The sequence below is a fragment of the Sminthopsis crassicaudata genome, chromosome 3 (assembly GCF_048593235.1).
Source record: "Sminthopsis crassicaudata isolate SCR6 chromosome 3, ASM4859323v1, whole genome shotgun sequence".
Lineage (NCBI taxonomy): Eukaryota > Metazoa > Chordata > Mammalia > Dasyuromorphia > Dasyuridae > Sminthopsis > Sminthopsis crassicaudata.
The window spans coordinates 632,405,559-632,477,647 of record NC_133619.1 but is presented as its reverse complement, the minus strand read 5'-3'; the positions used below and the strand labels follow the sequence as shown (position 1 = coordinate 632,477,647).

The window sequence follows — 72,089 nt, the reverse complement described above, 5'->3', positions numbered from 1 at the left end:
ATTATTCAGTTTCCAATTACTTTTTGGTCTATTTACCCCTAACTTTTTACTGAATGTAGCTTTTATTGCATTGTGATCTGAGAAGAAGGCATTTATTATTTCTGCCTTCCTACATTTAATTTTGAGATCTTTATGTCCTAATATATGGTCTATTTTTGTATAGGATCCATGAACTGCTGAGAAGAAAGTATATTCCTTTCTATTGCCATTCAGTTTTCTCCAAAGGTCTATCATACCTAGTTTTTCTAATGTTCTATTTACTTTTTAAATTTCTTTCTTATTTGTTTTGTGGTTTGATTTGTCTAAATCTGAGAGTGCAAGGTTGAGATCTCCCACTATTATAGTTTTACTGTCTATTTCTTCTTGCAATTCTCTTAACTTTTCCTTTAGAAAGTTAGATGCTATACCACTTGGTGTATATATGTTTACTATTGATATGGCTTCATTATTTATGCTACCTTTCAGCAGGATATAATTTCCTTCCTTATCTTTTTTAACTAGATCTACTTCTGCTTTTGCTTGATCTGAGATAAGGATAGCTACCCCTGCTTTTTTGGCTTTACCTGAAGCATAATAGGCTCTGTTCCAACCTTTTACCTTTACTCTATATGTATCTCCCTGCTTTAAGTGTGTTTCCTGCAGACAACATATTGTAGGGTTCTCATTTTTGATCCAATCTGCTATCCATCTCCGTTTGATGGGATCGTTAATCCCATTCACATTTACAGTTAAAATTACTAATTCTGTATTTCCTGCCATCATATTATCCCCAGATTATGCTTTTTCCCTTGACCCCCCTGATCCCCCTCCCCAATATTTAATTTACAGACCCCCCTTGTGATGTGCAACCCTCCCTTTTTTTTAATATCCCTCCACCCTCCCTCCAAGTCCCTTCACTTATTTTCCTTTTCCTTTTCCCTTTTCCTCTCCCCCCTTTTAATGAGGTGAGAGAAAATTCTCTGAAAAACAAATATGTTAATTATTTACTCTTTGAGCCTCTCCTGATGAGAGTAAGATTCACACAATGATTCTCCCCCTCTCTAAATTCCCTCAGATATGGTGTATTTTCTATGCCTGTTCCTGGGATGTAGTTTCCCTCTTTTTTTTTTTTTTTAATTTTTTATTTTATTTTATAATTATAACATTTTTTGAAAGTACATATGCATGGGTAATTTTTTACAACATTATCCCTTGCACTTACTTCTATTCAGATTTTTTCCCTTCCTCTCCCAACCCCCTCCCCCAAATGGCAAGCAGTCTTATATATGTTAAATATATTACAGTATAATTTAGATACAATATATGTGTGTAGAACCAAATTTTTTGTTGCACAGGAAGAATTGGATTCAGAAGGTAAAAATAACAGTTTACATTCATTTCCCAGTGTTCCTTTTCTGGATGTAGCTGGTTCTGTCCATCATTAATCAATTGGAATTGGATTAGTTCTTCTCTATGTTGAAGAAATCCACTTCCATCAGCATACATCCTCGTACAGTATCATTGTTGAAGTGTATAATGATCTTCTGGTTCTGCTCGTTTCACTCAGCATCAGTTGATGTAAGTCTCTCCAAGCCTCTCTGTATTTCTCCTGTTGGTCATTTCTTATAGAACAATAATATTCCATAACATTCATATACCATAGTTTACCCAACCATTCTCCAATTGATGGACATCCATTCATCTTCCAGCTTCTAGCCACTATGAAAAGGGCTGCCACAAACATTTTGGCACATACAGGACCCTTTCCCTTCTCTAGTAGTTCCTTGGGGTATAAGCCCAGTAGTAGTATGGCTGGGTCAAAGGCTATGCACAGTTTGATAACTTTTTGGGCATAATTCCAGATTGCTCTCCAGAATGGTTGGATTCTTTCACAACTCCACCAACAATGCATCATTGTCCCAGTTTTCCCACAGCCCCTCCAACATTCATCGTTATTTGTTCCTGTCATCTTAGCCAATCTGACAGGTGTGTAATGATACCTCAGAGTTGTCTTAATTTGCATTTCTCTGATCAATAGTGATTTGGAACACTCTTTCATATGAGTGGAAATAGTTTTAATTTCATCATCTGAAAATTGTCTGTTCATATCCTTTGACCATTTATCAATTGGAGAATGGCTTGATTTCTTATAAATTAAAGTCAATTCTCTGTATATTTTGGAGATGAGGCCTTTATCAGAACCTTTAACTGTAAAAATTTTTTCCCAATTTGTTACTTCCCTTCTAATCTTGTTTGCATTAGTTTTGTTTGTGCAGAAACTTTTTAATTTGGTGTAATCAAAATGTTCTATTTTGTGATCAATAATGATCTCTAGTTCTCCCTTGGACACAAACTCCTTCCTCCTCCACAAGTCTGAGAGGTAAACCATCCCATGTTCCTCCAATTTATTTATGATTTCGTTCTTTATGCTTAAATCTTGGACCCATTTTGATCTAATCTTAGTATGTGGTGTTAAATGTGGGTCCATGCCTAGTTTCTGCCATACCAATTTCCAGTTTTCCCAGCAGTTTTTGTCAAATAATGAATTTTTATCCCAAAATTTGGGATCTTTGGGTTTGTCAAAGATTAGATTGCTATTTTTATTCACTATCTTGCCCTGTGAACCTAACCTATGCCACTGATCAACTAGTCTATTTCTTAGCCAATACCAAATGGTTTTGGTGACTGTTGCTTTATAATATAGCTTTAAATCAGGTACACTTAGACCACCTTCCTCTGACTTTTTTTTCATTAGTTCCCTTGCAATTCTCGACCTTTTATTCTTCCATATGAATTTTGTTGTTATTTTTTCTAGGTCATTAAAATAGTTTCTTGGGAGTCTGATTGGTATAGCACTAAATAAATAGATTAGTTTGGGGAGTATTGTCATCTTTATTATATTCGCTCGGCCTATCCAAGAACACTGAATGTCTTTCCAATTATTTAAATCTGACTTTATTTTTGTGGCAAGTGTTTTGTAATTTTGCTCATATAATTCCTGACTCTCCTTTGGTAGATATATTCCCAAATATTTGATACTATCGACTGTTATTTTGAATGGAATTTCTCTTTGTATCTCTTGCTGTTGGATTGTGTTGGTAATGTATAAAAATCCTGAGGATTTATGTGGATTTATTTTGTATCCTGCGACTTTGCTAAAATTCTGAATTATTTCTAATAGCTTTTTAGCAGAGTCTTTGGGGTTCTCTAAGTATACCATCATGTCATCTGCGAAAAGTGACAATTTGATTTCTTCATTTCCTACTCTAATTCCTTGGATCTCTTTCTCGGCTCTTATTGCCAAGGCTAGAGTTTCTAGTACTATATTGAATAGTAATGGTGATAGTGGGCAACCTTGTTTCACTCCTGATCTTACAGGGAAAGGTTCTAGTTTATCACCATTACATATGATGTTTACTGAAGGTTTTAAATATATGCTCCTTATTATTTTAAGGAATAGTCCATTTATTCCTATACTCTCAAGCGTTTTTAGTAGGAATGGATGTTGGATTTTATCAAATGCCTTTTCTGCATCTATTGAGATGATCATATGGTTTTTATTAATTTGATTATTAATATGGTCAATTATACTAATAGTTTTCCTAATATTAAACCAGCCCTGCATTCCTGGTATAAATCCCACTTGGTCATAGTGTATTATCCTGGGGATGATTTTCTGAAGTCTATTTGCTAATATCTTATTTAAGATTTTAGCATCAATATTCATTAAGGAAATTGGTCTATAGTTTTCTTTCTTAGTTTTCGATCTACCTGGTTTTGGTATCAGTACCATGTCTGTGTCATAGAAGGAATTTGGTAGGACTCCTTCAATCCCTATTTTTTCAAATAGTTTACATAGCATTGGAGTTAGTTGTTCTTTAAATGTTTGGTAGAATTCACCTGTAAATCCATCTGGTCCTGGGGACTTTTTCTTAGGAAGTTGGTTAATAGCTTGGTCGATTTCTTTTTCTGAGATGGGACTATTTAGACTACTTACTTCTTCCTCTGTTAATCTGGGCAAGCTATATTTTTGAAGGTATTCTTCCATTTCATTTAAGTTATCGAATTTATCGGCATAAAGTTGAGCAAAGTAGCTCCTAACTATTGTTCTAATTTCCTCTTCATTAGTGGTGAGTTCACCCTTTTCATTTTCAAGACTATCAATTTGCTTTTTCTCTTTCCTTTTTTTAATCAGGTTTACTAAGGGTTTGTCTATTTTGTTGGTTTTTTCATAAAACCAACTCTTAGTTTTATTAATTAATTCAATAGTTTTTTTACTTTCAATTTTATTAATCTCACCTTTTATTTTTTGAATTTCAAGTTTTGTGTTTGTCTGGGGGTTTTTAATTTGTTCCTTTTCTAGCAATTTTAGTTGTAAACCCAATTCGTTGGCCCTCTCTTTCTCTATTTTATGCAAGTAGGCCTGTAAAGATATAAAACTTCCCCTAATTACTGCTTTGGCTGTATCCCACACATTTTGGTATGATGTCTCATTATTGTCATTTTCTTGGGTGAAGTTATTAATTATGTCTATGATTTGCTGTTTTACCCAATCATTCTTTAGTATAAGATTATTTAGTTTCCAATTATTTTTTGGTCTATTTTCCCCTGGCTTTTTATTAAATGTTATTTTGATTGCATTATGGTCTGAAAAGGATGCATTTACTATTTCTGCCTTACTGCATTTGATTTTGAGGTTTTTATGCCCTAGTATATGATCAATTTTTGTATAGGTTCCATGAACTGCTGAGAAGAAAGTATATTCCTTTCTGTCTCCATTTAGCTTTCGCCAAAGATCTATCATATCAAAATTTTCTAGTATTCTATTTACCTCTTTGACTTCTTTCTTATTTATTTTGTGGTTTGATTTATCTAATTCTGAGAGTGCAAGGTTGAGATCTCCCGCTATTATAGTTTTGCTATCTATTTCCTCTTGCAGTTCTCTTAATTTCTCTTTTAAGAATTTAGATGCTGCACCACTTGGTGCATACATGTTTAATATTGATACTGCTTCACTATTGATGCTTCCCTTTAGCAGGATATAATGCCCTTCCTTATCTCTTTTAATTAGATCAATTTTTGTTTTTGCTTGATCTGAGATGAGGATGGCTACTCCTGCTTTTTTGGTTTTGCCTGAATCATAATAGATTCTGCTCCACCCTTTTACTTTTAGTTTGAATGTCTCATCCTGTTTCAGGTGTGTTTCCTGTAAACAACATATAGTAGGATTCTGACTTTTAATCCAGTCTGCTAACTGCTTCCTCTTTATGAGGCAGTTTGCCCCATTCACATTTATGGTTAGAAGGACTAATTCTATATTGCTTGCCATCCTATTAACCCCTGCTTATGCTTTTCCCCTTCCCTTCCCTTTTACCCTCCTATCCAGTATTAAACTGGTAAACACCACTTGCTTTTCACAGCCCTCCCTTTTTAGGATCCCTCCCCCACCTTAAAGATCCTCCCCTTATTTTACCCCTTTTCCTCGAAATTACTGTATTCCCTTCCCCTTAGCTTACTCCTTCCCTTTCACTTTTCAATGAATTGGAAGAAGTTTCACCATAAATCGAATATGTCTATTGATACACGCTATGTTCATCTCCCTCCTTTCTTTCTCTCAGATATAATAGGTTACCTTTGCCTCTTCATGAGATGTAGTACCACCACTTTATACTTTTTTATGATATAATCTCCTTTCCACCTCTAGTTTCTAAGACAAATTGTACATATGTTCTTTACATATTTTTTTGACAGAAGTATAGTTCTCAAGATTTCTTTTTACCTTTTTTAGAAGTCTCTTGAGTTCTGTATTTGAAGATCAAACCTCTTATGTAGGTCTGGTTTTTTCATCAAAAATAGATGGAATTCATTTATTTCGTTAAATGTCCATCTTCTTCCCTGGAAAACGATGCTCATTCTTGCTGGGTAAGTTATTCTTGGCTGCATACCAAGTTCCTTAGCCTTTCGGAATATCATGTTCCAGGCCCTGCGTTCTTTTAATGTGGATGCTGCTAGATCCTGTGTTATCCTTATTGTGGATCCTCCATATCTGAATTGTTTTTTTCTAGCAGCTTCCAATATCTTTTCCTTTGTCTGATGGTTCTTGAACTTGGCCACTATATTTCTTGGAGTTTTGATTTTAGGGTCCCTTTCAGTAGGTGATCGATGAATTTTCTCAATGTCTATTTTACCCTCTGTTTCCAAAACGTCTGGGCAGTTCTCTTTGATAATTTCTTCGAAAATGGTGTCCAAGCTCTTTTTTTCCTCCCATTTTTCAGGGAGTCCGATTATTCTCAAATTGTCTCTCCTGGATCTGTTTTCCAGGTCTGTTGTCTTTCTGGTAAGGTACTTGACAGTCTTTTCAATTGTTTCATTTCTCTGGTTTTGCTTGACTCCCTCTTGGTTTCTCCTTGAGTCATTCATTTCTACTTGTTCCAGTCTAATTTTCAATGATGTATTTTCTTCACTCACTTTTTTTATATCTCTTTGTAATTGTCCAATTGAGTTTTTATCTTCTATGGAATTTTTTTCCATTTTATCCATTTTATTTTTTAGAGAGCTGAGTTCTTTTTCCAGCTCTCTAATCCAGTTTTCCTTGGAGTTGTTTACCTTTTCCAGCTCACTAATCCTGTTTTCCTTGGAGTTGTTTACCTTTTCCAGCTCACTAATCCTGTTTCTCAATGATTTGATTTCTTTATCCATTCTGTCTTTGAATGCATGGGATAACTTCTCCAGGCTCTCTTGCCAAGCTTCCCTTTCCTTTTCCCATTTCTCTTCCAGCTCTCTTGTGAGAGCCTTTTTGATTTCCTCTATGAGGTTCTTTTGTATTGAGGAGCAGCTTATATCCCTCCCAGGGGATACATCTGGGGACATTCTGTTCCTAGTCTCCTCAGCATTTGAAGTCTGCTCCCTCTCCACACAGAAGCTGTCAATGGTTAGAGCCCTTTTGAATTTTTTGTTCATTTTGTCAGAGTAGGAATCAAAGAAAACAAACTGACAAGAGAAACAATTGGTCTGTTTTGCGGGGGATAGGGCTGGATGTTATTAATGGGCTTCCTCTACAGACTGGGGGTAGGGCAGCAGAGAGCCACTAACAGAACAGCAATGACTATACTGAGTCTGCGCTCTGAGACTCTGAGAACGCACTGAGTCAGTCCAGGTGGGGGTTGGGGGTGGCCAGGCTCTGAGAGAAGCTGGCTTTCTGGGGTTTTAATCTTCACCTCCGGTGTTTACACCCTCTCCACCGCTCCTGGCTTGCTGCCAAGACGGAGCATCCACACTGGGGCAAAAGCCCTTTCACAGAAACGGCAGAGATCACACACCTCCCCCTCCGGTCTGAGCTGTGTGAGCTGCCTGTCTTGCTCTGGCTGCCTGCCCTCAGTCTGCGCCCAGTCTAATTGACCCTCCCCCGAGCAAACACAGACCTTTTCTGGCGACTTTCAAGGATGTCTTCTCTTGGTGATAATTTGTGGATTTCTTTCTGGGTCAAGCATTAAGTCAGAGGCTTGTCATGAAGTAAGTTCTGAGAGAAAACGAGGAGCTCAAGCAGCTGTCTGCCTCCACGCCGCCATCTTGGCCGGAAGACAGTTTCCCTCTTTTTATCATTCCTTCCCCTTTTTCTGAAATGACCTCCTTCCCTTTACTACACCCCCCTTTTTTTCTTTTATATCAGTAAAATCAAATTATCCTTGAGTACTTTTTATATACCCACAACAGAGTTACAGTTCTCAAAGGTTCTGTGTACCATTTTCTGTTTCTCTTCAGTCTTGTGGATATAGATCAAATTTTTTGTTTAAGTCTGGTTTTTTTCTTAGAAACATATAGAATTCCTCTATTTCATTGAATGACCATCTTCTTCCATGGAAAAAGATGCTAAACTTAGCTGGGTAGTTCATTCTTGGTTGCAGTCCTTGATCTTTTGCCTTATGGAATATCAGGTTCCAGGCCCTTCTATCTTTTAATGTGGAGGCAGCCAGATCTTGAGTGACCCTTATTGTGGCACCTTGGTATTTAAATTGTTTTTTTCTAGCTGCTTGCAGGATTTTCTCCTTTGTGTGGTAATTCTGCAGCTTAGCCACAATATTCCATGGTGTTCTTTTTTTAGGGTCTATTTCAGAAGGAGTTCCATGAATTCTTTCCACATCTACTTTCTCTTCTGTTTCTATTATCTCTGGACAGTTCTCTTTGATAATTTCTTGTAAAATAGAATTTAGGCTCTTTTTTTGGTCATAGTTTTCTGGAAGTCCAATGATCCGCAGATTATCTCTCCTAGATCTATTTTCCAGGTCTATAGATTTTCCCAGTAAGTATTTGAGGTTGTTCTCCAGCTTCTCATTTTTTTTGTTTTTTTGACTGATTCTTGGGTTCTCTGTGAATCATTCATTTCTATTTGTCCCATCCTGACTTTTAAGGTGTTATTTTCTGTAGCGAGCTGTCATCTCTAGAAGCTGCCGGATCACTCTCTGGGAAGAGATCTGCTGTGTCTTCTACTCAAATCTCTCCAACAGATTCTTCTTCCTGTAGCGAACCATTGTCTCCAGGCAGTTGCTGTTAACTCTTGTCCAGAGAAGTGACTTCCCTTCCTGCAGAGAGCCCCGTCAAGCCTGATGCAATGCAGAGTCTTCTCCTCTTCCTGGAGTGCTGTCCTCTTTATCTTCCCAGAGAATGGGCGTGGGATAATGCAAGGGCTTCTGGGAAGAACCACTTCAGCCAATGAGCTTGCTCCTTCTATCAAGTCAACCTGAGTTCTCACCTTGTAATTGTCCAGACAACCTGAATTCTCACCTTGTCACTGTCCAGACAACCTGAGTTCTCACCTAGTAATCCTAACAATTTTCTTCTTTCACAGTTTTTAGTTCTTTTTGTAAATGCCCAATTTCGTTTTTAAATGAATTATTTTGCTCTATTGAATTTTTTCCATTTCCCTAATTTTTTTTGAGAATTATTTTCTTTTTCCAATTCAGAAATTCTATTTTCTTGAGACTTTTTTATCTTTTCTAATTCAGAAATCCTACTTTCCTGTGATTTTTTTAACCTTTTCTAATTCACAAATTTTGTTTCTCTGCATCTCCTGTGAATTCTTTATTTTTTCTAACTCCAATTTCAGGACGTTGTTATTCTCTATCATAGCTTCCCTTTCCTTTCCCCATTTTTCTTCAAACTCTCTTAACTTTTTAATAGTCTCTTCTAGGAGAGAGTTATGTGATGGGGGGCAGGAATCGTTCCCCTATAGGTTGTTATCTGCTGACTCTCTGCTGTTAACTTCCTAGGGGTTGGATACCCGCTCTTTCTCTGTGTAGAAGGAATCTATAGTTTTTCTGGCTTTTTTGTTCATATTTTAAAAAATCTTTTGGGGTCTGTCCCTGGGGTAGGAAATTATTTATTTACTTCTTTACCAGCTTCCTCCCAGACCGGATGGATGCAGCGGCTCTTGCGCCTGAGCTAAGATAGAGCTCTGGGAGAGAGTTCCCCACCCCCTCCCTGGAAGTGCCTCAGAGGTGTCTAGCACTGCTGTGCCCTGAGGGCACTGTGTTTTAGTGGCTTCTTTGAGGTTGAGATTGAACAGTAAAGACGGCACAAAGCCTAGCCTATGTGTCCCGGTGGGGTGTGGATGTCTGCAGCAGGTGACGTGAAAAGCCCCTGCACTCAAACTGGAAGTGTCTGCCAGAAACCGTGGTCCCTAGTTCAAAGGTTCCGCTTCTCTGGGACTTCCTGGAGCTGAGTTCCACTCCCTCCAGCTAAGCTAGGCAGTGTGTGTTGCCTTGGGCCGTATCCACCCACTTGTCAATCTCTTAACTATTCTCAGGTGGGAGCTGAGGCCACACCCCCTGGTGCCAAGATCTGCTGAGTCACCCCCAGTGTCCTGGAAAATCTAATCTATCTGAATTTTTAAAGTATTTTAGATTTCTCTTTTGAACTGCTATATTATAATCAGAGAAGAGCTAGCAGCCTGTGCCAGATTCCTTTATCTCAGTGGCTTCTCTGATCCCAGAGCCCTTCCCAGCGCGATCGGCGCAGTATGCTAGCACCCAGCCATCTGTGCTGGCCTCTCTTCTTCCTCCCCTGGGAACTGACCTTTTCTGTTGAAACTCCAGATTCTCTTCAGCTGGTAAGTCATGCTTCCAGTCCTTGTGGTATCTATCAGTCCAGCGCTATTTCTGAGGCTGATTTATCTAATTGGTTGTGAGGGAGTGAGGACGTTCACAGAGTCGTGTGTTTCTTCTCCGCCATCTTGGCTCCGCCCTCTGATTGTTAATTTTTCAATGTGAGTATTAGCTCACTTCAAAAATAGGGAAGCAGGATAAATCAGAGCTTAATTTATTATTTTGTTAATTGTGTAGTTTTGAGAAAGTGATGGTGAAATTTTTAGTAATGTTGGCTAAACATAAAAGACATTAAAATGTGCTGTTTTCCTCTTTTTTTTTTTTTTTTTTTTTTTTGCCCTAAAGGGTTGGTTGTTAAACATTTATTAGTAAGGGGAAAGAAATGTTGGGTTATGTAGATGACACAGAAACAAAATATATTTTTAAAAAATAATAAATTTCTTTTCACAGGCCTGTAGTGGGGAGGATTTGTTCTGACAGAGAGCTTCTAGGGAAAGGACTGACAAATCCAGGGATGCTGTTCTAACAAACATGTTTTGTTCCTGTTGCTATGCTGAGCATCACATATCCCATGCCTCCTTCTCTTTCAGGCATGGAGAGAAACAACACCATGTGTGAAAAGTGCCAGGCAGGGACATTTTCCATGAATGGGACCCTGGACCGATGTTTGCCATGGACCAAGTAGGTTGTGCATGTTCTCTGGGACTTGATGGTCTTGTTCATTTATAATAATTTGGACACAAATTGTGAACTTAATGAACTCCAAATAAAGTAAAAGTTTCCATACACAGAATAGAACAGAAAACAAAAATAAAAAATGTCCATGGGGTTGTGCAGGTAAGTAACAACTGGATCTCTGGGAAATAAATATACACTGGACACACTTTTAAGTCTATTCTGCATCATCAGCATTTCCTTGTCTAGTCATGCAACAAAATAAGAGATGAAGCCCTAATTTGTGGGATTTGCCCATTTCTGAGGCCTGTATGTTCACCCTGGAAATTTAACAATTGCCTCAGGGCTCATGCCGATTCCTCCAAATGTATGAGACACTGTGAACCTCTCTTCTGTACAGTGTTCATGTACTCATAAGCTTAAAAGAAATTCCACAGGTAGTTTTCAATGTTGTTCTCTTTGTCTGAACTTCCTTCTTGTCTTCCTTCTCTTGGATAGCCTCCATTGTTGAGTCTTTGCCCCCCAAACTGAACTATAATCTGCTTCTCCTACATTCTCTCCATCACTCCAGGTTCTCCCCTCTGAGGCCGAGATGAGGAAGTTTGCTTCTCTCCCACTTCCCATTTCTTTAAGCACTGGACACACCCTTTTGGCCCCTCCAGCACGTCCTTCAGCTGCTTCTCCCATGTGTGGTTTTTGTTGCCCTGGAGAGGGCTTTGGAGTCTAGAGAGTCTGGGTTCCAATAGCATGGATGCTCCCACCTGTGGTGGGCCAGTGAGATGTTATTTTAAAAGCGCTGGCCCGTGGGAGAGGCTACATAAATACTAACTATTGTTATCAGTAGTTTGAACTTTCTGTGGCTGTTTTTCCTTATCTATAAGTGAGGGTGAGGGATTGGTGACATCACTTCTAGCTCAGAATCTATGAGCATACATGGCCCTCTTGTGGTAACTCTTCAGTTAAACAAGGAACTTGAACTCTTCATTTGAAGGTTGACCAGTGTAGTGTCAATGGGACAGTGTCACAGGATTTCCTTTATTCTTTTTTTTTTATTTTTTTTTAGGCAATTGGGGTTAAGTGACTCTCCCAGGGTCACCCAGTGTTGTTTGAGGCCAGATTTGAACTCAGGTCCTTCAGACTTCAGGGCTGGTTCTCTATCCACTGCACCACCTAGCTGCCCCTGGATTTCCTTTATTCTAAAGCCACAATGTAGTCTAAAGCTGAACTGCCTTGGCTGATTTTCCAGTTGCATTGCTGACTCACAAGGGGTGCTCAGGGTGCTCTTGCTCCACCCCCTTTTCAGATGGATTGTTATCTAGTCCCATTTAGTCTTTCCCAGGATAGTAGTATGGGAGAGTGGAAAGAGCCCTGACTCTGGAGCCCAAAGAGCTGGATTCTGACATTTGTTTCCTATGTGAGCAGGGATAAATCCCTCTGATTCTTTGAACATCAGTTTCCTCATCTTTCTTATTAGAGGGTTGCGTAGGTGGCTTCTGGTCCCTTTCAATAATAATAATAATAATAATGTTTTTAGAAATCAAGAACTCTGGAGAAGTATACTTGAAACAAGGTGTTAACTCAGTGGAATTGAAGAGACAATGCTTATCTAGTTTACATGTGCTTAGTACTTAGCATGCTGATGTCATGGTTCTACAAGTTTACACCTATTCAATATGGGGTAATGATATAATTATAATAGAGTATTTAAGAACTGAGATAGGAGAAGAAAGACTAGAAGACAGAGAGCCTCTTGATGGTTCTCAGGCTGCGACCAAAGCCCTTCTGGAGGGCCTCCAGAAAACTAGCTCGAACGTTACAAATGATAATGATAAAAGGGTAAACCAGTGGCACAGTAGATAGAATGTCATGTATGGAGTCAGAAAGACTCATTTCCTCAGTTTAAATCTGGCCTCTGACACTTGCTAGCTGTGTGACCCTGGCAAGTCATTTCATCCTGTTTGCCTCAGTTTCCTCATCTATAAAACTAGGTGGGAGGGGCAGCTAGGTGGGGCAGTGGATAGAGCACCAGCCTTGAATTCAGGAGGACCCAAGTTCAAATCTGGTCTCAGACACTTAACACTTCCTAGCTGTGTGACCCTGGGCAAGTCACTTAACCCCAGTCTCAGAAAAAAAAAAAAAAAAAAAACTATGTGGAGAAGGAAATGGCAAACCCCTCCAACTTTTCTGCCAAAAAACCCTAAATGGGGCCTCAAAAAGTTGGACAGGACTGAAATGACTAAACAACAATAATAATTGTTATTTATTGATAATTAAATAAAAATAATAATTATTGTTGAGTTAGCTTAGGGGGCGGAGCCAAGATGGCAGAGAAGATACATGCGATTTTGTGAGCTCCCTTCTTCCCTCATTACCAATTAGTTAAATCGGCCTCAAAAATAATGCTGGACTGATGGAAACCACAAGGACTGGAAGCACGACTTACCAGCTGAAGAGAAACTGGAGTTTCAACAGAAAAGGTATACATAAATCCATCAGCATGGGAGGTATTACACAAGCAAGTTGTAATATAACACAGGCTAGTAGTGATGTAACAAATAACATGAAACCACAAGAAGAATCACACATGCAAGCAGTGATGTAACAAACAATATGAATCAACAAAGTATTATAAAAGATTTCCGTGAGTACTAAAAGGAAGATATATGAATAGCACACATACACCTCCTTCAGCCATCAAGAAGGAGTCCAAAACCAATCTACTGTCCATCACTTCATGCGTCAGGGAGTACAATGATTCCTGCAGGTTTTGAAGTCCTGCAATAGTCCCATCATGTGTCAAGAAATCCAATGATTCCTGGAGGTTTTGAAATCCTGCAGCAGTCTCATTAATAATTTTTGATGTCCATGAGTCAATTGCCATACACATAGGGTTACTTGCTCTTTCAGTGGCATACATAGTCACTGATGCAGCCATCTGATGTTTCTTGAGTCTTCTTCATTTTGAGGATCTTCTCTTTTTCCATCTCTCTCCAATGGAGAAGGAGGATATGGCTCATTGGCACCCATATGATTCATTTTCCATCTGTAGATATACAAACAAACCTTCTCCCCAAGCAGTTAACCTATCTGGTCCCTTCCATTCACCATTTTCTGGATCTCTCCACATCACCTGATGATTATTTAAAGATAGTGGAGTTGCTTTCACTGGATACTGCCCTTCCAGTGGGTCTGCCAGAGCCAGTGTATCTTCATCAAAAATTAAAAATTAATAGTATAAAGGGCTAAGTTTAGAAGTTCTCTAGGATTATTTTGTGGCTTTTGTTTTTGGAGGAGCATCTTTATGTCTCTGTTTCTTCACTGTACTATTGCCTATCCTTGAGGATTAAAAGGTATGCCCAGTAGTGTGTAAAAATCTGATACTGAGCACAAAAGTGTGCAAAATGTTTAGATGTATATGCAGATCCATTTTCTGTTTTTATTGCTTGTGGAATGACCCTAATTGCAAAAGCTTATAAGAGGAATTCAGTGATCACTTGGGATGTCTCTTTTGCTGCTGGTATTGCAAAAGTAAATCCTGAAAAGGAATCTTCTATAACATGGATAAAAGGCAGACAACAAAAAGTTTTATAATGGGTCACATCCATTTGCCAAATTTTACTGGGTCTCAAACCATGAGGGTTCTTCCCTGGAGGGAGTGTAGGAGCATGGAAAGGAAGGCAAGCTATACAGGCTTTTACTATGCTCCTAGCTTTCAAATTGTAAACGTAAAGCTTGAGCAGCCTGATGATATTTAGAATGAGATTGTTGGGCTGCCTGAAATAAAGGAGTATTGCCTAACATGGTTAGAAGGCTATCTATCTAAATTTCTTAAATAGCTGATATATCTATATCTATATCTATATCTATATCTATATCTATATATAGATATAGATATAGATATATTAAAAGCTATAAATTTTATTTGGGCTGTGGCATTTCTTTGTACCACACCTACTGAAAAGGCTGAATCAGATAATATATTTAAATGTCCTACATAATAAGTAAGAGCTAGAATGATTGTATACAATTCATTCTGTTGAGTGGATTGAAAAGGAGTTCTGACTACTCCCTTTATAGTTAAATCATGAGAGTATACAGCATAAATATTATGTTTGGCTGCATCTGTAAAGATAGTTAGTCCTTTAAGAGGAATCTTAAAAATCTTTTCTTCAAAATTCCATTGCCAATTATATAATAGCCAGGTTAACTTTAAAGGAGACCTGTATGTAAAATTTGGAGTCATGGCCAATAACATTTGCCACTCTGGGATAGCTTTACAGCATACATTAATTTGTGCATTGGTATAAAAGGTATATATCTTATCAAGTCTTGTTAGGATTCTTACAAGGTGTTAAGTTGGTTGTCTAATTTAGCATGGTTCTTAACAGTTCTCTACTTCTGAGTTCACACTTTTCACACCTTTAAAAGAGTCTATAAAAGGACAGCCCCCTGGAAGCTTGAGGAGATTCACAAATAGGATGGACTTCCAGGAGAATTCACAAGACCACAGAAACCCACAATCCTACTTTTGGAGGAGGAGTCAAGAATCATTCCCACTTCCACCTTTGTGCTGGATGGAGACATTTGAACAAGAGCTCTCGGGAACCAAGGAGAGAGGAAGGCCTCCAGAAAACTAGCCAAGCCCCAAGTGAAGGAGATAAGATTTTGGAAGAGGCAATAAAGGAGCTGGACTCCTGGCTGCATGTGGGACTATTGAACTGAACTGAAACCAAGGCTGCCTCCAGAAGCTCCCCAAGAAACCTGCACCCAGAGAATGATTAAAATTTAAAGAAGAGAACATTACAATGTCTTATCCCAGATAACTGTACTACTCTCTTAATAGCCTTTAATAAGATTCTAGCCACAAATACTGAGTAAGGAATAAGACTTTAGTCTGGTGTGCTTGGAGGATCACCCACTTGATCACACTGTCTCTTTGATGAATGACTGCTGTGGGTACCTCTTTTGTTGCAAAAACTGATATTTCCAAGGGTATTTTGAGTGACTCTTTCAACCACATTGGATAAAGCCAGTTCAATCTCTCTCCAAACCTCATGATCTTCTTTTGTAAGCTGGTGTGGTTAGTTTAAAGCATGTCTTCCCTTAAAATGTCATATAATGTTTGCAATTGATGGGTAGTTAAGCCCAACACTGAACACATACATTGGATGTCTCCTATCAATTTTTGAAAGTCATTTAAGGTGTTGAACTTCTCTGTTCTTAATGAAACTTTTTGTATTGTAAGCATGTTAGGATATACTTCATATCCTAAATATTGAAAAGGAGTGTACTTTTGAATATTTTCTGTGACTATATACAATTGGTAATTTCTTAATGTTTCTATGGTCTTTTGTAGACATGCTTCTAACATTTGTTCCTCAGGTGCACACCCCAAGATATCATCTATGTAATGTAATGACATAACTTTTGGAAATGCTTTTCTTACTGCAGTAAAAGCAACAGCCACATGAAAAAAAAATTATTGTTGAAAGAAACATCAGGGGGAAAAGTAGCAGATTAGAATATTCACTCTATTCCCTTAAATATTATAATTTGGGGTACATGATTTGGTTCAAACTAACTTTTGAACACTGTCATTTTTCAAGGGGAAGGAAAACCTTAATAGTAATGATAGTGTAGTAGTTTTAGAGACCTCAAGTTGAGAAAGAGAGAGACTGAAAGAAGTGGGGGGGCAGGGGAGAGAGTAGAGAGAAACAGACAGACAGAGGAGGGGAGAGGAAGGAAGGGAGGGGGGAAGGAAGAAAGGAAGCAGGGAGAGACAGAAACATAGAGATAGAGAGATACAGAGAGAGAAAGAAATTAAGAAACCTCTCCTTATGGCTAAGGCATGCATATGGTATGGGCTGCTGTGTGATTCAAGGGGAGGAAGATCAGACATCTCCAATCTTTTCTCCCACCTGCACTTTTGCAAGGAAGATTTTAATATCTGTCAGAGCAGAAGCAGGAAGTCAGGGCCTGAGACCACTTTGTTCTTCTCAGAGAAATTGGGTTCCAGACTAGAATTATAACTATCTATTCTTTTAAATATTTTTAGTCTGAAAATTGTGACCAGGCTCAATCTAATTTATGATTACTTTTTGTTTTGTTTTGTTTTGTTTTTAACTTTGGACAAGGAATGGAAACCCCAGGCTTTCTATTCAAAGCTTCTCACTTATTACCACTCTATCCCTTTCTCACAATGAACATATATAATCAAAAAGCAAAGAAACTCACTTATCTAAAGTGTGGCAAAAGAGAGATCAGAAAAGAAACACATTGGAGCTGTTTTTCATATAGAGCATAGAAAAAGCCAGCCCTCCACAGATTTAATGAAGGTTTTATGAAGGCAGTTGCTGAAGAGGAAGGGATTCTGACTGGGGCCTACAGGCTTATCTTATAGAGGACAACGGGGCAGGAGTCGAACACATGTTCTGATCCCATTTAAAATGTATGTCATCTCTAAAGCAGATGCTGCTGCTATTGTTCACTGTTGTTCTGCTTGTGCTCTTTTTCGTCGTGCTCCTCCAAATACTGCAAAAAATCCTCATGGTGAGTCACCCAAGGCCCTACGGCAAATGGATTAAAAGGCAGTGCATCCATGTAACTGGATACACACTCTCAATTTCTCATGGCTTCACTACAATCAGAAGAGGCACTTAAGCATGTAATCAGCCATCTTTATCATTGCTTCTCCTTTGCAGGAGTTCCATGTGCACATAAGACAGATAATGGACCAGCTTATACATCTTCTGCTTTTGGGTCCTTTTGCACTGAATTTGGCATTGCCCATTTCACTGGTATCCCATATAACCCTACAGGCCAAGCCATTGTTGAATGGGCTAATTGTACTCTCAAGATGTTCCTGTCTAAGTAAGAAAAAGGAGTATCGGGGTTTACAAGAACCTCTACCTGACTCACACAGGCCCGCTTAGATGTGGTGATATATACATAACAATTATTTACAGTTTTCACATTTCTTGGATCTTACCCCAGCAATGTGCTTCTGGTACACACAGAAAGCATGGTTAACTAACAGATGATTGGAGTGAAGCCATGAGAAATTGAGTGTATATCCACGGTTACATGGATGTACTGCCTTTTAACATGTGTCATATCCATTTGCTGTAGGGCATTGGGTGACTCACTATGACGATTTGTTGCAGTATTTCGAGGAACAGGATGAAAAGTAGCACAAGCAGAACAACAGTGAACAATAGCAGAGAACAATATCTTTAGAGATGACATACAGTCTCTGCAATGAGCGGGCAGATAAATGAAATGAAGCATGTGCCTTATAGGCAGGGGAATCAGTATAGACCACACAAACGATAAAGGAGGGCATCAGCTGCCTTATTGCCCTCAAATATGGGACCAGTGCCATCAGTGTGAGACCTAACATGCAGGATAAAAAGGGGTGCGGCTCAGCTGTTTAAAGCTTCTTGAGCCTGATGAAAAAACCAGTGATGGTAGAGTGACTGCCATTTATATATGCATGTGGTAGCTGTTGGATGGCTTGACAGGCATAAAAATTGTGATATTAATAGTTTCTTTATACCATTGCATGGCATCTATGACAGCATATAACTCATTTTTCTGTGTAGAATCATAGGGGGTATAAAGGACATATGTCTCTTAAGTGTCTTCCCTATATATAGGGGCCCTGTGATCTTTGGTAGCATCAGTAAAAACATTAGGGCCTTGCACCGGCTCTGAGGAAAGAGATCCAATGGAAGTACTTACTTTTAATCTTTTGTACAACTCTCTAAATGGCTGAGAAGTATGCAGAGTTGCTAAGGCCAAAGCTGTAACAGAACTGCCCACATTAAGTTATCCTGAGCAATAGCAAGTACTTGCTGTTTTGGTCTATCAAGAGCCAATGGAGACAGCCCTACTGAGATAAGTATGGCTCCTTGGCAACATTGTCACAAGAAGGAACCAAGTCCTTCAATCCTATTGGTCAGAATACATGAAGGTCTGGTAGGGTGCAGTCACTCTATGGGGCGCTCACCTTGGTGCAGTGCAGCAAAACAGGGCTTATCAACAAATGCTGCCAGCATCAAGGGCTGTGAAGGATTATTCCTTGAGGCAGGACAAGTGTACAGCAAGGAAATTGATTGTAACACTGCACGAGCCTCTGTAGACCGTGGTGATGTCAAAACAGAAGGGCCTTTCAAAATATCTTAAAAGGGTGCATAACAGCAGGGTGAACCAGATGAGTGGACCTCAACCACTGTAAAGTTCCCACCAAATGTTGAAAGTCATGAAGAGTTTTATATTTACTCTCATTCACCTTTGGAGACATTGTGGACACAGGAAGGTCTTGAAGGCTGAGTCTGTATTTTATGTGCTGCCACTGCAAGGTTCGGCTGAGCCAATATTGGAGTAATGTGTTGCACAATGCTTTGCAACTGTGACTCTTCCTCAGTGGCCACCAGTATCTCATCCATATAATGAAGCATATAAACATTTGGATATAAACTTCCAACTGGAATAAGAACTTTATACCATTGGCAGAGGGTGGGACTGTTAGCCATCCCTTGTGGTAATACTTTCCACTACCATCTAGTGACAGGAGTTTGTAAATTAATAGCTGGAACAGAGAAGGCAAACTTCTCCCTGTCTGTAGGATGCAAAGAAATAGAATAAAAGCAACCCTTTATATCAATAACCACTATATGATATTCCCTAGGAACCATATTAGGAGATGGGAGGCCTGGTTGTAAAGCTCCCATGGGTTGCATGGCAGCATTCACAGCTCTCAAATCAATTAACATGTGCCGTGCTTTGTTCTTTTTTCTAATTACAAAAACAGGTGAGTTATAAGCACTACAAGAAGACTCAATATGACCCAATTTCTCTTGTTGCATAATGATGGATCTTAGGGCAGTGAATCGTTCATTTGAGAGGGAGCACTGATCCACCCATATAGGATGGTCATGGTTCCATTTTAAGGGTGGCACTGCCAGGACCTTCTCAGTGGCCCCTGTTAGTCTTCCTCAATGTGTAATATTGTCTGAGGGGCTTTCAGTAAATCTCTTCCCCACAGGGAGATTCTGAGCCCTGCAATGACAACAGGCCTAAAAACGTCTTTGTGATTTTCAAATTCCCAGTGAAGTATTCTACTAGACAGGGAAGCGTGTTGCATTCCACCTACTCCATTAACTGTTACTGTTTGAGTTTGAAGCAGCCATTCAGGAGGCCAATCAATTTTTGTTATAACGGATGTATCAGCCCCTGTACCAATCATTCCTAGGAATGGCCTGTTTTCTATAGAAATTGTACACATGGGTTTTTCTTGCCCAATCATTTGAGTAAAATTCACCTCACCAAAAGAATGTAATGGGAGTGCTTTAGCAGCAATTAAATAATCTCCTTTAAGTTCACAGGATATGGGTGAGGATTGGTAACCAAGATAAATGATTCCATATGTTTTAATATCATAGTATGTACAATCACAGGTGCGTAGTCCAAGAGTCCGATTACTAATCTATCTCCAGCTTTGGGGTGTGCCTCAATACGTGCAGTGGTCCATGGGTTGATGTTAAAACCCTCAACTGCATTCACCAAATACTGTCCATATTTTTCATCAAGGCCTGGTAATTCTCTTCAAACCCTGTAGCTCCTCTCTGGATAGGTTGTTTGGGGTTCTCATGGGACCCCCTCGTCAGTTTCCCTGAACCATAGTATGATTTTTCTTCCTAGACCAACAAAATTCTGCCACGGGGCCTATCTTGCCACAAGCAAAACAAAAGGATTCTCTGCCTCCTATTGGCTGTTTGTGGCATTGGGCTTGGAATTATCCTTTTCTGCCACAGTTTAACATTTCTTTCCTTCTGTCTTCCTGTCCTCCCTCTGTGTGATTCCCTGAACTATAGCTGAGACCATTGCCTCTGCATTAACCTCTGCATTGCCTCATAATCTGCTTCATTACATCTCGCTATAATTTCAGCAATAGAGTTTCTTTAGAAAGTCCAGCCACTTCATGCCTGCACAACTTATTCATTCCCTCTTTTAACAGTTGCCTGAAAAGAAGGTCAGAAGCACCATTTCCCCCCATGACTCTGTCAACTGCTGTTTTTAATCGGGACACATAATCTTGAATAAATTCTCTGGGGCCCTGTTTTATTGAAGATGTTGCTGTACCAGCCCCTCCTTACCTATTCTCTCCCAAGCCTGCACAGCACACTGTGACATAGCTGCCTAAGGGGCAAAGTGAAAGTTTCACAGGGACTTAGGTTAAAAAAGCTGCTCCTTAGAAAGTAGGGGGATTGTAAGCTCCCCTCAGAGGTTACTGATTGTCAGTCTTGCCTAATCCCAGACCTTCAGAAATCCCTGGTCACTACCTCTTCCAGTTGTAGTTCTTTACTATTTACTTAATCCTAGGTTTTCAGAGATCTCTGGCCATTGCTTCTTTGAGCAGTGGTTCTCATGTCCAACAGAGCGCCCAAACACAGTGGCTTGGAGCTCAGGTCTTTATTGTATATGATCACATTTTGCACTCCTCCTGCACTCTGTCTTAATTCCCACTGAACTCCCCCTACTTCCTGGTCCCCACTACTTATATCGAGTCTATGAGGTAACAAGCAAGCCAATAATAGAGATGTCTCCTCTTGATGATGTGTCCTCTATGCGAGCAGAGCTTCTGCTCAAGGGGTGTCCCTACCAGCTGCAGAGATCACATCCAGGTGTCTTAGACATCAAAGCTTCTTTACTTCCTCATTATACTATACTATCTGGACGATAATAAGATGATGCTGATGCTGATGCAGATGATGCCGATGCCGATACAGATGATGCCGATGCCGATGCAGATGATGCCGATGCCAATGCCGATGATGCCAATGCAGATGATGCCGATGCCGCTGATGCCGATGCCGATGCCGATGCTGCTGATGCTGATGCCAATGCCGATGCCAATGCCGATGATGCTGATGCAGATAATGCTGATGCCAATGATGCCGATGCCGATGCCGATGCCAAGATTGCAGGATAAGGATATGTTTTGATTGTGACTGTCCTGTGAGCACCGTGCATCAGTGATGGCAGTGCCTGGCCTTTCTTCATACAGACCCTGGGCAGTACAACTAGGAAGACAGATGAGGACATGTGTCACTGAACATGAATTCATTCCCATCAGCCCACCATGACTGAATGATCCAGCTCCTCCCCCACTCACAGGCAGCTTCCAGAGAGAGAGGCAGAGTACCCCAAACAGAGGGAGAGAAGTAGATGAGGACAGATGTGGGCCCCCTTCCCAAACGTGTTATAAACACCTCAGAGGGAGGGCATCCACACTGAAATGACTAGAAAGACAGGATCAAAAAGTCCAGAGTCAGGATCCAAAAAGATTTAGACAAATTTAAACCATGAGACCATGTTGCTTTTTTAGGGGAAGTAATGCAGTTTTATCAGTATAGGGTATTCCCTGCTGTAGAAATACTTTCCTCTGATGCAGGAAATGTCAAGAATTGAGACCTTGTTGGCTAGAGCACTGAGAGTGTGATGTGCTTCTGAGACAAAGTTTATAATGTTTAAGATACCAAACTCTGGGCCTCCTGACCCCACAGCTATTCCTGTATGTTCCACTGTCTAACCTAAAAAAAGATTGAAATCACTAGGATTGTAGAAACAATGCTTTCCAGTTGGGCTAAAAAAATCTATTCAAAATCATAGAACCTGTGATTTCTAGATCTGGGGACACCAATGGACAGAACTTTGGATCTACAAGCGCAGATGGGAGTTCAAATCTTAGTTCAGACATTTCTGAAAGTAGAACCTTGAGCACTTAACCCCTGATTGCCTCAGTTTTCTCATCTATAAAATGAAGATAATAGCACTCACTTCTTAGTGGAGCATCAGATGAGACAATACCTAGAAAGTGCTACATAATGGCTAGTTTTTATTGTTATTGTAGCTCCTGTCCCAATGACCATTGTTATGAAACACTGTCCTTGTTGGTCAATATGGATTTTGTTCCCTGTGGGCATCAGCTGAGCAAAGTTGGGGGAAAATTCCAGCCTTTTCAGAATTTTTCAACCTTCAAGGTTTTTGAAGGGACTCTTCAAGCATCACTTTGCTTCTGGCTTCTAGAGGGAGGATGGAAGGGGCCAATCCCACTTCAAATTCTAGAATTCATGTCTGGAAAGACATGGAAGGGACCAGAAGCCTCTCCAGTATCCCCTCAGCTTGCTACACTTTCTCTTTCAGGAGATCTAGAACTTTCTCTTGGTGAGTTATCTCACTGCTGGTGGGAAACCAATTTCCTTTGTATTATCTAGTATGTATCCTCGAATGTATTTCTTTTCTGATCTCTCTTTGGCCACACTTTAGATAAGTGAGTTTCTTCTCTTTTTATAATGTATGTTTATTGTGACAAAAGGGATGGAGTGGTGATAGGTGGGAAGCTTTGAATAGAAAACCTGGGGTTTCCCTTCCTCATCCAAAATAAAAAGACAAAGTAATCATAAATTAGATTGAACCTGGTGACATCTTTCAGACTAAAATAAATATAAAAGAATAGGTAGTTATAATTCTAGTCTGGAACCCAATTTCTCTGAGAAGAACAAAGTGGTCTCAGGTCCTGACTTCCTGCTTCTGCTTTGACAGATATTAAAATCGTCCTTGGAAAATGGCAGGAAATTTCTCATCTTCCTCCCTTTGACTCACATAGTGGTCCACATTGTAAGTGTACCTTAGCCATAGGGGGAAGTTTCTTAATCTCTCTCTCTCTGTCTCTTCCTCCACTTCTTTCAATCTAGCTCTCTCCATTTGGGGTCTCTAAAACTACTACACTATCATTACTATTAAGGTTTTCCTTCTCCTTGAAAAATGACAAAGTATTCAGAAGTTAGTTTGAACCGATCATATCCCCTAAACTCATAACATTTAAGGGAGTAGAATTATTATTCTAATCTGCTACCTTTCTCCCCATGTTGCTTTCAGCAATAATTACATTTTATTTAATTATTAATAAATAATAATAATCATTGTTGTTTAGTCATTTCCATCCTGTCCAACTTTTTGAGACTCTGTTTAGGGATTTCTTGGCAGAAAAGCTGGAGTTTTTCTGCCATTTCCTTCTGCAACTAGTTTTATAGATGAGGAAACTGAGGCAAGCAGGATGAAGCTATTTGCCAGGATAACACAGCTAGCAAGTGTCAGAGCCCAGATTTAAACTGAGCACTCCATACATGACATTCTGTCCACTCTGCCACCAAGTTACCTATTCATCATCATCATCATCATCATCATCATCATCATCATCATCATCATCATCATTGTTATTATTGAAAGGAACTAGAAGCCACTGACTTCAACCCTCTAATTATAAAGATGAGGAAACTGATGCCCAAAGAATCAGAGGGACACACAGGAAACAAATGTCAGAGGCAAGATCTGAATCCAGCTCTTTGGGCTCCAGAGTCAGGATCCTTTCCACTCTACCAGACCACTGACCTGGGAAGGACTAAATGGGACTAGATAACAATCCGTCTGAAAAGGTGTCAGAGCAGGAGCACCCTGAGCACCCCTGGTGAGTCAGCAATGCTATTGGAAAGTCAACCATGGCAGTCCAGCTTTAGACTACACTGCAGCTTTAGAATAAAGGAAATGCTGTGACACTGCCCCATGGACATGGACATGGTTATGAGACATTAACAGTACAGTTCTTTGAATTCAAGTTCCTTGGATAGCTGAAGGGCTTTCACAATAGGGCGGTGCAGGCTCATAGATTCTGAGCTGGAAGTGACATCAGGAGGTCCTTTTCTGGGGTCACTCATTTATAGATAAGGAAAAACCTCCATAGAAAGTTCAAACTACTGATAACAACAGCTGGTGTTTATGTAGCGTCTCCCATGGGCCAGCACTTTTAAAATAACATCTCACTGGCCCACCACAGGTGGGGAGCATCCATGCTATTGGAACCCAGACTCTCTAGACTCCAAAACCCTCTCCATGGTCCTGGGGCAGCCAGAGCACCAAACCACCCATGGGAGGAGCTGCTGAAGGACGTCCTGGAGGGGCCAAAAGGTTGTGTCAAGTGCTTAAAGAAAAGGGAAGTGGGAGAGAAGCAAACTCCCTCATCTAGGCCCCAGAGGGGAGAACCTAAAGAGATGGAGAGAATGTAGGAGAAGCAGATTATAGTTCAGTTTAAGGGGGAAAACTTCACGATGGAGACTGTCCAAGAGAGGGAAGAAAGAAGGAAGTACAGACAAGCAGAGCAGCATTGAAGATTACCTGTGGAATTTCTTTTAAGCCTGCAAGTACATGCAAGCTGTACAGAAGAGAGGTTCACAGTGTCCCATACATTTGGAGGAATCAGCATGAACCCTAAAGTAATTGTTAATTTTCAGGGTGAGCACACAGGCCTCAGAAATGGGCAAAGTCTACAAATTAGGACTTGATTTCTTATTTTGTTGCATGACTAGACAAGAAAATGCTGATGATGCAGAATAAACTTAAAGTGTGTCCAGTGTATATTTATTTCCCAGAGAGCCAGTTGTTACTTACCTGCACAACCCTGTGGACATTTTTGATTTTTATTTTCTGTTCTATTCTGTTTATGGAAACTTTTACTTCAAATTTTGGAGTTCATTAAGTTCACAATTTGTGTACAGGTTATTATAAATGAGTAAGACTACCAAGTCCCAGAGAACATGCACAACCTACTTGGTCCATGGCAAACATCGGTCCAGGATCCCATTCATGGAAAATGTCCCTGCCTGGCATTCTTCACAGATGGTGTTGTTTCTCTCTGTGCCTGAAAGAGAAGGAGGCATGAGACACTGTAATGTTCTTCCCTAAAGTGTAATGTTCTCTGGGAGCAGCCTTTGTTTCAGTTCAGTGTAATCACCCCAAATGCAGCCAGGAGTTAACGTCCAGATCCATTATTGTCTCCTTCAAAGTCTTATCTCTTTCCTGGGCCTGGTTAGCTTTCTTAGAGCCTGTCTCTCTCCTTGGTTCCAAGAACTCCTGCTGCTAGTCCTTTGCCTTTGCCAGCTTCTGCCTCTAGCTTCCTCCAAATCTCTCAAAATCCAAAGGTTTGTGCTTCAGCCTCTAGCCAGCACACAGGTGGAAGATGGAATGGATCTGTCTCCACCTCATAAAGCTTCTAGTGTGCTTGTGCTTTCTGGCCCTGAGAGCTCCTCCTTATATGTTCCACACTGAGTACACAGCAATCATTACATCACTAGGAAACCATTATTTATTGTAGGATTAAATCAATGATAAACTAGATTTAATCACTGTCTCCTCAATTCCACTTACTTAGCACCTTGTTAGAATCCTAACAGGATCTGTGATACTCAGCATAGTAATAGGAACAAAACATGTTTGTTAGAACAGTGTCTTTGGATTAGTCAGTCCTTTCCCTGGAAGCTCTGTGTCAGAACAAAGAGTATTGAGAATAAGTGTATGAAAAACTCCCCCTGCCCTGTGGGGGAAAATATTATTTTTTAAAACTATATTTTGTTTTTGTATCATCTATATTGCCTAACATTCCTTTGGTTTAACAACCAACTCTTTGGAGGAAAAAAAAAAAAGAAAAAAGGAAAATGGCACATTTTAATGTCTTTTATGTTTAACCAACATTACTAAAAATTTCCCCATCACTTTCTCAAAATTAAGCATCTAACAAAATTATAAGTTAAGCTCTGATTTATCCTGTTTTATTATGCTCACATTGAAAATTTAAAAATCAGCTCTTTGAAGAAGAGTTCTGATTAATTCCACCATGACTCTGATGACCTTATCTTACACAGTGAGTCATCTCTTATAATATATAATCTTTAAAACAAAACAAACAACAAAAAAAAAGTTCCACAAACTAACAGCAAACCAAAAAAGTGTAACATTATTTGTTGTGTTCCATACCTATAACCCCCCACTTCTTTACAGAAGCTGGAGATTGAGGATGAAATAGAGTATTGAAGTGTCTCAGTGGATAGAGAACTGGGCTTGGAGTCAAGAAGATTTTAGCTCAATCCTAGGCAAGTCACTTGACCTCTGCTTACCGGTTTTGCTACTATAAAAGGGGGACAGTGATAGCATCTGCATTCCAAATAACATGTGTAAATCTGGCACAGTCAATGCTTGTTTACTTGTTGTTATTTAACTATCTGGAGGCATACAAATTACTTTTCCTGCTTATATGACCCTGATTTTAGAAGAAAATGGGACCTTAGAGATTATTGGATCCAATTGTTTCATTTGACAGGAGGGAAAACTAAGACCCAAAAGGGCAAGTGACTTCCTTGGCCACACAGATTATTCCATCAATATTTGAAAGAGCTTCAGTTTGGCCAGCTTGCTTCCTTTCTACACAAATGCAGATTGTCATTCCTTTCAATTTCAGCAGATGGCCTTTTAGAGTTGTGTCTGAAACATCCATCCTTAGATGTAGTGTTCTCTTCTCTAAATTATAATCTGGAGCAGATTTCTTGGAGGGCTTGCAGCATCCTTAATTTAAGTTCAATTTAATAATCTCAAATGCAGCCAGGAGTTAAAGTCTAGATCCTTTATTGTGTCCTTCAAAGTCTTGAATCTTTTCCTGGGCTGGGTTTGCTTTAATAGAGGCCTATCTCTCTCCTTGATTCCAAGAACTCCCTCCAAATCTCTCCAGCCAGCTTCAGCCTCTTGTCCTCCCAATGTCTCCAGACCGAACAAAGGTGGAAGTTGGAATGAATCTTGACTCTTCCTCTCAAAGAGTGGGGTTGTAGGTTTCTGTTTTGTGAATCTCCTAGAAGTCAATCCTAGTTCTTTCTGACTCTGAATCTCCCTGAGCTTCCTAGTGGGCTTGTCCTTTTTATATGCTCTTTTAGAGGTGTGAACTGCAAAACTCTAACAGGCACTAAGCACATTAGTGAACCAGAGAACTGCTAAGTACTATGATAAAATTAGACAACCGACTTAGCACCTGTAAGAATCCTAACACTTCCTACTATATGTTGTTTAAAGGAAACACACCTGAAACAGAGTGATACATTAAAACTAAAAGTAAAAGGGTGGAGCAGAATCTACTATGCTTCAGGCAAAGCCAAAAAAGCAGGGGTAGCCATCCTCATCTCAGATCAAGCAAAAACAAAAATTGATCTAATTAAAAGAGATAAGGAAGGGCATTATATCCTGCTAAGGGTAGCATAGATAATGAAGCAGTATCAATATTAAACATATATGCACCAAGTGGTGTAGCATCTAAATTCTTAAAAGAGAAATTAAGAGAGTTGCAAGCAGAAATAGACAGCAAAACTATAATAGTGGGAGATCTCAACCTTGCACTTTCAGAATTAGATAAATCAAACCACAAAATAAATAAGAAAGAAGTCAAAGAGGTAAATGGAATATTATAAAAGTTTGATATGATAGATCTTTGGCGAAAGCTAAATGGAGACAGAAAGGAGTATACTTTCTTCTCAGCAGTTCTTGGAACCTATACAAAAATTGATCATATACTAGGGCATAAAAACCTCAAAATCAAATGCAGTAAGGCAGAAATATTAAATGCATCCTTTTCAGACCACAATGCAATCAAAATAACATTTAATAAAAAGCCAGGGGAAAATAGACCAAAAAATAATTGGAAACTAAATAATCTTATACTAAAGAATGATTGGGTAAAACAGCAAATCATAGACATAATTAATAACTTCCCCCAAGAAAATGACAATAATGAGACATCATACCAAAATGTGTGGGATACAGCCAAAGCAGTAATAAGGGGAAGTTTTATATCTCTAGAGGCCTACTTGCATAAAATAGAGAAAGAGAGGGCCAATGAATTGGGCTTACAACTAAAATTGCTAGAAAAAGAACAAATTAAAAACCCCCAGACAAACACGAAACTTGAAATTGTAAAAATAAAAGGTGAGATTAATAAAATTGAAAGTAAAAAAAAAAAAAAAAAAAAAAAAAAAAAAAAAAAAAAACAACTATTGAATTAATTAATAAAACTAAGAGTTGGTTCTATGAAAAAACCAACAAAATAGACAAACCCTTAGTAAACCTGATTTTAAAAAGGAAAGATAATAAGCAAATTTTAGCCTTGAAAATGAAAAGGGAGAACTCACCACTAATGAAGAGAAAATTAGAACAATAGTTAGGAGCTACTTTGCTCAACTTTATGCCAATAAATTCGATAACTTAAATGAAATGGAAGAATACCTTCAAAAATATAGCTTGCCCAGATTAACAGAGGCAGAAGGAAGTAGTCTAAATAGTCCCATCTCAGAAAAAGAAATAGAACAAGCTATTAATCAACTTCCTAAGAAAAAATGCCCAGGACCAGATGGATTTACATGTGAATTCTACCAAACATTTAAAGAACAACTAACTCCAATGCTATATAAGGTATTTGAAAAAATAGGGGATGAAGGAGTCCTACCAAATTCCTTTTATGACACAGACATGGTACTGATACCTAAACCAGGTAGATCGAAAACTGAGAAAAAAAACTATAGACCAATTTCCTTAATGAATATTGGTGCTAAAATCTTAAATAAGATATTAGCAAAAAGACTTTAGAAAATCATCCCAAGGATAATACACTATGACCAAGTGGGATTTATACCAGGAATGCAGGGCTGGAAAACTATTAGTATAATTGACCATATTAATAATCAAATTAATAAAAACCATATGATCATCTCAATAGATGCAGAAAAAGCATTTGATAAAATCCAACATCCATTCCTACTAAAAATTAAGAGTATAGGAATACATGGACTATTCCTTAAAATAATAAGGAGCATATATTTAAAATCTTCAGTAAACATCATATGTAATGGCGATAAACTAGAACCTTTCCCTGTAAGATCAGGAGTGAAACAAGTTTGCCCACTATCACCATTACTATTCAATATAGTACTAGAAACGCTAGCCTCGGCAATAAGAGCCAAGAAAGAGATTCAAGGAATTAGAGTAGGAAATGAGGAAATCAAATTATCACTCTTTGCAGATGACATGATGGTATACTTAGAGAACCCCAAAGACTCTGCTAAAAAGCTATTAGAAATAATTCAGAATTTTAGCGAAGTTGCAGGATACAAAATAAATCCACATAAATTCTCAGCATTTTTATACATTACCAACACAATATAACAGCAAGAGATACAAAGAGAAATTCCATTCGAAGTAACGGTTGATAGTATAAAATATTTGGGAATATATCTACCAAAGGAGAGTCAGGAACTATATGAGCAAAATTACAAAACACTTGCCACAAAAATAAAGTCAGATTTAAATAATTGGAAAGACATTCAGTGCTCTTGGATAGGCCAAGCAAAAATAATTAAGATGACAATACTCCCTAAACTAATTTATTTATTTAGTGCTATACCAATCGGACTCCCAAGAAACTATTTTAATGACCTAGAAAATATAACAACAAAATTCATATGGAACAACAAAAGGTCAAGAATTTCAAGTAATGAAAAAAAAACTAAGTGAAAGTGGTCTAGCTGTACCAGATCTAGAACTATATTATAAAGCAACAGTCACCAAAACTAAGAAATAAGCTAGTTGATCAGTGGCATAGGTTAGGTTCACAGGGTAAGATAGTGAATAAAAATAGCAATCTAGTGTTTGACAAACCCAAAGATCCCAAATTTTGGGATAAGAATTCTTTATTTGACAAAAACTGCTGGGAAAACTGGAAATTAGTATGGCAGAAACTAGGCATGGACCCACATTTAACACCACATACTAAGATAAGATCAAAATGGGTCCAAGATTTAGGCATAAAGAACGAAATCATAAATAAATTGGAGGAACATGGGATGGTTGACCTCTCAGACTTGTGGAGGAGGAAGGAGTTTGTGTCCAAGGGAGAACTAGAGACCATTATTGATCACAAAATAGAAAATTTTGATTACACCAAATTAAAAAGTTTCTGCACAAACAAAACTAATGCAAACAAGATTAGAAGGGAAGTAACAAATTGGGAAAACATTTTCACAGTTAAAGATTCTGATAAAGGCCTCATCTCCAAAATATATAGAGAATTGACTTTAATTTATAAGAAATCAAGCCATTCTCCAGTTGATAAATGATCAAAGGATATGAACAGACAATTTTCAGATGATGAAATTAAAACTATTTCCATTCATATGAAAGAATGTTCCAAACCACTATTGATCAGAGAAATGCAAATTAAGACAACTCTGAGATATCATTACACATCTGTCAGATTGGCTAAGATGACAGGAACAAATAATGATGAATGTTGGAAGGCCTGTGGGAAAACTGGGACACTGCTGCATTGTTGGTGGAGTTGTGAAAGAATCCAACCATTCTGGAGAGAAATCTGGAATTATGCCCCAAATTTTATCAAAATGTGCATACCCTTTGACCCAGTCGTACTACAGCTGTTTATATCCCAAGGAAATACTAAAGAAGGGAAAGGGACCTGGATGTGCCAAAATGTTTGTGGCAGCCCTTTTCATAGTGGCTAGAAACTGGAAAATGAATGGATGTCCATCAATTGGAGAATGGTTGGGTAAATTATGGTATATGAATGTTATGGAATATTATTGCTCTGTAAGAAATGACCAACAGGATGAATACAGAGAGGCTTGGAGAGACTTACATCAACTGATGCTGAGTGAAACGAGCAGAACTAGGGGATCATTATACACTTCAACAGTGATGCTGTATGAGGATGCATTCTGATGGACGTGAATATCTTCAAGAGAAGAGCTAATCCAATTCCAATTGATCAATGATGGACAGAATCAGCTACATCCAGAAAAGGAACACTGTGAAATGAGTGTAAACTGTGAGCATTGTTTTTTTTTTTTTTTATTGTTGTTGTTGTTGTTTTTTGTTTGTTTGTTTTGTTTTTGTTTTATTTTGTTTTTGTTTTGTTTTGTTTTGTTTTGTTTCTCTTCCCAGATTATTTTTACCTTGGGAATACAATCCTTCCTTTGCAACAACAACAACAAAATTCAGTTCTGCACATATATATTGTACCTAAGATATACTATGAGATATTTAATATATATGGAAATGCCTGCCATCTAGGGGAAGGGGGGGAAGGAAGGCGGGGAAAAACTAAGAACAGAAGGGAGTACAAGGGATAATGTTGTGAAAAAAAATTTACCTATGCATATGTACTATCAAAGAAAATATTAGAATTATTAAAATTAAGAAAAAACAAAATAAAATAAAAAAAATAATAATCCTAACACTTAGAAGCCTCTAAAAGACTGAGTTCCTCTGCACTTAAATAGGCTTGAAAGTGGATGGTGACAGAGCAGGCTCACCTCTAGACTTCACATATTGGCCAGGCCTGCAAACTTGATGAGGCACACACAGCTCACAGTCATCACCTTTCATATCAGTGCAGAAATAACCTGGAGAACAGCTACACACCGTGTTGGAGGTAGATGAACATTCCTGTCTGATCACCAAACTAAGCTCTGAGAGAAAGAACAAAAGGAGGAGGCATTAGGCAATCAATCAATTACCATTTATTCAGGACCTACTATGTTCCAAGCACACATTAAAAAGAAAGGTAAAAAGGGACAGCTCGATGGTGCAGTGGATAGAGCACCAGCCCTGAATTCAGGAGGCCCCAAGTTCAAATCTGGTCTCAGACACTTAACACTTCCTAGCTGTGTGACCCTGGGCAAGTCGCTTAACCCCAACCCCAGAAAAAAGAAAAAAGGAAGAAAAAAAAAAAGGAAAGGTAAAAGATAATCCCTGCTTTCAAGGAGATCACAGTCCAATGCATGTAAACTAGTAGGTGGAACAAGATCCACACAGGGTAAATTGGAGATGGTCAAGAGAAAAAAGGTCCTGGACTTAAGAAGGAAGGAGATTGATCTCTTGCAAAGATGGGCTTTTCACTAGGATTTTAAGGAAGATAAGAAAGATAGAAGGTGGAGATGAGCATAGAGCCATGAGGGAAAATTCCCAGGTGGGAGATCATAGAGTCCATTGTCCTTTGAACACAGAGTGTGTGTGAAATAGGGGAGGGTATAAGGTGCAATAGGATTGTAAGGGCATTAAAGGGCTAGGTAATGAATGGCTTTAAAAATTTCAGTTTTGCTCCTAGAGGTAAGAGGGAGCCATCGAAGGTTATTGAGTTAGATGGTGACATGTTTAGACCTCTGCTTTAGGAAAATCATTTTGGCAGCTGAATGGAGGGAGGATAGAGTGGAGTGGAGAGAGACTGGAGACAGGCAGACCCTCACAGCATTTATTGCAACACTCTACATGTGACCTGAAAAGGGTCTGCTGTGTCAGAGGAAAGAAAGGGGCGTATTCAGGAAATACCACAAAAGGTAAAATCCACAAGCCTTGTAGGTCCTTGTAAGTCCATGAGAGAACTGAAGAAGGAAGGGACTGCTGTGGTTAGCTACAGAGTGACTCAGTGTGAAGATATTTAGGACCAGTCATTTACCCTTCTGTGAACAGGAGGCTGGCTCCATTTCTACAGATTCACATGTCTTTGGGTTGAATGCTCAACTATACCAAACCACTTGGATTCATTATAATATCAGACAAGTCTAACAGAATCTCCAGGAAAATATACACTGTTCAGATGCACCCATTGAGGTCCAGTTGGAAAAAGAACTTTTTCAAGGTCATACCGAGTCATTGAGAGGTATCAAGAAGTAAGGGGAAGGGGGAAAGGAAGAAGAATTCATTTAGTTCTTATCCCTTAATGTACCAGGCAGTGTGCTATATAACAGCCCTGAGAGGTAGATGCTGCTCCTGCCCTCCCATTTAACAGATGTGGCAGACTAAGGGCAACTGGTGCCCACGGTTACAAAGTTAGAAGTGTCTGAGGTCACATTTGAACTCAAGTCTTGTTGACTCCAGATCCAGCATTCTATGCACTGTACCAGCAGCTACTAGAACCCAAACCTCCCAGCCAAATGCACAGAGAAGACATTTAGAGGCTGATGGAACCTGATTTGATATTACAATGAAGCCTCTCTTTTTAAAGATTAAAAAAATGGAAGCCCAGAGAGGTAAATTACTTTTCCTGTATTCTCTCGATCGATATTAGTGTCTTCCTCTAAGATAATTTCTAATTCATCATCCTGCCTATACCATGTTTGTACAGAGTTTGTACAGTGTACATGGTGTATACTCCGTTATTTCCTAAGGTCTTTCTTGGTATCCCCAGCACTTAGCATAAGGCTTGACACATAGCATGTGTTCATTGGATGTTTACTGACTGGCTTGCCCAACATCATACAGATAATAAATGGAAGAGTTAAGTTTTGAACCCAGCATCTCTAACTTGTGATCTAGGACTCTTCCCTATGCATCACCTAATGGCAATATTGAGGGTGAAAATCTTTTCAAACTCTAAAAAGGGATGTGCCTGAGAAAGGAGGAGAGAAAAATGAAAAGCTCTGAGCAAGGAGTTAACTTGTCATCATGGGACTTGAGGTCTAATCCTGGCTCTGCTCTTTACTGCTTTGTGACTTTGGTCAGGTCCCAACTTCTCTGGGATCAGTTTCTTCAGTAAAATGAGAGTCCTAGATGAGATGACCTCTCTGGTCTTTTTCAGCTCTGGGTCTGTTACCTATTAATCCCTTCCATATGGACTAAGGAGAGGAGATATTCTGAGGGAAGCAGGTGAACAACCCTGGGGCAGGGAAGAAGCAAAAAAGGAGAAATGGGGGAGCAAAAAGAACAAGGAAAGTCCCCAGTACTTTATATAGTCAAGAGTTTTGACATGTTTAAGATGATTTACCAGTTATGCAGATAGTCTGTTAAAATAGAGAAGTGCAAATTTCAGAATACTCAGAGCTAAAGTGGGTGAGAGAGCAGAAAGACCAGCTCCACCACTTAGCATTCCCCTGCCCTCTTTCTGTCCAACCCCACCCTCACCCACAAGGATACATACACCCTTTTCCAACCTGACCCACCTGGGATTCAGAGGTAAAATGGGGTAATACCAACAGAGGAGATGTCCTTTGTTCTTGAAAAGCATGCTTGTGAAGAAATTTATGACCAAAGAAAAACTGGAGATCATTATTGATCACAAAATAGAAAATTTTGACTACATCAAATTAAAAGGCTTTTGTATAAACAAAATTAAGGCTAACAAGATTAGAAGGGAAGTAACAAATGGGGAAAATCAAGCCATTTTCCAATTTATAAATGGTCAAAGGATACGAACAGACAATTTACAGATGATGAAATTGAAAGTATTTCTACTCATATGAAAGTGTTCCAAATCACTATTGATCAGAGAAATACAAATTAAGACAACTCTGAGATATTACACATCTGTCAGATTGGCTAAGATGACAGGAACAAATAATGATGATTCTTGGAGGGGATGTGGGAAAACTGGGACACTGATGCATTGTTGGTGGAGTTGTGAAAGAATCCAACCATTCTGGAGAGAAATCTGGAATTATTCCCAAAAAAGTTATCAAACCCTTTGATCCAGCAGTGCTACTACTGGGCTTATACCCCAAGGAAATACTAAAGAAGGGAAAGGGACCTGTGTGTGCCAAAATGTTTGTGGTAGCCCTTTTCATAGTGGCTAGAAATTGGAAAATGAATGGATGTCCATCAATTGGAGAATGGTTGGGTAAATTATGGTATATGAATGTTATGGAATATTACTCTGTAAGAAACGACCAACAGGATGAATACAGAGAGGCTTGGAGAGACTTACATCAACTGATGCTGAGTGAAATGAGCAGAACTAGGAGATCATTATACACTTCAACAATGATAATGTATGAGGATGTATTCTGATGGAAGTGGATATCTTCAACATAGAGAAGAGCTAATCCAATTCCAATTGATCAATGATGGACAGAAACAGCTACACCAGAGAAGGAACACTGGGAAATGAGTGTAAACTGTTAGCATTTTTTGTTTTCTCCCCAGATTATTTTTACCTTCAGAATCCAATTCTTCCTTTTCAACAACAACAACAATAAAATTCGGTTCTGTACATATATATATTGTACCTAGGATATACTATAACATATTTAATATGCCATCTAGGGCAAGAGGTGGAGGGAAGGAGAGGAAAAATTCGGAATAGAAGGGAGTACAAGGGATAATGTTGTAAAAAATTACCTGTGCATATGTACTGTCAAAAAATGTTATAATTATAAAATTAAGTAAAAAAAAAATAAAGAAAAAATAAATAAAATATATATATATATATATATATATATATATATATATTATATGTCAATCAGTTTTGATGAATGTGACTCTTTCTAACAATGATACGATTGATGCCAGTTCCAATGATCTTGTGATGAAGAGGGCCATCCGCCCCCAAAGAGAGGACTGTGGAAAATGAAGGTGGTTCCCAACACAGCATTCCCACTTTTTTTGTTGTTGTTTGCTTGCATTTTGTTTTCTTACTCATTTTCTTTCCTTTTTGATCTGATTTTTCTTATGCAGCAAAATAATTGCATAATTATGCTTACATATTTTTGATTTAGCATATATTTTAACATGTATAACATATATTGAATTGTTTGCCATCTAAGGGACAAGTTGGGGGGGAAGGAGGGGAAAAGTTGGAACACAAGACTATGCACAGGACAATGTTGAAAAATTATCAGTGCATATGTTTTGAAAATAAAAAGCTTTATTTAAAAAAAAAAAGAAATACCATGCTCTAGGATCTTAGGAAGTAGTTCAAGCCCCTCATGGAGGAAATGGGCAAACTGCTATCCAAAGAGTGGACATGACTTGTCCAAAGTCACAGAAGGAAAAGCCTGGGATGGAACCCAGCTTTCCCAACTGCTAGTAAAGCATTCTCACTGCCTATTTTTCTGGTCTAGCTCCTGCTCACTGAGCTGTAGATATCCCTCCTATCCCATCTTGTTTGACTTTTGACTTCTTCTGAACCCAGCTCTCCCTTTCCCAGGGAAGCTACAGTACCCATGGTAGGACAAACTGTGGGTTAGATCTAAGTCCTAGTTGCCCCAAGGTCCTGAAGAATTTCTTACCAGAGTCACAAACTTTACATAGGAGACACTTCTTCAGGACATGATTGTGTGTGGTGTAGGTCTCAGGATCACAAGGAACACACCTGGTGCCATTCACTATGTTACATCTCCCAATTAGTTTGTAACCTAAAGATAATAAAGAGCCAGCATCAAGAACAAGGCACAGGACACCTCCTTGCAGAAACCACTGCTCTCCAGTCTCAGTTCCCCTTGGTAACATCATATGAACACCGTAGAAAAGGTTCAGGAAGCTTCAAAGGCTGCCTATGAAACTTAGGATGATTTATTATGAAAATTAGGAGGGTGCACATCCATCCCTCAATTTAAACCCAAACTGTCAAAACTGGAAGGGATCTCAAAAACAGAGTGAGACAGAGACAGAAAGACAAAGACAGAGATAGAAAAAAACAGACATGTACACACACACACACAAAGACAGAGAGAGAAAGAGAGGAGGAGGAGGAAGAAGAGAGACATATTTCCTCTCAGAGAAAGAGAGGAAATCAGATGAATTCTGAGTGCAAAATAAATAATAATATTTTCACTTTATTGTTTTTTGAAATATGAGTAATATGGAAATGTTTTACATGACTTCATATGTATAATTAAGTCCATGAAAAACTGAGTATAATTATTTAGAGGGAAAAAGGGATATTTCATGAAATAGGGGACTTTTTAGCATTCCTGGTGAAAAGATCAGAGCTAAATAGAAAAAAATATATATATGTAAAAGTCAAGAAAGACATAAAAAAGTAAATAGGTCATCTTAAAGTGAAATAAACTGACACAAGATAAACAGCTCCGACCAGATTATTCAATTTAAAGCATCATTTATTAGCCAGCTGGTGACTGACCCCACTAGTGAGGTACACTTTTAAGCACGTTTGCCACATCCTGGTACAGCTTTGCAGTTACAAATTTCAGAAATCATTGACACAGTTTCTCTTTTACAATGGGGAAGTGTCTGAATGTGAGTGAGCACACAATGGATCCTGTCAACATGTTTTGCAATATTGTCCTGACTCTGTTAGACACACACTCTCAGAAAGTCTAGGGTCTCATGAACCAGGGAATGGGGCCCAATCTGAACATAACACTTCCCTTAATTTAGTTTAAGCAACATTTTCCTATAAGCCTGAGGCCCCTTGACCCAGGGATGAGGGGGTCAGTCTTTTGTCTATTTCAAAAGGACCAACTAAGGTTAAACTGCTTACATTCCTTCATGGCATGATAATATCTGTAACTTAAAAGTTTCTCAGTATTTGTGCTGTTAGAAGGAGTATAGATAGACAGAAGGCACAGATCTGATTAGAATACAATGGGGAAAAAGAATAAAGTAAAAAGAAAACAAAACAAAAAAAAAACAATTCACAAGAAAGTAAAAAAAAAAAAAAAAAAAAAAAAAAGATGGTCACCCATGAATATAAACAAAGAGAACATTGTTGTGTGCCCAGAACATAAGAGAGAATTCAAAATATATATAAAAAAATTACTAAATCAAGAAAGTACACACATACATACACACACACATATATTCAAATCAATAAAGTATATATCTATATATATACATATACATATTAAATCAAGAAAGTATATCTTTTCTTTTGTATTCTTTCTCTATTTTTCTATTTTCTTATTCTGTTTTTTTAGTGAAATAAATTAAAAAAGAAAAAAAAAAAAGAAAAAAAGAAAGAAATGATGAGCAGAATTACCCCCAGAAAAGTCTGGAAAGACTTACATGAACTTTGTATGAAACGGGTGCTAGACCCTTTCCCAAAATGAACTAATCAGAGACATTTTCAGGTACAAAGAGAAAGCCTTTTTAGTCCCTGCAGTGAGAGGCCTAGACACAACCGAGAGCCATTCCAGGTCCTGCCATGTACTTGTGGAACTTGACCAGCTTCCAACTTGTTGGTGTTTAAAAAACAAAAGATCTGAGCCTTTTCAGTGGATAGACTAAAAGGACCTAATTATCCTTGACCAATGCTATCTGTTTCCCATAGAGCACATTGATGCTGTTCGAGTGGCAGTTCAGAGAGTTGTGGGAATCCCCTTTTTGGTGGGAGATGTGGTCAATGTGAAAGAATTCAAGAGCCCGAAATATTAGTGGCAAAAAACAAGTTTTATGGGCACTGAGAAGTCAGCTTTGCTAGGAAGACAGACTTCTGAGTGACAAGAGGTCCTAGCAGAGAAATCCTGGCAGAGAAATTAAAAGGGTCATTACTGAGAAGAGAATGTCTTCATAGAGGGCAAGAGTCCTGTAAGCAGCTATGCCAAAGGGAGAGGTCCCTTGACAAAATCATAATTCCTACTCTGGACTTCTACCAAAAATATGGAGTTTAGAATTATCCTTTATAAAAGGGCTTGGCTGTAACCAAGTCTTCTTTCTGGAGAGTGGAGAGACAGGTTGGAGGGGAAAGCTGCTCACTCTTGGCTGGCCATACAGGAAACAAGGAAGAGTCAAAGGAAAGAAGGGTTTCTTAGAAGTGTGTACACTTCAGCCCATCTTCTACATTGCTCTTCTAGGCAAGAAGTAAGTCAAGAAGTCTGAGGCTCAGATTCCCATTTGAAAATAAAGCCAGTGCCCCCTGGCTTAGATACTTGGAGTTTCAAGCCACTCAATGTCAGACCCAGATCTCCCAATGGAATGAAAATCACTTTGAAAGCTTCCTGCAAAGGTATCCGATTTCCAAAAAAATCAAGGGGGTGGGGGAGGGGTGATTTGCCTTAGAGAGGCCTAGTGTGGAAAATATGCCTTCTCCTAGCCTTTCTGGGAGACCCTGAAGCAAAGGGGACACAATTTCAGAGGGATTATTTTACAGATTAAAGGGGACACAGTTTCACCCCCATCAACATCACTTCCTGTAACTTCCTGAGGGTCTGACTTTTTTCTGGGAATAGAGATCATGTGACTTAGTCTCAAATTGAAAAACCTTCACCCAATCAGTCCCATTCAAATTGATACAAAATGAAGATACTGTACACAATAACAAGGATAATGTAACATGATTAATGAGCATGGTTTAGCTATTTTAATCAATCCTAATGTGGAAATAAATGTTTTCCAGACACACACACACACACACACACACACACACACACACACACACACACACACACATTTTTATGCCTAAATCAAATTGTTGGCCTTCTTATTGCACCTCCATCATTCCTCTAAACTCTGAGAACATCCCCTCCCTCCCCTCATGGTCCCTTTAAACTCTGAGATTCTATGATTCTAGAATTTGAATGGACACATGAAGAAAGGAAGAGAGCTTGGAAGAGGCAGCCATGTACCAGAGTAAGAGAGTGATTTGTCCCAGAGGAAGAAATTCTCTCACTTACCTGCATGGCAAGGGCGACAGCACTCCCCATCCACTTCATAAAGTCCTTCAGTGCATAAGCCATGGGCAAGGTTAGGGAAGGCAATGAGGTCAAGGAAGAGAGAATAATACAGGATTCCACAAAAAGTGGGCTGTGATCTTGATTTTGTCATTCACTGGCTAGATGACTGGAGACAACTTGTATCAGGATTTCTTGCTGTTCCAGCATCTCTAAACTCTCTCTAATTAGCTTGTAACTCCCAATAATAGGAAGCTTATGAAGGCTAGAGAGGAGAGAAGAAAAGCTCCTCCCACTGTTTCTAGTGACTCACTCTACCCCACCCATAGACCAGATTCCCAGTGCAATCTCATGCATCCTATCCTTTTGTTAAATTTCTCAGGCACTTTACGTTTCATATATCACCAGATCCTGCTCAGGTCACAGAGATTCGGAACTTTCCCCTCCTGACTTCTACAGGACAAGTTTGGAATTTGGGGGTATTTCCATTCCTAGATACCCGAGTTTTCAGTTCTGTGCCCCCTCCCCTTCCCACCTTTGTATGAATCCCTGAGCTGCCAAAACCTGACCCCCTCTGTGTCTCTGATGAAAACTGTGGAGTCATTCAGCTTGGGAGACAACTTAGGTTACCTTTCTTAGTGGGAACTTGGGGAAAAGTTGATCACACACACACACACACTGAGCAGTGTCCTACCATGCAGCTTCCAAGACTTGCATTAGAATCTTTCTAACTTTGAGCCTGGTTCTCTACTTGCTTCTTTGGAGGGCATAGATGCATATCTATGTGTGTGTACAAAGATATGTATATGTGTATATTCATGTATATCTCAAGCAATAAATTAAAGTGATGGCTAATTAACCAAACAAAACTAGCCAGCTTCAATAAAATGAATAGGTCCCTATATAAAACACAACTGAATTATAACTCCCAATATCTAGAACAATTAACAAGCCTTGCCATATAGCATAAATATAATATAAAACATAATGAAATGAACATAACAGAAGATAAAAACCATTTTCAACATGTAGTTATTTACATGCACAGCAATAGAAATGCAATTACATCCAAGGCATTTTTCACAGAAAGCCTCTCATTGTTACCTAGACAAATACAACTATATAACATTTATAACTAACTGTGTCTGCAGATTACTAATTGCATCACACTTTAGTGTAGTGGCTGATCTAATAGGCATCCTTCTCAACACTTACTGATCTCTCTGCTTTACAATCATGCTAGAAGTTGCAATCAGCTGCTAAATGTTGGAACGATGCTAAACGTGTTTCTACATCTGAATTGACCCCATTCCAGGTTAGCTGTTAGCACTCTAGCCCTGTGGATTGAAGCTATGTTGAAGTTCTGTGTTTCTGTAGCAGGTTTAGGCATGAACAGAGTTGGCTCTTGGTTTAATTATCCTGCCCTGTAGTAATCCCTGTGGTTTCCTTTACACTCTCAGTGTCTATATCTGAATCAGAAAGTCTGTACACCTGATGGTCTCTTTTTCTCACTTTTTTCACCAGGGACACTCCCCCCTCAGCTCTTTCCACCTGCACAATGGAAACTCCAACTGACTCTCCTATGGACAATAGGTGGCTGTGATAAATAGTCCTTACAGAGTCCTGCTTCCCACCACCCCAGTTCTGTGGGGCTAGTTTATAAACTGACAAATTGTCTAGTCTCTCACTAGCCTTGTATGAGTTAGCTTTGCTAACATCTCAGTCCCTGGACTGTGAAAGCAGTCTTTGTCTCCTTTAGTTAGAGGAATCTGATGGTGTACATAGAAGGTGTTTAGTAAAAGTTGATTGAGTGAGGGACTGACAGCATTCATTAGGCAAGTACTGAAAGGGACTGGCTGCCTAGCAGACATTCAAGTGTTTTGTGACATGATGTCCCGGTCCACATAAGTCCTTTGTTCTAAGTTCAGGAACTAACTCATCTCTATAAGTTTATATTTTTCTTAGGTACTACCTCTATGAGTCATGGGAAAGGGCTGCTGAAATCTGCAATGGTGTCATGTCGGTCTTTTCTTGGAGACAGCCTCTGAGAACTTCCTTTCAAGACAAAACATGACAACCTTTGCCATATGTCAGGCTTTGCATCAGGTGGGGCCCTCTACAAGTGGGGGCTTTGTCCTTCAGAATAGAATTTCTCATCACTTTTGCAAGGAATTGTGGGGTATTGATTGGGAGCTAGTTCTCCAGAGGTGGGATAAGTTAGTTTTTCTATCTTATGCTTCTTCCATGTGTTATTTTCCCATCACATTGGGTTGAGAGTGGGGCTACTTGACCATACTTTTCACCCCAAATTGCAGGGGTTTGCTGAAGGGCCCATAAAAGACTTTCCCTCTATTTCTGTGAGGTTCCATGAGTCAAATGGGTCAAAATGAGTTCCATGGGTCAAAAGTCCTTCCTATTCTCCTCTGCGAGATATTTCTTCTTTCTATATTCTACATTCTCTTCCATCTTTTCAGACCTATCAATCAATGGGCATTCTACATTAAGTGCCCACAGGGGGCAGCAAGTAGTGAACTGGTACTGGGGCACAGAGGCAATGAAAAGGTCCTTGCTCTACAGGAGTTATTTGATACCTTAATATTTTTTTTCTTGTCTTGTTAGTTTTTTACTGTTTGTTACTTAGAATTCTTTCTGACCCCACTTGAGGTTTTCTTGATAAAGTTACTGGAATGGTTTGCCCATTCTTTCTCTGGCTTCTTTCACACATAAGGAAAGTGAGGCAAAGAAAGTTACACATCTAGGAAGTGCCTGAGGTCACATTAGAATTCTGATCTTCCTGACTCCAGGTCCAGCACTCTTTCCATTGCACCACTTTGTTACTCATATCTCCTCCAGCATTTATTATTATCTTTTACTGTCATCTTAGCCAATCTGAGAGGTGTATAGTGGTATCTCAGAATTGTCTTAATTTGCATTTCTCTGATCAATAGTGATTTGGAACACTCTTTCAAATGACTACAAATAGTTTTAATTTCTTCATCTCAAAGTTGTTCATATCCTTTGACCATTTATCAATTGAAGAATCTGCCCCATAATTTGAACATGTGGTCAGACACGTACATTACACCAGGAGGTAGATTGCTGAGATAGCCTTTAGTTCAGCTCAGGATCCTGAACCCCAGCCTTTACTGGTATTCCAGGAGCAGTGTGAATAAGACTGGACTGATGAGCCAACTCCCACACCTTTCCAGATACCCTCGGTGTTACAGGTAGATCTCTGTACTCAAGTGATCTTCTGTTTACTTTTCTAATTAGAGGGGGTGTCCCCTATTGGGATGTAAGCTGCATAAAGTCAGGAATTGCTTTTTCATTTTCTCTTTATATTTTAGCCCCTGGCACAGTATTAAGTAGACACTTACTAAATGCTTATTGGATTTAATTAGAGCTAATAAATAAATGATTAGAGTAATGAGTGAATTTTAAAATGTCCCAGAGAAAAGAGTAGATGAAAGAAGGTGGGAAGAGGAATGAGAATTACCATGAGGGACAGTCCATATCTTCAAGGATCCCGTCATCTCTAATTATAAGCAAGGTTTTAGTTCTGAAAAATGTCATAGTTGAGAGAATGGGAGAGGTGCCTCTCAAAAAACAGAGTTATCACTACCACCTGGTGTCTATCCTCAAGGAACCTCTGTTCCCCAGGAGAGAGGCAACCTGATTCTAAATTAAGTCCATGGATAATAATACAAGGTCATTTCAAAAGGAAGAGAAGACTAATGACTAGGAGGATCAGAGAAGGACACTGCAGCCATAAAGGGAGGGCATTATATGCCCTTGAGCCACAGCAGAAAATAGGAGGATGGAATACCATGAAGGGGAACAGAAAGTTGGCTGGTTGGCTGAAATGGAGGACTAATGGTAGGCAGTAATGATTTTCAAGTGGTAGGCTAATGAGGTTTCAATATTATTTTATTTTATTTTGGCTGAGGCAATTGGGATTAAGTGACTTGCCCAGAATCACACTGCTAAGAAGGGTTAAGTGTCTGAAGCCACATTTTAACTCAGATCCTTCTGCTTCAGAGCTGTTGCTCTATCCACTGTATCACCTAGCTGCCCTTCAATATGATGTTAAAGGTAATAGGAGCCCCCAGTATTCTTTTTTGAACAGGAGTGTCATGATATTAGAGCAGTTTTTTTAGGAATGTCAGTCTGTCAGCTGGATAGGTAAGGGGTATTGAGGCAGACAGGATCAAATGATTTGCCCAGATTCACCCTTTTTGATGTTCATTTTGTGACCCCTAGTAACTAGCACAGTACTGTTCACGTGGTATAGGTACTTCATAATGTTTGAATTGAGGGAACAACTGAATCAGTCCAAAAACAAAGCAGATAGGGAAAAACCGAAAAATACTTGTTGGAAATGTTAGAGTTGGTGTTCTAATTGAGTGCAGAGTGACTGGATTTTTGCTGGGATCTGTTTTAACTTTTAAATGCTAGATTCTGTGTGGGCTATAAGATGGGAGGAAAGGGGACTAGATTAGAGAGATTTCTCTGAGGTCCCTTCCAATTCATCTTCTCTTCTCATCTATAAAATAAAGATTGGAACAAATGCTCTTTGATGACCTCACTGGCTCTCCACCTAAGAGTTTATGGCCCTCCTCCCTCTCAGGGAAGGAAGAGAATCTTTGACCATTAAATGAAGAGGGATGGAAAGGGGAGATGCAGATTTCAGCAGTGGACAAGGGAGGAACCTTATGACTTACTGGTCTGTTTTGGATTTGAAGAGAAAAAGGAATTGCTGCTCCAGTGATCAAGCTGAAAAAGAAGACAGTGACCAACAACTGGGCTTGATACTTCTGGCCAAGCTCCAGAAGAGTCGAAGCTGTCCCATATAGGATCAATCTGGCCCAACATCAGAGAAGAATTCTGGGCAGTTTGGCAAATCTCTTAAACTCTACATTCTCAGTTTTTTCTTCTGTACTTTTCTCCAAATCAAGAAGCAAAGATTTTAGCTGACAGCAGGCTAAATACATATGGAGTTTTTAACAAAGAACAAGGGTTTTTAGCAATTAATAATGGAGAAGATAAAAGCTAAGTTCCCTAGCAGAATTCAGAATTAGCTGGAGGGAAGACATCATTAAGGTGGGGCAAATTCCTAGAGAACCAGATGGGCTAACCCTAAAAAGGAGTTAATGAGTCAGTGAGGCATAATTAGGTTCTTTAATAGGGGAAATATAATCTTAGGTAGCTTACAAGTAGCTGGATGAAACCTCAGTTTCCTCATCTATAAAATGACTTGCAGAAGGAATTGGTAAACCCCTCTGGTGGCTTTGGCAAGAAAACTCCAAACAGGGTCATGAAAAGTTGGACAGGAGGGCAGGGACTGGTCTTAAGCTGAGATTTGAAGGAAGTCAGAAGTTAGGAGGAGGGGACAAGGAGGGAGAGAATTCCAGGCTTGGGGGCAGCCTCAGAAGAGACATGGTGTCCAGAGATGATGTCAGAGGAGACAAAAGGTGGGAAGCAATGAAGGGCTTGAAAGGTCAGATGGAGGTTTTTATAGTTGATCTAGTAGGCAATGGGGAACTCCTGAGATTTATTGAATAGAGATGAATTGGAGAGAGATTTGAGGCAGACAGATCTACCAGCAGCTATTGTGCTAATCCAGTTGTGAGGTGATAAGGGTCATCACTAAGATGGTGGCAGCATCCGAGAAAAGAAGGGGACAAATGGACAAGTATTACAAAGGTAGAATCAAGGGACTTGCTGATGAGATGAGAGTGGGATGAGAGTGAGGAGTCTGGGTGAGTGGGGAAATGGTGGTACCCTCCAGAGGAAGAGAGAAAAGAGTGAGTTCAATTTTGGACATGTTGACATAAGTATTATAGGACAAGCCTTACAACTGATCTGTCTGACCCTGGCCCAGTGCTTTCTGCCTCCATCCATGATCAGAGACAGACAGACATCCAGGTTGAGACGTCCAGTAAGCCTTTGGAGAAGTGACATGAAGTCAGGAATGAGGTTAGGACTAAACAAATAAATCAGAATCAATTTCACAGAGATGGTGGTTGAATTTATGGGAGCTCATGAGATCACCAAGGAGAAGAGAAGAGGGCCTAAGATAAAGCTTTGGAGGATGGCCGCAGTTAACGGGAAAAGACCTTAGTAGGAAAACTTCTCTTACAGGATGCATTGTTTAGAATTCAAGTAGCCTATTGAGCAAGCCCAGTACTGATTTCATCTAGTCATGTCATTGACCCCAACCAATTTGGGCTGGATGGGCTGCTATCTTAAAGTTTAGTTTTCTCAAAACTACAAGGCTCCTTTTGATTGACTGAGTCCACCTATGGCTTCCTAGTTCCCCAATTCCTTGTTTGCTCAAGGCTTCTGAGAGATTGACACTTAATTGTTCTGTGGAAACTTCAATTTCCTTAATTACTCACATTATAAAAATTGATTGTCCAGTGGTACTGGGTACTGATGAGGTGCAGCTTCTAGGGAAGTATTGCTATTAACCTGAGGTCCCCTGTTCTTAGGAATGCTATAGTTCTGTAGTTGTTCTCCTAGCTTTTAGCGATAATCCTGAGGTCCCCTGGCTTTAGAAGTACTATAGTCCCACAACACTGTTGTCAGATAAACAATCTGTTGGTCAGGGATAACGACGTTCCTGAGCAATAATGAATAGACCAACCCTCAAACCTTCCTGTAAGCCATAAAATTAGTAAATAAGCAACATGAAGCTCTGCTGTCTCTAACTTTGCCCTATAAACCTATCTCTTTTGGGTCCTTTGCTAAATCCTTTTGGAACTTAGCCTGCTTCAATTGGCATTACAATTACAATAAACTTTGTCCCTTGACTTGCAGATAGATTCAAACCTGCAAATTCTTTTGAGACACCTCACACAACACTGATCTGTGACCCCAACTTCTTGGGGTCTCTTTTGAATCTCAACATTACCATGACATCAGAGAGTTGATGCCATGACATGCAATTGAATGAGATTGAAGGGAGGCAAGGTTATGCAAGAACACCTTCCTCACTTTCCCCTCCAGAGCCATGTGAGTTCAGTGGCAAGATATAGATTAGTATGACTGGGAGTGTCTCTGGATGCAGAGAGACCTTTTTAAGTTATGTAGAGGCAAAGAAACTCCTCTTTCACCTAGTTAAAAAAAAAAATCTAATAATCCAATAAACCAAAAAAAAAAAAAAAAAAAAAACCTGGTAGGGGAAGATGCTCAAGGTTTCTGGTCAAAGCAGAAGTGATTGCTACTTACATTCAATCTGAGTCACTTGGGCCTGAAACAAAAACAAAAACATTTCGAAGAAACCTGGGTGAGGTCTCTGAAGGTGGCTCTGGATCATCCTCTGAATTCTTCTCCCACACATCCTGAGTCAAGTTACAGCAGCTCCTTCTTTCTCCACCCAATTTTTGTACTTAGATGTTAGATCTGGCCCCAGCACGTCTGCCCTGCCCATTCCCCCTCTCTATGTTCCTAAATAACTGGTGCTCAGTGTAGAGGGCAGAACTTTAGAGCAGTAGACTGGAAAGAAGTATATTTGAAACAGTGTTAACTAAGTGGAATTGATGAAAAAATGGTTATTTAGTTTATATATACTTAGTACTGAGCATGGTGATGGTAGTTCTACAGTTGATCTAATTGCAATAAGCTATTTAAACTGAGGACAAAGTCAGCCACAGACATTCTATCTTTGCTCATCCTCGTGGTGGCTCTCCCTTCAGCAGAATAATCATTAAAAGAATAGTCAGGAATAAAGTCCAAAGTCTTGATTATTTCCTGTCTGTCTCCATGGGCTGGGACGGGGCTAGCTTTCTCAGGGACTTCAAATGGGTCTTGGTCTTAGTAGAGAAGTGACAGGACAGCCACTGCAAGGATCTTTATCTTTGAGTCTGTCTTCCAGCCTCCGGTCCTCTATCTTCTCTGTCTCTGTCTGCTTCTAGATCTGACTCTGACCTCTTAAATATTCTAATACAATTAAATCCATTCATCATATTGAGTATAAGCCAATCATTATAGCACTAGGGAACCATCATTTGTTGCAAGATTAAATCAATCATATGAACTAGAGACCTATTCATCCCCATTCTAAACTAGCTAACCATTGTCTTATCAATTCCACTGAGTTAACATCTTGTTGTAAGAATCCTTGCCTCAGGTATATTGCTCCAGAGTTCTGGCCCATTACATCTCCCACTTTCTTTTGTTTTAGAACATAGGTGGTCATGCCCTCTCTGACTTCTCAGGGAGGTGAGAACCTCAAAAAAGGAGGTGATCACACCCTCCCTGACTTCTCAGAGTTCAGATACAAGGGCTGGGTTCCTTTGGCTCTGTTCCATTGGTCCTTCTAGGCTCAGCCTAGGCAGAGGGAATGTGTGTTTCATACCTAACTGATTTGTATCACTGACAATGGGAAGACCCAAACAAATCAGTGTTACCCATATAGCCAAACTTGAAGTTATCAAAGTAGTGACTTTTGATACCTAGAAGGAACTCTCTCTAACTTAGAGTTGCTAAGGCACTGAGAGTATATGTGTATGTGTATGTGCATGTGAGTTGTTTAGGGTCACACAACCAGAATCCTGGTCTTCCTGACTCCAAGGCTGACATGGTAAACCAATGTTTCTAATTTTTTTTTTAAATTTGGGATAAATAGGTGGTTTAGGTATAGACTTATTTTCCATAAAAGTCATAACCCACAGAAGTCCCAGAGCTGTTACCAAAGGCACTCTTGTGTGATGTGTAAAGAGGTTTAAGAGACATAATTTGAATAATTTAATCATTGTATTAAAAATACTAGAATTTTAAGAAAAAGCTGGTCATTTGACCATTACCCTCTTAGCTTAAAGATAATTGTAGAGATAGGTTGATATTTTTTAAGCCTTTATACAGTCAGTGATCCCCAGGTTGGCAATCAACTTTCATTGGTTAACAATTAATGAGAGTGAATATTACAAAGAAGGACTGGACTTAAACTATGATTATGTCATTTAGTTCCTTAATTGCCCTCAGCCTTGGACAATCTAGTTAAAGAATTTTTCCCCACCTGGACCTGAGTAGAGCACTGTTGGAGTCCTGCTCCAGTAGTGTTAAGGGTCTGATAAGTCAGGGTCCAGGCACAAGGATTCCTTGTGAAATCTTCAAATTTGTTCATCAGAGAGACAAGTATATATATTTATATGTCTCCAGTGTTTATAGAGATAATACATGGTACACTCTTTGATATTAGATCCTTTCCAACAAATTCAATCTACTATGCCAATGTTTCAACCCAGATTTTTCCCAGGTCAACAGAGATATAAATTGTTGTGATGCACATCAGAACAAAATTATTATACAAATGTCCTCAAGCACCTTTTCCCCAAGTGCCTTAAGTTCTACTGTGGGTAGCTTTTCCTGTCCTAAGTTCAAAGGTATATACAAAATTCATGAATCATGAAAGGGAGGGGCCTGGATGCTTACCCACTGACAAAACCATGCATCTAGGACACAATGGGTGGAGAACATTGTTCTTTAGTCCTGTGAGGACAGTTATTAAGTTGTTACCAGGTCGGGGACCAGAACTCTGTGATAAGATCAGGTCCTACAGTCTTTGATTCATTTCACTTAATATACGCAGGAGAGCACTGGTTGAGAATTGATTGATCATTTCAAGCTGCATTGTGAGACTGATTCCCACAATCTGCAGGGAAAATGATTTTAACTCTGAAAAAAAACTAGATTATTAATATATTCATCTCAGATATCCTCGATAATTATGAAAATCATATAATTTTTCTACAACATAAAACATGTATGCATACACACACATACACACACACATATATATACAAAACTCAGATATAAAAAGAAAATTAAGACCCAATTTTGATACTTAGCATTATTCATTCCTCCATTAAGAAGATGACATTCCAGTAAGAATTAATAGCAGAACACTTTTTTTTTTTTTTTTTTTTTAATGAGAAGATGGACTATTCTCCTGCACAAGCATGTTGGTGACTTACTCATTGACCTAAAGGAATCTTTCTACATCTTTGACCTGAATCATAAGAAAATATAAATAGGGGAAAAAAAGAGGTAGGTCAGTTTGAGGCTTTTTAAGGTATATTTGTGTGTGTGTGTGTGTGTGTGTGTGTGTATTTAACACACTTGTCCTTTGCAATCACAATTTTTTAAATAGCAGTTTTGATATATTGTGGGTCAACGTAAGACATTAAATGGGAATTTGATTGGAGTTGTACAGAAGTCATAGACTCCATGTGAAGTCCAACAGGTGATAGAGAAAAAATATAAAATTCAAAAGTGCATAAAATGCATGTATAGTGTCCTATAACATGAACATATTTCATCTTTTAACACCATAACAATTAAACTGCTGTGATACAGCAGATTTTCCAGATCCTGGGACTGCTGTGCTCTAACTCCAGCAATGTGGAAGGGATAACTATAATTATTGATCCAGCCCTTACATGTCACAAGAGAATTCTGAAACTGAGAAAGACAATGATTTATCTAGGACCAGACCACAGCATCACACACAATTCTTCACTCCCAGGATATCCCTTGGCTTTTCTCACATAGAGTCAGAGCAGGAAGGGACCCCAGGGACCAATTCCTTCAACCCAAACCTGAGCCAGAATGCTCTCCCTTGACTCCTTAGGACTCGGTTCTCCAGCCTCTAAGGGACCTGCAGCCAAGGAGTGCCAGCTCCCTCCTGAGGGAGTTTCTCCCTGAGAGCAGCTCCAATGCTAAGGACTGACTATGTTCCTGACTTCAAGCCCAATCTCAGATGACTTTTTGGTGGGGCTTTTCCTACCTGGAGGCTGAACAGAACAAGACTAATTTTCTAAGTAACAACCTGAAGTCATCACTCCTGGGTCCCCTTTGCTCCCTCCTTCTCCAGACTAAACAGGCCAGGGATCTTGCTTCAGTTCTCATGTGGTAGGAATCCCCAGCCTGGCCACCTTCCTCTTCTATCAATTTCCTTCCTAAACATGGTGTCTGAAATCTTTGTGCTTTTTAATGAAAGGGGGCTTCTATTTAATGGAAAGACAGATTTATAAATCACTGGCCAGCTGATCCATTTAGGACTTGTTGTTTAGACCAAAGATGGATGGAAGTGACGTTCTCAGCTGGAAGAGCTCAGCAACAGTAGCAGAAAGATGTCAGAGCAGGCAAAGCAACTGATCAGTCCACGAGTTTGCCAAAAACTCCTCACCGTTCTAGTTGTGTTGAAAGCTGAAATGCAAAGAAGATGGGTGTCAGAAAGCAGATTAGACATGCTTTTCAGAGATACAATGAAAAAAAGAAATAGAACTAGAGGAAGATCTATAGAGGCTGCAGTGGACAGAGTTCTGGGCTCAGAGTCAAAAAGACCTGGATTCATATAAGTTCTCTAATATTATCTGTGTGACTGAGCAATCAATCAATCAACATGTGCTTATTAAGTGCTTCCTATGGGCCACGCACTGTGTGGGCTTCCAGGGTTTCAAGAACAAAGAATAAAACACTATCTGCTCTCAGGGATCTTCTGTTCCAGCAAGGGAACACCAGTAGTACCTTTTTGTTATGGGCCAAAACTTGAAACAAGGTGCTAAGTCACTGGAATTGATAGAGACAATTATTATGTACTTAGTACTTATTAGAGTTCACACCTTTAAGATAGCTTATATAAGGAGGAGCCCACTAAAGGACAAGCCCACTAGGGACTCTGGGAGATTCACAAGTCAGTATTCAGTTGTGAGATTCACAAGTCGAGGAGATTTGCAAGTGAGAAGCCCACAAGCCCACTTTCTGGGAGGCAGAGTCAGATTCATTCCAACTTCCACCTTTGTGCTGGCTGGAGACATTGGGAACTAGAGGCTGAAGCTTGAAGAGACAAAGTACTAGCAGCAAGAGATCTCAGAACCAAGGAGAGACAGGCCTCTAAGAAAGCTAACTGAGCTATTTTGAAGGAGACAATAAAGGATCTGGACTTTAACAGCTGGCTACATTTGAGGTGATTATTTATTACTCAGAACTGAAACTAAGACTGCCTCCAGAAGCTCTCTGAGAAATCTGCTCCCAGAGAATGTTTATATTTTAGAGAAGAATATTACACCTTTTCAGTAACTGCTCTCCATGCTTCCCCTGCTCCCCTCTACCTTCAGTTAAGGCAGCTCAGGTTCCACTTTCTGAAAGAGATCTTTTCCTGTAATGGGCTAGAACTCTGTACTTGAAACAAGGATTCTTATAAGATGCTAACTGAAATTGATAAAGACAATGTTATCTAATTTAGCATGGTGATTAATAGTTCTCTAGTTCAGTATGATTGAATTGAATTAATCTTACAACAAATAATGATATAATGATTAGCTTATAGTCAGTATATTGCATATAAACTGGAACAAACTCAGCCAGAGAAGGGCTGGGAGACAGACTCAGAGAAGACTGGAGGCTGGAGCACAAGTTCTAGGACTGAGACAGACTTCAAGACAGAGATCATTGTGGTGGTTCTCATGCCTCCCCCACAGAAACCAACACTCATTCTGGAGGACCTCAAGAAAGCTGGCCCAGGCCACAGGTAAGGAAACTAGACTGTGAGGGAGATAATAAAGAATTTGGACTTGATCCCTGGCTATTCATGTTGTCATTACTCAGCTGAAACAAAGGCTGGATCAAAGACCTACAAAAAACCAACCAGAACCTTACTTTTCCCTGTATCTCTTAATGCTAATCCCTTTCCTCTGAGAGAACCTCTCATTCATCTCTAACTATCTTGTATAGTCATGGTAGTCTGCTTATGCTTTCCCTCATTAAAATGTGAGATCTTTCTGGGCGGCACTGAGGGTTCTTATATTCCTGAATTCAGCATATTTCCTGTTGTTGTACAATTTTGTAATTCTTTCTAACTCTTTGTGACCCCATTTAGGGTTGTCTTAGCAAAGACATTAGAGTAGTTTGGTAGTTCCTTCTCCATCTCATTTTACATATAAGTAAACTGAGGCAAATTATGTAAAGTGACTTGCCTAGGGTCACACAGGTAGTAACTGAGGATTTGAACTCATGTCTTTCTGATTCCAGACCTGGGGCTCTCTCAACTGCCACCTTTCTCTAGCTGCCACCCAATGGCTCTTGGCCTCAGGTTGCTTCTCTGTAAGAGGAAGAGATCTAACTGAAGGGCCTCTCATCCCCTTTTGCTTAAATGTTTGAGCAAATCTCCAACTGCTCTGGGATGGTATGAAATTTAGAAAGGGAATCTGCCCTCTGTGCATTGTTCTCCCTTCTAGAATTTTCATCACTTAGACCTCTCACCTCACCCTGAGCAGTGCCTTAAAGATGGTGGGATTAAAATCATCCCACCTATAGTAAGAGAGACTGAGACAAAGGTCTGAGCCAATGGCATTTTATTGAAAGGTCCCTCATCCCCTCTAATGAAGTGGACCTCAGCTCCTCCTCACCAAGATGCCTCCTCCTTCTAGGACCTATTTTTATAGGGCTAGATATTCAGTCCTTCCAGAACAACCATACCAAATATAGAATAATTGCATCAATTGACATGTGATGTAGAAGCTAAAACAAGCAATGTGTCAGCAGGTCACAAGTTGGTGATGCAAGGAATATCTCCACAGAAGATAGTCAGGCCTCTCCTCAGGTGAGAGGTTACAATCAATAATCTCTGAGGTCATAATATGATTCTCTGCTCTTATAGGGGAAATGGTTGGTCTGGAGGCACAAAATGTTTTGGGGGCACTTTCTATGTCATTGTAGTCTCTGCCATGCTGAGTTTGGTCACCATGACAACACAAAACAAAACAAGGGTGGAGAACTTTTAGTTAACTAAAACTCTGGGGCCTTATGTGGAAAACTTTGATATATTATTCTATCAAACTGATTAATATTGATTGGAATGGAATAGGGGTCCAAGGTAAAAAAAAAAAAAAAAAAAAGTCTTTCTATGGATTGTTTCTATGGATTCTAAATGCAGAGAGGGCAGTCCTCCATGAACTATGGAGAACCAGAAGGGGGCAGACATTCACCTTGGCAGTCCTCAGACCACAGGGTACCTGGCATTTCTTTTGAATGATGAACCAGAAGCCTTATGCAGGGTCAGGACACTTAGACCTGGATTCAAGACTTAACATAACAGCAAATTGAAGTCTTCAAAAACTCTTCTTCAAACAGCAACATTTCACTAAATTTAGTCATGGGTGAGAGTTAGGTAGATCAAATGGACACCAAAGGTAGAAACCAGCCCTGTAAAGAGCTCACCTCACCCCGGAGGAACTAGTCTTTCCTGAATATCCCCTACATTCCCATCAGTAAGGCTCATTCCAAGGAACCTCACAGACATAGACGTTCCTAAGAGGATTTTACCTTGCTTTTCTCTCAACACACTATGTCATTTACTGTTATTATTTTTTAGTGATTTTTAAATATAGTCCAATAATCAGAGATATAATTATAATGTAATAATATTCAAATTGAAAAGATGAAGAAATTTACTTTAACAGCTTCTCATAAGCTTCTTGCATTGGAAACATCACCAAGCACGTGATTGTAATTTAGTTAAATACCTTTAAAACTTATCAAATCATAGAAAGTAATTTATCTTATTACCCCTGGCATTTTCATGCTAATAATGATAATTTCTGCAATGCCCAATATGTGCCAGCCTGAATCCATATTCCTATTTCTTGAAAGTTGATTAAGCATATTTTTAGTAATACTTTAATATGTTTAGCCCACATTTTCCCAATTTTGCTAATATTCCCACAAAGTCTGAACAGCCCTCATCCTTTATCCAACTCAGACACTGGGTTAAGCATTTCATATCTGTGTATTTCTCCCAACAACCCTGAGAGGTAAGTATAAATATTCATTACTCTCTTCTTTTGTTTAAAGGATCCAAACATTCTTTTATTGATTTTATTTATACTTTGCTTAGTAAAATAACTCCATCAGAATTTATGCCATATACAAATTAGCAGGACAAAAAAATTCAATATATTTATTTTAAAACTATAAATAAATACAAATTAAAGTGTAAGAACATATGATTTTGCCTTCCCTATCCCCATTTCCCTGTGCATCATAGGTTTAAGAAGCAAATTTTAAATTTTCTTTTCACTTTTGTTAGGTATAACTTTTTTTTTTTTTTTTTTTCTGGATCAGTTGGGGTGAAGTGACTTGCCCAGGGTCACACAGCTAGGAAGTTTTAAGAGTCTGAGGTCAGCTTTGAATTCACATCCTCCTGATTTCAGGACTGGTTCTCTATCTACTTTGCCACCTAGCTGCTCCCTAGACAATAATTTTTATGAGTTATACAAAATCTCCTAAGATTTGCAATGGTAGACTTCCAGCCAAGATGGCGGCGTGGCGGCAGACAGCTACTTGAGCTCCCCATTTTCTCTCAGGACTTACTTCATGACAAGCCTCAGAATTAATGCTTGACTAGGAAAGAAACCCACAAAGAATCATTAACAAAAGACATACTTGAAATATACCAGAAAGGGTCTGTGTTTGTTTGGGGGAGGGGACGAACAAACTAGGTGCAGATTTAGGGCAAGCAGCGAGAGCAAGGCAGGCAGCTCACACAGCTCAGACCAGAGGGGGGAGGGGTGCTATTTCTTCTGTTTCTGTGAAAAGACTTTTACCCCAGTGTGGATGTTCCATCGTGGCAGCAAGCCAGGAGCAGCAGAGAGGATGAAAACACTGGAGGTGAAGAATAAAACCCCGGAAAGCTAGCGTCTCGTGGGACCTGGCCACCCCCACCCCCACAAGGAATGACTCAGCCCATTCTTAGATGCTCAGAGCATAAATGCAGAGCAGCCATCACTGTCCTGTAAGTGCCTCACTGCTGTCTCCCGCAGTCTGTAGAGGAAGCCTGGTAACACCATCCAGCCCCATTCCCCCCCCCAAAAAAAAAAATACAGACCAATTGATTCGCTTGTCAATTTGTTTTCTTCGATTCCCTCTCTGACAAAATGAACAAAAAATTTAAAAGGGCTCTAACCATTGACAGCTTCTGAATGGAGAGAGTGCAGATTTCAAATACTGAGGAGACTAAAAGAAGATTGTCTCCAGAGGAATCCCCTAAGGGAGATATGATTTGCTCCTCAATACACAAAACTCTCATAGAGGAAATCAAGAGAGCTAGAAGAGCAATGGGAAAAGGAAAGGGAAGCTTGGCAAGAGAGCCTGGAGAAGTTATCTAGAGTGGACAAAGAGATCAAATCATTGAGAAATAAAATTCGTGAATTAGAAAAGGTAAACAACTCCAAGGAAAACAGGATTAGTGAGCTGGAAAAAGAAAACAGCTCTCTAAAAAATAAAATGGATGAAATGGAAAAAAATTCCATAGAAGAAAAAAACACACTTAAAAACTCAATTGGACAATTACAAAAAGATATAAAAAAGTGAGTGAAGAAAATACATCATTGAAAATGAGACTCAAACAAGTAGAAATGAATGACTCAAGGAGAAACCAAGAAGTAGTCAAGCAAAACCAAAAAATGAAACAATTGAAAAGAATGTCAAGTACCTCATTGGAAAGACAAGAGACCTGGAAAACAGATCCAGGAGAGACAATCTGAAAATAATCAGACTCCCTGGAAAATGTGAGGAAAAAAAGAGCCAGGAAATTATCAAAGAGAACTGCCCAGACGTTCTAGAAACAGAGGGTAAAATAGACATTGAAAAAATTCATCAATCATCTACTGAAAGGGACCATAAAATCAAAACGCCAAGATATATAGTGGCCAAGTTCAAGAACCATCAGACAAAGGAAAAAAATATTGGAAGCTGCTAGAAAAAAAGCAATTCAGATATGGAGGAGCCACAATAAGGATAACCCTGGATCTAGCAGTGTCCACATTAAAAGAATGAAGGGCCTGGAATATGATATTCCCGAAAGGCTAAGAAACTTGGTATGCAGCCAAGAATAACTTACCCAGCAAAAATGAGCATCATTTTCCAGGGAAGAAGATGGACATTTTACGAAATAAATGAATTACATCTATTCTTGATGAAAAAACCAGATCTACACAAAATGTTTGATCTTCAAATACAGAACTCAAGAGATTTCTAAAAAGGTAAAAAGAAATCTTGAGAACTATATTTCTACCATAAAGATATGTAAAGAACACATGTATAATTTGTCCTAGAAACTAGAGGTGGAAAGGAAATTATATCATAAAAAAGGGTAAAGTGGTGGTACTACATCTCATGAAAAGTCAAATGTAACCTATTATATAAGAGAGAAAGAAAGGAGGGAGATGAACATAGTGTGTATTAACAGACATATTCGATTTATGGTGAAATTTCTTCCACTTCACTGAAAAGTGAGAGGGAAGGAGTAACCTAAGTGGAAGGGAATACAGAAATTGTGAGAAAAAGGGGTAAAATAGGAAGAGGGACTTTAAGGTGGGGGGGGATACTAAAAAGGAAGGGCTATGAAAAGCAAGTGGTGTTCACAAGTTTAATACTGGGTAAGGGGGTAAGAGGGAAGGAAAGGAGAAAAGCATAAGCAGGGGTTAACAGGATGGCAAGCTATATAGAAATAGTCATTCTAACCATAAATGTGAATGGGGTAAACTCCCTCATGAAGAGGAAGCAGTTAGCAGACTGAATTAAAAGCCAGAATCCTACTATATGTTATTTACAGGAAACACACCTGAAACAGGGTGATACATTCAGAATAAAAATAAAAGGGTGGAGCAGAATCTACTATGCTTCAGATGAAACCAAAAAAAGCAGGAGTAGCCATCCTCATCTCAGATCAAGCAAAAACAAAAATTGATCTAATTAAAAGAGATAAGGAAGGGCATTATATCCTGCTAAAGGGTAGCATCAATAATGAAGCAGTATCAATATTAAACATATAGGCACCAAGTAGTGCAGCATCTGAATTCTTAAAAAGGAAATTAAGAGAGCTGCAAAAAGAAATAGACAGCAAAACTATAATAGTGGGAGATCTCAACCTTACACTCTCAGAATTAGATAAATCAACTACAAAATAAATAAGAAAGAAGTCAAAGAGTGTAGCGAGCTGTCGTCTCCAGAAGCTGCCAGATCGCTCTCTGGGAAGAGATCTGCTGTGTCTACTCAAATCTTTCAGACAGATTCTTCTTCCTGTAGTGAACCGTTGTCTCCAGGCAGTTACTGTTAACTCTTGTCCTTAGAAGTGACTTCCCTTCCTGCAGAGAGCCCCGTCAAGCCTGATGCAATGCAGAGTCTTTCTCTTGAATCCTGGCTCTGAATCTCCTCCAACTCTTATCCTTCTTCAGGCCGATCTGCTCTCTGCGCCCAGTGCTGTCTCTTTTTATCCTCCCAGAGAATGGGCGTGGGATAATGCAAGGGCTTCTGGGAAGAACCACCCCAGCCAATGAGCTTGCCCCCTCTATCAAGTCAACCTGAGTTCTCACCTTGTAATTGTCCAGAAAACCTGAATTCTCACCTTGTCACCATCCAGACAACCTCAGTTCTCACCTAGTAATCCCAACATCTCCCCCTTTCTTTTGATTTAGAACATAGGACAGTCATGACCTTGAAACATAAATCCATCAATATGGGAAGTATTACAGATAATTACATAAATTACATAAGCACATAGTAACATAGTAACATAACACATGCTAGAAGTATATAACATAATCATAATCATAAATTGAAAATTTATAAATGTCCATAAGTCCATTGTCCATTATTCTCATCTTGTGTGAGGAAGTCCAATGATTCCTGCTGGTTTTTAAAGTTCTTTAACAGTCTTCTTATTATCCATGCTCTTTCAGTGTCAGATGTTTCTTAGATCTTCTCCTTTATTTTGAGGTATTTCTCTTTTTCTGTCTCTCTCTGGTGGACAAGGCGAATATGACTCGTTGGCACCCATCTGATTCCTTCTCCTGCTGAAGAAATACAAGCAAACCCTCTCCCCCAGGCAGTTAACCTATCTGGTCCCTTCCATTCACCACTTTCTGGATCTCTCCACATCACCTGGCGATTATCTAAGGACAGTGGAGATGCTCTCACTGGACACTGCCCTTCTGGTGGGTTATAAAACCTGTCTGCTGGAGCCAGCGCATCTTTGTCAAAAATTAGAAAATTAATGGTATAGAGAACTAAATTTAGAAGTTCCCTAGGGCTACCTGTGGCTCCCCCTTTCTTTTGTTTTTGGAGGAGTGTCTTAATATCTCTGTTTCTTCTCTCTACTATTGCCTGCCCTTGAGGATTAAAGGGTATGCCCGTGGTATGTAAAATCTTATACTGTGCACAAAAGTGTGTAAAATGTTTGGACGTATATGCAGGTCCATTGTCTGTTTTTATTGCTTGTGGCACACCCATAATTGCAAAAGCTTGTATAAGGAATTCAGTGACCACTCGGGCTGTCTCTTTTGCTGCTGGCATTGCAAATGTGAATCCTGAAAAGGTGTCTACCACGACATGAATAAAAGATAGACGACCAAAAGATTTATAATGGGTCACATCCATTTGCCAGATTTCATTGGGTCTCAAACCACGAGGATTCTTCCCTGGAGGGAGTGTAGGAGCATGGAAAGGAAGACAAGCTGTACAGCTTTTTACTATGCTCCTAGCTTCCTCTCTTGTGATTCCAAATTGTAAACGTAAAGCTCGAGCAGCCTGATGATATTTAGAATGAGATTCTTGTGCTTCCTGAAATAAAGGACTACTGGCTAACATGGTTAGAAGGCTATCTGCCTTTGAATTTCCATCAAAAATGGGACCTGGAAGTCCACTATGTGAGTGGACATGCAAGATATAAATCTTGCCTGCATGTTTTCTCACTTGCTCTTGAAGTTCCTTAAAGAGCTGATAAATATTGGAGGCTGCAAATTTTATTTGGGCTGTGGCAATTCTTTGTACTACACCTACTGAATAGGCTGAATCAGTAATTATATTTACGTCTCCTGGGTAATAAGTGAGAGCTAGCATGATAGCAAATAATTCATTCTGTTGAGTGGATTGAAAAGGAGTCCTGATTACTCTCTTTATGGTTAAATCATGAGAGTATATGGCACAAATATTTTCTTTGGAGGCATCTGTAAAGATTGTTGGTCCTTTAAGAGGAACCTTAGAAACCTTTTCTTCAAAAATCCATCGCCAATTATGTAGTAGCCGGGTAATCTTTAATGGAGATCCATGTGCAAAATTTGGAGCGGTGGCCAATAAAATTTGCCATTCTGGGATGTTCTCACAGCATACATTAATCTGTGCATTAGTATAGAATGTGTATATTTTTTCAGGACTTATCCCAGATAATTGTGTTACTCTCTTAATAGCCTTTAATAAAATCCTAGCCACAAGCACTGGGTAAGGTGTAAGACTTTGTTCTGGTTGTGCTGGGAGGTTCACCCACTCAATCACTCTGTCTCCTTGATGAAGGACTGCTATGGGTGCCTCTTCTGTAGCAAAAACTGATATTTCCAAGGGTTTTTGAGTGACTCTTTCAACCACATTGGATAAAGCCAGTTCAACTTCTCTCAAAGCCTTTTGTGCTTCTTTTGTAAGCTGGCGTGGTGAATTTAAAGCACTGTCTCCCCTTAAAATGTCATATAGAGGTTGTAGTTGATTGGTAGTTAAGCCTAACACTGGACGCATCCATTGGATATCTCCTATTAATATTTGAAAGTCATTTAAGGTGTTCAACTTCTTTGTTCTTAAAGAAAGCTTTTGTACTGTGAGTGTCTTAGGATATACTTCATATCCTAAATATTGAAAAGGAGCATGTCTTTGAATTTTTTCTGTAGCTATATGCAGTTTGTAGTACTTTAATGTTTCCATGGTCCTTTGTAGACATGCCTCTAACATTTGTTCCTCAGGTGCACATCCCAAAATATCATCCATATAATGTAACAATATTACTTTTGGAAAGGCTTTTCTTACTGGAGCAAGAGCAGCTGCAACATACATTTGGCACATAGTAGGGCTGTTTTTCATTCCCTGTGGCAAAACTGTCCATTCATATCTTTTATAAGGCTCAGCCAAATTAACACTAGGCACTGAAAAAGCAAATCTTTTCATATCCTCCTTATCTAGAGGAATAGAATAGAAACAATCCTTAATGTCTATAACCCATAGAGGCCATTCTCTTGGCAACTGAGTAGGAGATGGAAGTCCAGGCTGAAGAGTTCCCATAGTTTCCATCTGTTCATTTACTCTTCTTAGATCAGTTATCATCCTCCATTTTCCAGATTTCTTTTTCACCACAAATACTGGGGAATTCCAAGGACTTAGAGAAGGCCGCAAGTGTCCTTGGTCAAGTTGTTCTTGCACTATGTCTAATAAGGCCTGAATTTTATCACTTCTTAAGGGCCACTGTTCTACCCACACTGGTGAATCAGTCTTCCACTGAATAGGAACTGGTGAAAGTGCAGGTAGGCCTTCAACAGCAGCCCTGCCTAAAAAGCCGAAGTGCTTATTTGTAATCCTATCTGCTGTAAAATGTCTCTTCCCCACAGATTGATGGGGATTTTTTCAACCACAAAAGGAGTAAAAGCTCCTGTTTCTCCTTCAAATACCCATCTCAAAGGCCTAGCACTAACTTCTGCTGCTATTGATCCTCCCACCCCAGACATATAGGTGTCTGCTTTAATCTTTGGCCAGGGACCAGGCCAATTGGCACCTCTAATAACTGTACGATCTGCACCCATGTCTACCAATCCTTCAAATAGTATTCCGTTTATATAAATAGTAAGCATAGGTCGGTCAGCTGTCACAGCTGCTGTCCAATATATTCCTGGATTTTGTTCATTGGAGTCAAAATCTAGGCGACTATCACTAGGTTGCTTATTAGGGGTCCGTAACAATAAGCCTGATGCTACTACTTCTCCTGGTTGATAAATCACACGTTGTCTGCCTGTGTTAGTGACTGGGATATTAGATACACGTTCTCCAGTCTCCCACATCAGTGTATGGATGGACACTGTTTTGTAGGCACTCTCAGAAGGTGAAATGGTCAAGCCTACTGTGCCTGGAGGCAAAGGATCCATAGGCTCAACAGGAACAGATTTCACTTCTCCAGGGAGTATCTCGGTAGTCTCTACTGCACACAACTCTATTTTTCCTAATTTCAATCCCTTTCTTCCATCTGATTGCCTTTTGGCTGATTGATCGTGTCTTAAAATTCTCTGGATGTAACCTCGGCTGCCATCATGCCCCACTTGGGGGGCTGAAGCTGGGCCCCACCTGTCATTTCCCTGTGTCAATCTACATTCGGAAGCCCAGTGGAGGCCCTTGTGACATTTTGGACATGGAGTTTTAGGTCTTCTCTCACCCTGTCTTCTCACTGTATCTCCATATCTACACTGAGCTCTTAGATGCCCAATTTTTCCACATTGAAAACATCGCCAAGTTTCTCTAGAAGGCCCTTGCCATGAGGGACCCTGTCTTTCCACATTCATCATTGTCCGGGTGTAAAAAGCATTTGTTCCCACTGTAGCACAGCGTCTTATGGTCTCCTCTAAAGGAGCATCTTTGTCTAATCCCCATATAATTCTTTTGCAAATCTCATTGGCATTTTCCTTAGCCAGATGTCTGGTCATTATTTCTGTAGCTGAATTTTCTCCAATAGTTCTTTTGACAGCAGTTTGCAAACGTCCCACAAAATCTGCAAAAGGTTCATTGGGACCTTGCTGTATTTTAGTGAAAGCCTCTCCACGATCTTTCTGTCCAGGAAGGACACCCCAAGCTTTTATTGCAGCCTTAGCAATTTGTTCATATATTGTCATGGTATAATTAATCTGTTCCGAATTCTCTCCATACTGACCTTCACCAGCTAAGTGCTCAAAAGTGAATTGTGTGTTAACTCCTATTTCCAAATTGCATCTGACTTGAATTTTACATAATTCATGAAATTCCGCAAGCCATAATAAATTTTCTCCAGGTTCCAGACATGTCCTTGCTATGGATTTCCAATCATTCGGGGTTAGGACTTCATAAGACAAACCATCTAGTAACATTTTGACATAAGCTGATGTAGCCCCATAAAGGGTACAACCTTTTTTCAAATCCTTAATTTTATTCAAATCTAAAGGTGCATATCTTCTCCTTTTTTTACCTACAGAGTCAGTATTTTCAATCACAGGATATGCATGTATAAAATCACTTATATCCTGTCCTTCTCTCTTAGCTTTAACCAATGCTTTTTCTAATCTTGTCATAGGCTTAGGCTTCTTCACAGGCAATTCTGTTTGTGTTTCTGCCTCTTCCCCTCTTTCTTCCTCCATCTCTGAAGGTGGGGTTGATGTGGGCCTGTCAATAATCTGTTCTCTAGGCAGGGTTGAAGCTTCTTCAAGAGAATCATACCATAATTCCTCATTTAAATCCTCTTGCTCTAGGGAAAGATCTTGATCTTTCCTTTTTTCCTCACACTTCCTCCTCTGTTCATTTTTAGAACTTTTCCTTCTCCTACAACTTGCTTGATAGTTTAAGGCTAATTGAACTATGTTGTAGATATAAAATACTTCTGCAGAAATTGAACGAGGCCCATTTTTTGCTTGAAATTCTTTCATTTCATATCCCACTAGCTTCCATTTATCTACATCTATCTTTTCTTCCTCTAAGAACCAAGGGGATGTGCGTCTTAATGCAGCCAAGAGTTTAGCAATCTGTACCCAGGTTACAAGTAAACTCTGCTCCTCAATTATGTTGATTATACTCTCTATAGTACCACTCCTGAATGGAGCTGAGGTTGCTTCTGGGGCTGGGGTTGAGTCGGCTGAGGTCCAGGGATTGAATATAGCTAACATCTGCCCCATTTCAGCTATAAGAGATTCCTGATTTAGCCGTTAACAAGTTAAGTTCCTTATTTATCTATTAGCACGCTCACTTAATCTTTAACAAAGTTTCCTCCTTACTCACGGTTCTGGGTCAGAGAGACTGAGATCTAGATCGGAAGCTTTTCCACTGGAATCAGGACTGTGTCTGTCCCTGTTCGGGCGCCAAATTGCGAAGGTCTGGTCTAGCTCTTCTTGTCAGGATAAGCAAATGTCCTTGCCCCACGTGTGGATGCCAATAGTTGCGTGCTGTCGTCTCCAGAAGCTGCTGGATCGCTCTCCAGGAAGAGAAGAAGACTCTGAATTGCATCAGGCTTGACGGGGCTCTCTGCAGGAAGGGAAGTCACTTCTTTGGACAAGAGTTAACAGCAACTGCCTGGAGACAACGGTTCGTTACAGGAAGAAGAATCTGTCTGAGAGATTTGAGTAGACACAGCAGTTCTCTTCCTAGAGAGCGATCCAGCAGCTTCTGGAGACAACAGCACGCAACGTAAACAGAATACTAGAAAAGTTTGGAGAAAGCTAAATGGAGACAGAAAGGAGTACACTTTCTTCTCAGCAGTTCATGGAACCTATACAAAAATTGATCATATACTAGGACATAAAAACCTCAAAATCAAATGCAGTAATGCAGAAATAGTAAATGCATCCTTTTCAGACCACAATGCAATCAAAATTACATTCAATAAAAAGCCGGGGGAAAATAAACCAAAAAATAATTGGAAACTAAATAATCTTATACTAAAGAATGATTGGGTAAAACAGCAAATCATAGACATAATTAATAACTTCCCCCAAGAAAAGGACCATAATGAGACATCATACCTAAATGTGTGGGATACGGCCAAAGCAGTAATAAGGGGAAGTTTTATATCTCTAGAGGCCTACTTGCATAAAATAGAGAAAGAGAGGATCAACAAATTGGGCTTACAACTAAAATTGCTAGAAAAGGAACAAATTAAAAACCCCCAGACAAACACAAAACTTGAAATTCTAAAAATAAAAGGTGAGATTAATAAAATTGAAAGTAAAAAAAAAAAAAAAACTATTAAATTAATTAATAAAACTAAGAGTTAGTTCTATTAAAAAAAATAGACAAACCTTTAGTAAATCTGATTAAAAAAAGGAAAAAGGAAAAGCAAACTGTTAGTCTTATAAATGAAAAGGGGGAACTCACCACTAATGTAGAGGAAATTAGAACAATAGTTAGCTAAACTTTATACCAATAAATTCTATAACTTAAGTGAAATGGAAGAATACCTTCAAAAATATAGCTTGCCCAGATTAACAGAGGAAGAAGTAAATAGTCTGGATACTCCCATTTCAGAAAAAAGGAATAGAACAAGCTATTAACCAACTCCCTAAGAAAAAATCCCCAGGACCAGATGGATTTACATGTGAATTCTACCAAACTTTTAAAGAACAACTAACTCCAATGCTATATAAGGTATTTGAAAAAATAGGGATTGAAGGAGTCCTACCAAATTCCTTTTATGACACAGACATGGTACTGATACCTGAAGCAGATAGGCTGAAAACTGAAAAAGAAAATTATAGACCAATCTCCCTAATGAACATTGATGCTAAAATCATAAATAAAATATTAGCAAAAAGACTACAGAAAATCATCCCCAAGATAATACATTATGACCAAGTGGGATTTATACCAGGAATGCAGGGCTGGTTCAATATTAGCATAAACGACTATATCAATAACCAAATTAACAAAATCCATGTGATCATCTCAATAGATGCAGAAAAAGCATTTGATAAAATCCAACATCCATTCCTACTAAAAACACTTGAGAGTATAGGAATAAATGGACTATTCCTTAAAATAGTCAGGAGCATATATTTAAAACCATCAGTAAACATCATATGTAATGGCGATAAACTGGAACCCTTCTCAGTAAGATCAGGAGTGAAACAAGGTTGCCCACTATCACCATTACTATTCAATATTGTACTAGAAACACTAGCCTTGGCAATAAGAGCCAAGAAAGAGATTCAAGGAATTAGAGTAGGTAATGAGGAAATCAAACTATCACTCTTTGTAGATGACATGATCTATACTTAGAGAATCCCAAAGACTCTGCTAAAAAGCTATTAGAAATAATTCAGAACTTTAACAAAGTTGCAGGATACAAAATAAATCCACATAAATCCTCAGCATTTTTATCCATTACCAACACAATACAACAGCAAGAGATACAAAGAAAAAATCCATTCAAAATAATGGTCTATAGTATAAAATATGTGGGAATATATCTACCAAAGGAAAGTCAGGAATTATATGAGCAAAATTACAAAACACTTGCCACAAAAATAAAGTCAGATATAAATAATTGGAAAGACATTAAGTGCTCTTGGATAGTCCGAGAGAATATAATCAAGATGACAATACTCCCTAAACTAATCCATTTATTTAGTGTTATGCCAATCAGTCTCCCAAGAAACTATTTTAATGACCTAGAGAAAAATAACAACAAAATTCATATGGAAGAACAAAAGGTCGAGAATTTCAAGGGAAGTAATGAAAAAAAAAAATCAAATGAAGGTGGTCTAGCTGTACCTCATCTAGAACTATATTATAAAGCAACAGTCACCAAAATCATTTGGTATTGGCTAAGAAATAGACTAGTTGATCAGTGGAATAGGTTAGGTTGACAGGCCAAGATAGTGAATAAAAATAGCAATCTAGTGTTTGACAAACCCAAAGATCCCAAATTTTGGGATAAGAATCCATTATTTGACAAAAACTGCTGGGAAAACTAGAAATTAGTACAGCCAAAACTAGGCATGGTTCTACATTTAACACCACATACTAAGATAAGATCAAAATGGGCCCAAGATTTAGGCATAAAGAATGAAATCATAAATAAATTGGAGGAACATAGGATAGTTTACCTCTCAGACTTGTTTAGAAGGAAGGAATTTGTGACCAAAGGAGAAGTAGAAATCATTATTGATCACAAAATAGAAAATTTTGATTACATCAAATTAAAAAGCTTTTGCACAAACAAAACTAATGCAAACAAGATTAGAAGGGAAGTAACAAATGGGGAAAATATTTTTACAGTTAAAGGTTCTGATAAAGGCCTCATCTCCAAAATATACAGAGAATTGACTCTAATTTATAAAAAATCAAGCCATTCTCCAATTGATAAATGGTCAAAGGATATGAACAGACAATTTTCAGATGATGAAATTGAAATTATTTCTACTTATATGAAAGTGTTCCAAATCACTATTGATCAGAGAAATGCAAATTAAGACAACTCTGAGATACCACTACAAACCTGTCACATTGGCTAAGATGACAGGAACAAATAATGATGAATGTTGGAGGGGATGTGGAAAAACTGGGACACTGATACATTGTTGGTGGAGTTGTGAAAGAATCCAACCATTCTGGAGAGCAATCTGGAATTATGCCCAAAAAGTTATCAAACTGTGCATACCCTTTGATCCATCAGTGCTACTACTGGGCTTATATTCCAAGGAAATACTAAAGAAGGGAAAGGGACCTGTGTGTGCCAAAATGTTTGTGGCAGCCCTTTTTGTATTGGCTAGAAACTGGAAAATGAACGTATGCCCAGCTATTGGACAAAGGTTGGGTAAATTATGGTATATGAATGTTATGGAATATTATTGCTCTGTAAGAAATGACCAGCAGGGTGAATAGAGAGAGGCCTGGAGAGACTTACATCAACTGATGCTGAGTGAAATGAGCAGAAGTAGATCATTGTACACTTCAACAATGATACTGTATGAGGATGTATTCTGATGGAAGTAGATATCTTCAGCATAGAGAAGAGATAATCCAATTCCAATTGATCAATGATGGACAGAATCAGCTACACCCAGAAAAGGAACATTGGGAAATGAGTGTAAACTGTTAGCATTTTTTGTTTTTCTCCCCAGATTATTTTTACCTTCCGAATACAACTCTTCCTTTGCAACAAACAACAACAACAAAATTCGGTTCTCCACATATATATTGTACCTAGGATATACTATAAGATATTTAATATGTATAGGAATGCCTGCCATCTAGGGGATGGGGTAGAGGAGAGGAGGGGAAAAATTCAGAACAGAAGGGGGTACAAGGGATAATGTTGTAAAAAAATTACCTATGCATATGTACTGTCAAAAAAAAGTTATAATTATAAAATTAATTTAAAAATAAAGAATTTTTTAAAAATTAAAAAAAAATATTTGCAATGGTATAAAAGTCTATCAGAAGGTAAAATTTAAAACTGTACATCTTGTTAGTTCAACAACCTACATTTACTTGGGTTAGGCTGGTTCACAGAACATCTTATTATTAAGTACCTTAAAATAAATGTTAGACTTTAATTGTTCATTTCTATAATCAATTCATGTTCTCTGTGTTTTCTGATCCACATTCCCAGCTAATGTATAATTGTCATCACTTTGATTTTTAAAATGTTGCTATGAAAAGTTTGCCTAGTTGGAAAGCTGTTAAAAAGTTTTGTTCTGTTATTTCTCCCTAGAATAATGCTATCTGAATTCAAGTATTTATACTAATCATTTCTCTCTTTAAACATGCAAAGACTTATGGGGTTTTAAAATTTACTACCATTACAATATCTCCAAAGCAGTTAATTTTGCTTTATGACTAGTGGCAATAATTAGACTTCAGTTTATATGAGGTTTAATTATTTTTAGTTGCTCATATTAAAACAATTCATGATGACACTCCCAACTTCCCATTACTGCTTTTTTGTTTGTTTTGAGTTACCCAAAGATCCAAACCAATTCCTTTAAATTTTTAAAATTACTAATCCTTTAGTTTAATTATTGAAACCAGAGCACAGAGATAGTGCTTTCTCTATCAATCAATTAATCAACATGCATTTTATGAAATATATTTTGTAGTCTTATATTAATTGAGGAAGGAAGCAGTAACTATCAAAGGGGCATTGCTTAAGAATATTCCTAAATATTTTCTATTTATGTGAGGTTAAGACACTCTCTGAAATTTCCTTTTCAAAATGCTAAAACCCTTTACTTTCAAACCCTAAATTACTTTGTCAGTGCAAACTCCAACTTTCTTTACCCATCCATGCATCCTTAATTTTTCCTATTTCCTTATATAACATTACTTTCTTTCTTCGACCTCCCTGATCTTTCTTAGTAAATCCTCTTTTTTTGGCTCTGTTATAGATACAAATGTGCAGTTCCTACCATTTTTGAAAAGTCTTTTAGGCAATCCTAGTTACAATCACAGTCTTGTTTTGTTTTTATAATTGATAGGCAAATGGACTCAAAGACAACTCACTTAGTAGAAGTTCCTCATTATAGGGTGACACAGATTTTACCAAGTTAAGACAATTTTAGAGAAAGTATCTACCCCCTCAAAATTAACCTCCTTTATGCTGGAAAGATATTCATCCAGCTATTCTGGCAATGCTCAAGGGATTCAACCAAAGCCCAATAGGAATATAACAGGAATTGCATTAATGAAAAACCATCTAATAAAGATTATACTTTTCTGGAGGGTTCAGATTATAACTTTTTATCTATTTCAAATCAATCAAAATTAAGCGCATTTATTTTATTTAAATAATTTGCAAGTCATTTGTGCTAGCACTGGATCCAGGATTAGTGCTATTTGGAAGTTTTAGCTGCCATTATCCAGTTTTGATTTACCTTTTTGTTATTGGCCAGAACTCTGTACTTAAAACAAGGATTCTTACAAGTGGAATTGATGAGACAATGGTTGTCTAGTTTAGCAGGGTGATTAATAGTTCTCTAAGTTCAGTATGATTGATTTAATCTTACAACAAATAATGGTTTCCTAGTAATATAATGATTAGTTTATATTAAAAATAGAACATATAAAGCTGCAACAAACTCAGCCAGAGTCAGAGGCAGACACAGACTGGGAAGGGATTCGGAACCAGATTCATTCACTTCATGTCACACCACTGTAGTGGCTGGCCTCCTGCACTTCCCCCACTGAGACGAATGCTGGTCTCAAGAAAGCTACCTAGGTCCCAGCAAGGAAACTAGATTGTGAAGGAGATTATAAAGGATTTGGACTTTAACAACTGCCTATTTTTGTGATGATTACTCAGCTGAAAAGAAGTCTGCCCCCAAGACCTCCAGAAAAGCAACGAGAATATTACATGGACTAAGGATTTACAATCAGCAATCCAGATTGACAAAATCCTGATTTCAGTAGAAAAGTCTCTGATTCTGAGTTTAGTGAAAAAGTCTCTGTGACCCAGAAACTAGGGTGAATACAAAAATAGACAAGATGGAAACTTTGTTAAGGGCTAAAGTAGTGTTTCAGCTGAAATGGGATAAATGATTGTAAAGGATCCTTTTCCACTTCAAGGGAAATGTGTAGAGAGCATGTTAAACTTATAAAAAATCAATGTTTGATTGTAACTTGGGAGCAGATCATTGAACTTTTAGAAACATTACAATACACATCTCCTTGGTTCTCTAAGGAAAAATAATTAGATCCAGAGTGGAAATTAGTAGGAGAGCAACTAAGTGAATATTACAATGATAATGGTCCTGATTCAACATTATACATATAGCTTTTTTTTTTAATTTTGTTTTTTATTAATTTTTATAATTATAACATTTTCTTTGACAGTACATATGCATAGGTAAAATTTTTTTTTACAACATTATCCCTTGTACTCCCTTCTGTTCCAAGTTTTTCCCCTCCTTCCCTCCACCCCCTCCCCTAGATGGCAGGCATTCCCATACATATTAAATATCTTAGTATATATATATATATAACTTAATACAATTGGCTTTAAGGAACTACATAAGTATTAGAATTAGGAAAAAGAAGAAAGTGCAGGAAGAGGAGGATACTGATAAACTAGGTGAAAAGGATGAAAAATTAGAAAAGAATGGAGTTAAGTACAATTCTGATGAAATTAAGGAGTGTGGTGCTTCACAGCAATAGGGCATTCCCCAACTCCTGATCTACCTTCTTCAATGAACCCTTCATGGGTGGAGGGAGAAGGAAGAGGGGGAGAGGCAGTGATAAAATCAACACCACCTATGAAGCAGCCTATGACAAGATTAGTACTAATTAAAGCTAAAAATGAAAGACAGGATATATCTGATTTTAAAATGAATGCATACCCTGTTATTGAAGAATTTGATTCTTCAGGTCAATAAAGGAGAAGATATACTCCTTTTGATCTGGAAAAAAATCAAGGATTTGATAAAGGGTTGCACTCTTTATGGGGCTACATCATCTTATGTTAAGACAGTACTAGAGAATTTGGCCTATGAAATTTTACCCCCTAGTGATTAGAAATCTATAGCAAGGACATATTTAGAACCTGGACAAAACTTGTGGATTTTGGAGTATAGTGAATTATGTAGGATTCAAGCCCAACAAAATAGGCAAACTGGAGTTAATGTACAAATCACCTTTGACTAACTAGCAGGTAAACATCAGTATGCAGATGCTTCACCACAGATTAATTACTCTTTGAGAGCATATGAGCAAATTGCTGCTGCTGCTGCTGCTGCTATAAAAGCTCTCAGGAAAGTAAGATTGAGGGAAAGCCTTCATGAAAATAGAGCAAGGTTGAAATGAACACTTTGCTGATTTTGTGGGACATCTGCAGACAATTGTCACAAGAACAATTGGTGAAAATTCAGCTACAGGAATAATGATCAAACAACTTGCTAGAGAAAATGCTAATGAGGTTTGTAGGAGAATTATATGGGGACTACACAAGGATGCTCCTTTAGAGGAGATCATAATTTGCTGTGCCACAGTGGGCACAAATGCCTTTTATACCCAGGCTATGATGCAAAACATGGGAAGACAGAGTCCCTCTTGGCAAGGGACTTCCAGAGAGACACCTCAATACTTTTAGTGTAGCAAAGTAAGTCATCTGAAAGCACAATGTTGGCATAGAGATAGAGTGAGAGGACAGAATGGGAGAACCAGACTCAAAACCTCATTTTCAAAATCCAATAAGGGCTTCCACTGGGCCTCAGAATGTAGATTGACCCAGGGAAATGAGAGGTGGAGCCCAGCTCCAAGAACTCAAACAAAAAACAGGTGGGAGATGATTGGCAGCCAAGTTCACACCCAGAGAGTCTTTAGAATTCAGGACTCTGAAATGATCAATCAGCAAAGAAGCAATCTGATAGAAGAAAGGCATTACATGATTAATCAGCCAAGAAGCAATTGGGGAGAATATAGACTTTTTAACCCAACAGAAGGTCAGTGTTCAATTCGAGCAGCTCCAATGTAATTGCCAGGTGATGAGGAGAGATACAGAAAGTGGTAA

The 72,089-nt window shown here is 38.8% G+C and overlaps 1 protein-coding gene across 3 annotated transcripts; it reads right to left on the bottom strand.

Annotated features, from left to right (window-relative positions):
- Window positions 1–12,982: 12,982 nt before the first annotated feature.
- On the bottom strand, window positions 12,983–40,276 carry LOC141564238 (tumor necrosis factor receptor superfamily member 14-like). 3 transcript variants are annotated; one of them, XM_074306495.1, is made up of 5 exons: window positions 40,043–40,276; window positions 36,698–36,823; window positions 32,009–32,164; window positions 25,422–25,512; window positions 12,983–21,838 (listed from the first exon to the last, which is right to left on the bottom strand). In XM_074306495.1, the coding sequence occupies exons 1-5, from the start codon at window positions 40,191–40,193 to the stop codon at window positions 21,484–21,486; spliced, it is 879 nt and encodes a 292-aa protein (XP_074162596.1). In that variant the 5' UTR covers window positions 40,194–40,276; the 3' UTR covers window positions 12,983–21,483. The 3 variants fall into 3 exon arrangements, with proteins under 3 accessions (XP_074162596.1, XP_074162598.1, XP_074162597.1); XM_074306497.1 differs by lacking the exon at window positions 32,009–32,164; XM_074306496.1 differs by lacking the exon at window positions 36,698–36,823.
- Window positions 40,277–72,089: the final 31,813 nt, after the last annotated feature.

Bases quoted from the DNA above. Each gene is read 5' to 3' on its own strand.
- LOC141564238 (XM_074306495.1), bottom strand. From the start codon at position 40,193: ATGACAAAATCAAGATCACAGCCCACTTTTTGTGGAATCCTGTATTAT. The intron at 36,824-40,042 runs GTAAGTGAGAGA...TATTATCTTTAG, and splicing joins CTGTCGCCCTTGCCATGCAG to GTTACAAACTAATTGGGAGA. The intron at 25,513-32,008 runs GTGAGCCTGCTC...CTTCTCTTTCAG, and splicing joins CCAATATGTGAAGTCTAGAG to GCACAGAGAGAAACAACACC.